Source organism: Meleagris gallopavo, chromosome 6, assembly GCF_905368555.1.
Source record: "Meleagris gallopavo chromosome 6, MGAL_WU_HG_1.1, whole genome shotgun sequence".
Lineage (NCBI taxonomy): Eukaryota > Metazoa > Chordata > Aves > Galliformes > Phasianidae > Meleagris > Meleagris gallopavo.
In genome coordinates, this window is record NC_139409.1 from 50412734 (window position 1) to 50483855 (window position 71122).

At 42.4% G+C, this 71122-nt stretch overlaps 4 protein-coding genes across 5 annotated transcripts; 2 read left to right on the forward strand and 2 right to left on the reverse strand.

Annotated features, from left to right (window-relative positions):
- Positions 1–26985: 26985 nt before the first annotated feature.
- On the forward strand, positions 26986–28350 carry LOC146544185 (uncharacterized). The gene is made up of 2 exons (XM_085227247.1): positions 26986–27183; positions 27318–28350. Exon 2 carries the CDS (start codon positions 27813–27815, stop codon positions 28281–28283), a length of 471 nt encoding a protein of 156 aa, XP_085083373.1. The 5' UTR covers positions 26986–27183; positions 27318–27812; the 3' UTR covers positions 28284–28350.
- A 645-nt stretch (positions 28351–28995) lies between these two features.
- C6H7orf25 (chromosome 6 C7orf25 homolog) lies at positions 28996–33066 on the reverse strand. 2 transcript variants are annotated; one of them, XM_085226714.1, is made up of 2 exons: positions 32920–33066; positions 28996–30557 (listed from the first exon to the last, which is right to left on the reverse strand). In XM_085226714.1, the coding sequence occupies exon 2, from the start codon at positions 30539–30541 to the stop codon at positions 29276–29278; it is 1266 nt and encodes a 421-aa protein (XP_085082840.1). In that variant the 5' UTR covers positions 30542–30557; positions 32920–33066; the 3' UTR covers positions 28996–29275. The 2 variants fall into 2 exon arrangements, with proteins under 2 accessions (XP_085082840.1, XP_085082841.1); XM_085226715.1 differs by lacking the exon at positions 32920–33066 and adding an exon at positions 32785–32913.
- Positions 33067–36982: 3916 nt separating this feature from the next.
- PSMA2 (proteasome 20S subunit alpha 2) lies at positions 36983–42216 on the reverse strand. The gene is made up of 8 exons (XM_003207329.5): positions 42069–42216; positions 40805–40881; positions 40229–40361; positions 39717–39839; positions 39267–39348; positions 37984–38057; positions 37484–37541; positions 36983–37401 (listed from the first exon to the last, which is right to left on the reverse strand). Exons 1-8 carry the CDS (start codon positions 42107–42109, stop codon positions 37285–37287), a joined length of 705 nt encoding a protein of 234 aa, XP_003207377.1. The 5' UTR covers positions 42110–42216; the 3' UTR covers positions 36983–37284.
- A 198-nt stretch (positions 42217–42414) lies between these two features.
- MRPL32 (mitochondrial ribosomal protein L32) lies at positions 42415–43663 on the forward strand. Its single transcript, XM_003207330.5, has 3 exons — positions 42415–42598; positions 42694–42863; positions 43070–43663. Exons 1-3 carry the CDS (start codon positions 42430–42432, stop codon positions 43322–43324), a joined length of 594 nt encoding a protein of 197 aa, XP_003207378.3. The 5' UTR covers positions 42415–42429; the 3' UTR covers positions 43325–43663.
- Positions 43664–71122: the final 27459 nt, after the last annotated feature.

A 71122-nucleotide genomic window follows, 5' to 3' on the forward strand; every position in this document is an offset into this window, starting at 1 on the left:
TGGCTGGCAGCAAGCTTACCCAACAAGAACACAAGCTCAGACTGCTGGTATTCCCATTCAAAACCTCTTTCTAGCAGCAGGAAGGTATCTAATTTACCAATATAATTTCACTTTCCAACAGAAAGCAATCTGACAGCCTGATCTCACCTTCCAGCATTTGGACCCAAGGGGAAGGCAATTTGCCTGTCGAACCTTGTGTTTTGGCAAAGGGACAAGAAGAGAAGTAATTTGTCCAGTACTGCCCTCCCACGGATAACACACAGACCTCAGGACAGCCATAACTTATCCAGTTAGCAGCCACAGTGCCTGCATCCTTGAAACATGCACAGAAAACTTCTCCAAAATCACAGAATCATCAGATGTAAGTTCCTGCACCTGTGCGAGGCAATCTCAAGCACAGAGGCGGGTAGGACAGAGAATGGCTCGAGAGCAGCCCTGAGAAGAAGGATTTGGGAGTGTCGGTTGACAAAAGATTCAAGTGAGCCAGCAGTGGATGCCTGCAGCCCAGAAGACCAACCATATCCTGGGTTGCATCAAGAGATGCATGACCAGCAGGTTGAGGGAGGCGATTTGGCCCCTCTGCTCTCATGAGACCCCAGCTTAGAGTACTGCGTCCAGTTCTGGGCCCCACAACACAAGGACATGGAGCTGTTGGAGCAGGTCCAGAGGAGAGCCACAGAGATGTTTCGAAGGCTGAACCACCTCCCCTACAAGGACAAGCTGAGAGATCTGCGACTTTTCAGCCTGGAGAAGAGAAGGCCCTGAGGGAACCTTATATCAGCTTTCCAGTACCTGAAGGGGGCCTACAGGAAAGCTGAGAGGGACTTTAAGTGAGAGGATGAGGGGAAATGGTTTTAAACTGAAAGAGGGTAGACGTAGACTAGGTGTTAGAAAGAAATTCTGTACTGTAAGACTCTTGAGCAGGTTGCCCAGCAAGGTTGTGGATGCCCCCTCCCCGGAAGTATTCAAGGCCAGGCTGGATGGGGCTTTGAGCAACCTGGTCTAGGAGAAAGTGACCCTGCCTGTAGCAGGAGGGCTGGAACTAAGTGATCTTAAAGGTCCCTTCGTTCACAGCACACAGTTCTGAAATGAAACAAATGTATATTTCAGAAACAAGGAAATCACTTTAAATACTCTTACTTTAGCGTCTTCTTCAATACAACACAAACAAACCACTGTATAAGCACAAGGCACTGGCAGCTAGCATTCACCATCATACAGGGTAACAAATATATTGAAAGCTTAATTCCCAAGAGCCCAGCCAATTTCATCATTTTAATTAGATTTTTCCATGTAGTGTATTCTTCATCGATATATTTCACTTTATTGTTATGACTAGAGTGGCTATTCAGTGCTGAGCAGTATTAATTCAAATGTACATCAAGGGACAAATTAAAACATAGTCCAGATAACTAAGGTACCAACCCTGGGAAGGTACATGAAAAGCCGAATGCTTTGCTTGTACTCATGATGGGGAGGAAAAAAAAACAAAATAAAACAAAACAAAACAAAAACAGAAACAAACAAACAGGAAAAGAGAATGAGAAAAAGGGAAGGCATTGAAAGTTACCTAGTACCCCTGTAAAGGACAGAATCTACAGCCATGATTCTTTTTGTACCAGCATAATCACCTTCTACTGCTTCCTCAAATCCTGTCCTGTCAAGGGATGTCACTGTTATTTCTTCTCTCAGTAGCATGCAGGAGAAAGGTGATGGGATTTACTTCCTAAGCAAAATTCATGCCTTTGTGTCACACTGATCAAGTCTGGAGGAGTGCTGTAGTAATGTGGGGGAATTACACAAATCCAGGAGCTATTCTCATCTATACCTAGGTGTTTACAAAATAAGTCCCAAAGGGATTTTGATATCTAGATTTCACCCTGAACTATGGGAGGCAGTGGAGAAGCACAGAAGGAACAGAAGACATACTTGAGATGAGAAATTGAAGGCCTGTTTGCCATAGTTTTTGACTGAGGATTTTTTTTTTTTTTAATTAAAAGTCACTTTAGCTAAGTAAAAGAGCAGAAGGCAGATAAAACTCTTACCCTAAATATGAGACCATCATCAAGAGAACAAGCAACAGTAAGGCAGATTATACTTGTTATTTGTGTAGGGAAAAGAAAACGTAGAAACACCAGCAAAATAGAACTAGTGTTGGTTACCAGATGGGTGGACCCAAAACCTTCTCTAATGTGTCCATTACACCCAGGGCAACAGTACAAGGTTCTTGGCTTCTTCAGGTATGTTAATAGCAAAAGGAAAACTAGGGAGAATGTGGGCCCCTTACTAAGTGAGGGGGGGGTCCTCGTAACGGGGGATGCTGAGAAGGCAGAGATACTGAATGCCTTCTTTACTTCTGTCTTCAGTGAAAAGGCTCCCCTGCAGGAATCCCACACCCTGGAGGTTAGTGAGAGGGTCTGGGGAATGGGAGACTTCCCTTTAGTCAGGAAAGAGGACGTGCGTGAGCGCCTAGGCAGTACTAAGGTCCACAAGTCCATGGGACCTGATGGGGTGCATCCACGTGTGCTGAGGGAGCTGGCGGAGGTCATTGCCGAACCGCTCTCCATCATTTTTGAGAGGTCTTGGATAACAGGGGAGGTCCCTGAAGACTGGAGGATAGCCAATGTCACTCCGGTCTTCAAAAAGGGCAAGAAGGAAGATCCGGGTAATTATAGGCCTGTCAGCCTCACCTCCGTCCCTGGAAAGGTGATGGAACAGCTTGTGCTGGATACCATCTCCAGACAACTGTGAGAAAAGGAGGTTATCAGGAGTAGTCAGCATGGGTTCACCAAGGGGAGGTCGTGCTCGACCAACTTGGTGGCCTTCTATGATGCTGTCACATGCTGGGTGGATGGGGGAAGAGCGGTAGATGTAGTCTACCTTGATTTTAGAAAGGCGTTTGATACTGTCTCCCACGACATCCTTATAACAAAGCTGAGGAAGTGTGGGATAGACGAGTGGACAGTGAGGTGGGTTGAGAACTGGCTGACTGGCAGAGCGCAGAGGGTCGTCGTTGGTGGTGCAGAGTCTGGCTGGAGACCTGTAACCAGTGGGGTCCCCCAGGGGTCTGTGCTGGGTCCGGTCTTGTTCAACATCTTCATCAATGACCTTGATGAGGGGATAGTGGCCACCCTCAGCAAGTTTGCTGATGATACAAAGTTGGGAGGATTGGCTGACACGCCTGAAGGCTGTGCTGCCATTCAGCGAGACCTGGACAGTCTGGAGAGCTGGGCAGTAAGAAACCGGATGAGGTTCAACACAAGCAAGTGTAGGGTCTTACACCTAGGGAGGAATAATTGCATGCACCAATACAGGCTGGGGGATGAGCTGCTGGAGAGGAGCTCTGCAGAGAGGGACCTGGGCGTCCTGGTGGACGACAGATTGGCCATGAGCCAGCAGTGTGCCCTCATGGCCAAAAAGGCCAACGGCATTCTGGGGTGCATTAAGAAGAGCGTGTCCAGCAGGTCGAGGGAGGTGATCCTCCCCCTCTACTCTGCCCTGGTAAGGCCTCATCTGGAGTACTGTGTCCAGTTCTGGGCTCCCAGTACAAAAAAGACAGGGATCTCTTGGAAAGAGTCCAGCGGAGGGCCACAAAGATGGTGAAGGGCCTGGAGCATCTCCCCTATGAAGAAAGGCTAAGTAAACTGGGTCTGTTTAGCCTTGAGAAAAGAAGACTGAGAGGGGACCTGATCCAGGTTTATAAATATCTGAGGTGTGGCGGCCATAGTGGTGAGGCCAGTCTCTTTTCAGTGGTACGTGGAGACAGGACGAGGGGAAACGGACATCAGCTGCAGCATAGGAAGTTTCGCACGAATGTGCGTAAGAACTTCTTCACGGTGAGGGTGACGGAGCACTGGAACAGGCTGCCCAGGGAGGTTGTGGAGTCTCCTTCTCTGGAGATATTCAAGTCTCGCCTGGACGCCTACCTGTGCGACCTGGTGTAGGGAACCTGCTTTGGCAGGGGGGTTGGTCTCGATGATCTCTAGAGGTCCCTTCCAACTCCTACAATTCTGTGATTCTGTGATTCTGTGATACAAGCAGGAAAATCTAGAGATAGCCAGATGAATATCAGCTGACTGACAGAATCTTGGCAGCTAGAAATCAAAGTGATCGGTACTTCTGGTCATTTGGGGCTCTATGGATGGGTTAAATAAGCACACATTACAAACAACACACACAATATCCAGAAAGGTCATTTGGCTGCAAAACTTTATAGATGAGTCTCGCTCAGAGCTAGTACTCGTTCTGTGAATCTGAGGGAGATTCCTACATGAACTTCATCTGTTACACTAAAGGGTCTGCTCCTTCTTCCATCAAATTTCCCTGGCTTCTGCATGCAGGAACAAGGCTGATGATTGCAGACTTCCTTAAAGCAAAGGAAAGCCTTGCACCAAGTCAGTATCAGGACCTGCTTTACGATAAACAGAGCATGAACAAAAAGATGTTTTGCCTTTTGGGATAATGGAAGCCCTTCTTTTATAGGAATCGAGTTCCAGATCTGATACGTACAGTCAGAGCTTTAAAAAAATCTCACACGTGCACGTTAGCTATTGAATGATATTGTTTAAAGCTAGGAACTGTAAGCTGTTAGTCTTTAAAGAATAGGCAGACAGGCTAGAAATTCCACTGAGTGATTTATAAGCAGGTGGAAGAGAAAGTGGAAACTTCTGTGAGTCTTGGTGGTGATCCAGTCCAGAGCCTTACTTTGATGGAGGGCTCCCTCTTCTGGATTTTGATTGAAGTATGTTTCCCCAAGTCCGAACTGCTTTATTTTTATTTTTATTTTTATTTTCCAATGCAGTTGGAAGGTGTTCTCAAAGAGAAAAACTGAGAAGGGGAAGAGCCTCTATGTGCTATGACAGTCTGCTGGTCCTGCAGCCAGACACAACGTGTGGAACTGGGCTTCAGGCAGCATGTCCCATAGCATCTGCCCGACGGACACGTGTCTGTTTTGTTTCTGTATCCAAGTTAACGGATGTCCTCAGCACAGAGATAAGGGTTTTATCTAGCTTTTGATTCTTCATTTTTTCTGACTATCTAAAAGCTGGAGAGTTACGTCATTAAGAAATAGTCTTAGAGGTGACAATTCCTGGAAACACTTCTTCTGTACAAGAAACCTTCTGAGTTAAGCAGCCCAAAAAGAAAAATATGTTTGGCTGGAATTTCTTCAGTGACATGAAAAATATCCCTTTAGACCCTTATACAAATCAAAACAGTCTTATACAAAAAATCCTCCCTAATCTGTGGGGAATTTCCTCCCTCCTAGGAATTTCTTCTGAAAACAGACACTTCCTGAATGGCAGGTGGGACTGCTGGAAGCTGAAACTTTGTCTTTCAATAATTTACATTTCTTAAGGAGAACAGCCTTTTCAGGCGGAAGCCTGCTTCAATGAAGATTTTCCTTTAATACATCTGGAGTTTAATACCACAGTGCAAATACATCTGTAAGACCATGACTATAGATTGTTATCATAGCCAGAGAGGAATTCATTATTTCAGAGTGGGCCAGGAATGCAGGCAAAACTGAGTTCTGCTGGAAAAAAATAAATAGTAATTGTAATCCACGTTGCTTTTTGGACTGAAAAGCAGTCAGAGCTTTCTTAAGGTCTGATTCTGGAGAATGAAAGCAATTATGCATTTTATTTAAATGGAAAATAATATGATTTGTAGTAAGTAGTCTACATTTAGCAACTACAGACACACTGTAATGAACGATCTGACAAAGTTACACATCCCCAGTCAGAGAAGCAAACTCTGTTCTTTTGGTTGTGATGTGGCAAGCCTTTGCCTTCTAATGTTATTAATGCCCACAGGACAGCATCCACCTAAACCAGCTCTGGCTTTCATCCAGTCAATTAGCAAATAGTAATCAGCCCTATCAACATTTGAGGATCTTGACATGAAACCAGGGTGACCTTCAGGCCATGCACAGTGAGCTTCCTGCCCTCAGCCCTCAGTTTGGGAACCAGTGACCTGAAAAGCCCCAGCTGATGCCAGATGTCTCCTTGCCCTTGGCACTCTGCAGTTACATCATGAGAAAAGTCCCAGTAAGACTGTCATATATAGAGATGGATGCATCAAGGGTATGAGGAAAAACTGAGGGAAAGCAAGCTGCTTAAAGCCAAGCAGCAAAGTAGACAGAAAGCCAGAAGGAGAGGATAGACTTCTTGGGAAAAAGATCACAGCTCTCCGATTGTGGCCACAAGCACAGAAGGGATCATAAAAAGCATTCAGTGGAATACAGCTAATCCAGGCTTATGCAGAAGTCATTGTTTAGGGTAAGAGTTCCCCATAATACTCAGCACTAGATAAATATAAGCAAGAAACTCTAGGCCAAGTTCTTAACTAATGTTATCACTATTAATAAAAATTCTGCTGGCTCATTTTTTCCCATCTGCTGAAATGTAAACTCTGGATGGAACTGAATGGTCCTGTAGGCTTTTTGTTGTTTGTTTTTTTGTTGTTGTTGTTGTGGTTTGGGTGTTTTTTTTTTTTTTTTTTCTCATTGCTATTATCATAATAATCAGGTAGAAGGAGAAAAGCCATGCTTTTGCTGTATGCAAAAAACACAGCAAATTTGAACAGTACTATAAGGAGACGGCTCTCCATTCTAAGGGAATAGTTAAACAGTTAAACAGCCCCATTGTTTCTCTTACTGCAAAGTTTGTAATACACTTTAAAAACAGCTCATTTGCAGATTAATGTAAGTTAAAGAAAATAAGGAAAATGAAATATGTATTAGTCAACTACTTAACTGTCCTACATTTAATATCTGAGGTGGCTGTCTGCAGTGGCTCTCTCTCAGGATGTTGGCCTCTGTCTGTGTCCCAGGTCCTCCTGTTTGCTTACAATGCCCAAAACTAACATCTTATGACAGGAATCAAGGCAATCCTTAATACTCAATTGTCCTCTCTGCTGGTAGCTCCTCCTTCTGACCATACCAAGTCTGTGATAAGAACACACAGTTTTGTCAAGTGTTAGCAAACTCACATCACCTCTCTGGGAAGCTCATATGCTAGTGTCTTGCAGGGCCCTTGCTTGCAAATGGCAGGGTTCTGACAGGGGAAAGTCCCATCTAATATTCACTCAGTTGCTTTCACTCAGGGTTTTTATCACCATTGCTCGTGAAAAATACACATGTGCTCTGGAAACACAACTCAAGAATAAAGCTTGAGGTTTTGCTGGCAAAAACCTTTAGGCTGGCTTTCTCTTTCAGAGTCCCTTATTCCTTGCATGGCTCCCATCAGCTATGAGAGCACAGGTTAGGGGATAGAATCACAGAATCATAGGGGTTAGAGTGACCTTTGGAAATCATCTCGTCCAATCCCCCAGCCCCCCATCCAACCTGCTACAACAGGTTCTCTACAGTAGGTTACACAAGATAGCGTCCAGACAAGTTTTGAATATCTCCATATATATTAAGTTGTTATTCCTTCCTAATTTATTCATATCCACCTACTTCCCTATGGCTCCTAATGGTGATGTCTGTTCCCACATCTGCCCTGGGTGGGCTCTCACTTCTGCTCCAGTCCTTGTCACACTCAACTTTTTCAATTTCTTCTGTTGTACTCTCTTAGGACACCCTTACCAATAGTTCCTAAATTCCCATGCTTATCTTCTCTTCTCCTGGTCCTCCAGAGCCTGTGGCTACAATGTCATCTCTACTGCCTAGAAACTCCTTTCTCCTTGTTCGTCATTGGCTTTGAGCAAGGAATCTGGACAACAGAAAGCTGGAGATCTGCTGATAGATGCAAAAGACATTATCAGTGTATCTCTGACTTGACAACAGAGTAAAGTTCAACTGGCTAACATTGCATAATTTTGCCAAAATATCCCCAAGATGATCTTTCAAAAGGAGAGTAAAAGCTAGAATGAAGAGTAGGATTTGGGCACCTTCTGGAGAATCAAACAGGGAGCGAACTGAATGCTGAAAGAGCATGGAAAAAAACAGTTTCCAATTGACTTGAAATGGGAAAGGCAGAAACTCTCCACTTCTTTGGATAAATCCCTAGCTTATAAATATCAAATAAAAACTACAAGTGCCCCGGGGTATTACCGGGACATTTTTCATTTATATAGATATTAATTATAGAATTTGTCTCCATAATTTCCCTCCCCAAAAATGTGTTTTCTAGATGTAAGGCCTCTGATCCACAAAGGACTAGAGCAGCTATAGTGGGCAGCTTTAAAGGCACTGAAAGCAAACGAAAAAAACAAAAAAATCATCTTAATTAAGCCTACCCCTTGCTCATATTTGCTTGATGGAGTAAGCAATTTGACAGTAGAGCTGCAACGTATTCATGGCTGGCTGTTGCCCCTTTTGAGGAAATAGCATCCATGTCTGACCTATGTGCTTCCATCACTTCGCTGGAGAAGAGGACTGCTTTGCACTAGGGAAGGAGTGAAAATATGCCTCTGATGATGGGAAACAGGGGAAGCAAGACTGCCTGTATTAGGAGCACTTTTTTTGTTGTTGTATCTGCTTACAAATACACTGTCAGACCAAGTCCTGAGTTTCAGAAGCATCTGTGTTTGAGATTGATTATGAAACCAATGATGTGGGATTATTTCAAACTACACTTTATGGAGATTTAAATTGAGCTTTTAGAGCTCAACTAGAATTGCCATTGTGATACAAAAGAAATCCTACATCCACTTCAGAAATGGTTACCATGTTTGGTATCTGAAGAGGTCAGCACAGTATCAGAAATCAGAAAAAAAGAAATCCTGTTGGATTGTTATGTGCGCATGGTAGGCTTCATTGAGAAATACCAAAACAATGTTATGGCTGGTAAATTTTCACAGAAAAAAGAAAATCTTTTTTTTTTTTTTTTTCCTCTAAAGATAATATGAAGAAGACTGAAGGACTGGTGTCAAAATTCCTACTTTTTGATACTATAAAATAAAACATTTGTAATGCACCAGATGGTAAATAACAACTAATAGTGCCTATTCTGTTCTGTTTGCCCAAGTTAAATGTCTATTTCTGTTGAAATACTGGTGACATTAACACATAAGCATGACCTGTTGAGGAGTGAGATGCTGAAGCTCTTATTACCTTTTGTTTTGTTCTTATTTGGGGGATATTTCCCAATGAATTTTTAAAGTTCCAAAAACTCTGATCACAGTTACTTAATAAATTCATCTCAAGTCATGTGAAGAATAAATCCAGTAAAACTAGAATGGTATCCATGTTTTTGGCCCAAAAATAATAGGTCCAAGTATAGACAAGAAAGTCTTTCTGTAGAGATGTAAGGGAAAAAAAAAAAAAAAAAAAAGGAAGAAGAAGAAGAAGAAAAAAGAATTTAGCAGATGAAACATCTGCATGACAAACCTGACTTCACAGGGACTCCAGTACTGCCCTGACATCCATGAACCAGAAAGGCTGCTTGGCTGGAGCCCTTCAGAAGCCAATGCTGCAAGTAGTTTTTCTTCAGATTCACGTGTTGAATGAAGTTGCTAAAAATGTCTAGAATTTTATGTTTAATTCTGGGGAAAAAAGAAAAGGGATTCATAATTTTTCATCATGAGCAGGATTAACAAGATTTTAAGCATGCTTAGCAATTGATATTATCCAAAAAAAATTGCAGAAATGGAGAAAAATACAGAAAACTGAACTCCACCTCCACACCTACATTATAGCTAGCTCTGGTGCTTAGCTCTTTGTCAAGAGGTTGCTAACAAATCATAACAGATATAGCTAGGACTATTGAGATTGAACATATGTGTTGAGGGCTGAGCCATGACACATCAACCCATCGTGTTACCTATCATCCTAATAAGCAGCTTTAGGCCATCTTTTGTGTATGTGTTGCCAAGTTGAACAGAGTGCCAGTAATGGCAAATGCAATTAACAGTCTTCCATTAGAGCAGTCACATATCCAGATGCAAAACCTAGGAACTGGAGACCTCTGAGAGTCCCTGGAGAGTTGGGGTCTGCTGAGAAATGCATATAACTATTATAATCTGTGAAAGGTATGATCCTGCTCCAATATTTTCTACTTTATTTAAAGAAAAGTACTTACTTTGTCCAGCCCCACCATCTGGAATTCCCAAAGATAAAAGGACCTCTCAGCATAAGAAAACTGTAAAATGTATTTGAAAATAAACTCATAATGACTACTGGTATTAAAGAATTTATTTTCAAATATATTTCACAGCCTGTTCATGCTGAGGAGTGCTTTTATCTTTGCAACTAGGTGCTGCCAGGCTGTGCAAAGATGAAGAGAATTTCCTCTTAACTCTTTATGCACCACACAAACAACAATATCCATAAGGATTTCCTTATAAAGCACTTATATATATGTTAGACAAATGCCTCGTTCCAGGGTGTCAGAACCCTTCTTTGTTTTCTGGCTCAAAGATCGCTTCCTGAGGTATTTCTTCAGATAAGACGCTAACTGATTTATTGAGGAGGTGAGTGATGGGTGCCACCATTTGACAATCAATATCACTTTGTGGACATCTGAAAGCACCTTCCTCCAGAGCTGTTTGCCTCTGGAAGAGAGTGCTCAGGAGTGTTTACCGGCAGAAGATCTGGCCTGTGACCAAATAACTCCAGCTTGGTATGGGAAAACTGGGGAATGATACCATCATGTCCTGTGAAAAAAAGGATGCAGGTGGGCACCTCCCTGCTCCCTTTTATCTGCTGCTCCCTTTTATCTGCTGACATGGCCCAGGAGATGGGAACAAAAGGCGTTCCTGCTGAGATCCCAAAGCCAGAATCTGTCACTCCAAAGAGAGCAGACTTGATGGCTGAACTTATAAATAAGTTTGTACTACCACTGGAAAGTCATCGTCACCAACCGAACAACAACACCTGACGACCCACCACTACTGAAGATCAGCGACTGAACTAGGAACCGCACTGGACCCATGGTGGTGACTGTCTCCCTCTTGCTCTCTACAAGGACTCCTTGCTTTTATTGCCTACCTTTCTTCTATCACCCATCTTCCCTTCCCCATCTCCCTAAACGACAAGGATTTGTAATAAACTGGTCGGGCTAATATTTGACCTGTTGTGTCTTAATCTCACAGTTGGGTATAAATACATTAAAAGAACCTCCTCTCCCTCTATAAATTGGAGTGAGACACAGGGGCTTAGTTTGAAGTCTCAAGAAAAGGAGCAGATAATCACAGCTCTCCTGTCCAATTAACTGACAACTACTTTTAAGTCATAGAATATTTCTTCCTCAATGCTTACAGTCCCCAATGCTTTTTTTTTTTTCAAAAGAGACCCTGGCTGTTGGGCTAATGGTGCCTCACTGGTTAGCCACACATCACAACTGCATAGCCACACAAATGTCAGAAAGACAAAAGCTGCAGGATGGGAACAAGCAGTCAAAGTACAGGGATGAGTGGGATTGCTATCCCAGCATTGTGGAATTATGTTGGATGTTAGAAGCACAATCACTGCCTACAGTGCAGGTGTAAGAGAAGCTTTTATAGAGCCCCTGGGAAAGAAAGCTGGGGTCTGGGGGAATTCACATTAACCACGTAGAGAGTGTTTGTGCTACAGTGCAAATCTGCACGTTATTTCTATTCCTGATTTAACATTGCTAAGTAGAAAATCTGGACATAACCAATAGAAACAATGGACATAACCTGAGAGAAACTGGGAGAAACTGAGTGACTGGAGTTTAGATCAGACTGTAAAACTTAGCCTGCCCCTGTTCCCTGTAAGCACACTGAAGACAAAGGAAAAACAAAGCAGGTCTTGTATTTGAAAAATGTTTTGGCTTTTTTGGTGGATTGACTGTGGCAGACAACCAAACTGCCACCCAACTACTCAGTCAGTCTCCACACCTTGCTGAGACAGAGAAAAATAAAACTGGGAATAATAAAATCTTTAGACTGAGAAAAAGACAGGGAGGTTGCTTACAACTATTGTGAGTGAAACAGGTTAACTTGGGGAAAATTTATTGTCAATTCAGATGGATTTGGATAGCAAAAACCAAAAATAATACTGTTTGCAAGTGGAGCAGTGTCACACTGTGTTAAGCAGTTTTAACTTTCCATGGCCAACAACCCAGTCTGTCTTCTGATCCAGTGGGAGGGAATAAACCTCTGCACTGCGTCTCCAGGAGTTCTAGGTGTAAAACCAGTGCCTTCAAACTAAATATTACTATGATCTTTGATTTATTTATGAATAGAAATAAAATACAAACAAAATCTGAAGACAAGTGGTAAAAACTGAAAGAAGAAATCCTGAAATATTAATTTTTCCCCAGCCTGCTCTGCCTCGAGGGTGAAATAAAAAATAATCCCAAGAGATATATCTGGAAGAGATTTTTCTGAATGCAGCCTCTAGCTATCCCAATCAGATCATACAATCCTTTACATACACCTATCACATTCCATCTGAAAAACCATTTGTTCTCTTGGTTCACTACTCCTCCCTGAAGGCTCTTACAAAATGGTGTGCCTTTTCTCTTTTCCACTTAAACGTACTCGGCTATTTGTTGCTATGTCCTTGGTATCTATCAAATGTTTTTTGACAGAATAGAACAGCAGCACTGAATGTTTCGGTGCTGGCAAATGAATATTTCCAATGGGAAAGTGTTTCACCTGAAAACTCAACTGGCTCCACTAAGAATTAAAAACACACCTGACTTCTCTAAGGGAAGACAGCAAAATTTATGAGCTGTGCAATCCACCTCTCTACTGACTGTAGGCAAACAGTGACAAAAGCATTTAAAGAATCAGGACTGACATAACCAATATCTACATTCAAGGCAGGAGCAAGTAATGGCATTCCCACTGACTTATTTATGTCAGTGATGTACATCAAAGACAACATGAAATAGGTAGATTCCAGCTCTGTACAGAACCTGTTATTGCCTTAGCATGGCCATTTTGGTAAACTTCCCAAAAGAGATGATAATTGGTGCCTTTATTGAAATGTCCTTCCTCCTCCCAAAAGAAGGGTCTTTCTTGAAATACAAGTCAGAGCAGTGACTTGAAGATGAACATCTTACAAAAAAACATCCTGATGAGAAAGTGAGTCTCTTACCCACATGCTGGTAGTTTCAAGAGTTTAAAGTATCCCTGCTCTTCTTATAGGTTCACCATGAATTAACCAGGTTTTCATAAAAAAATTGTTGAATATGTGCAAAAAAAGACCAGCCATGACTGGCAATATGCTCTATGATCTTCAAACTGGAATGGGGCCTAGCATGGGAAAGGCTGCACATTGTATGAGAAAGGTTGTCTTCTCCTCTGGCCTGACTCTGGAAGTTTGGGCCTTTAGTCTGCACGCAATGTAGGAGTTAGAGTTGAAGGTTTGTCTGGACTCCAGGAAATCCAGAAGGATCACCCCTTTCCTATTCCAAAGGACAGTGCACATCTCTTTACCTACTGAGTGCCACTTCGTGAACTTCATCCTCGATGGGGAATTCACATATTGCTACTCCATGAAGTGCCATTTTGTCTGCTGGACGTAGTGGTGACTCTACGTTTCACCACCAGTAATAATGTGATCCAGTCATCTGTGACCTTCAGCCTCACTGTTTCAACAGGTCTTGACAAACTTGCATATGGTGTTCACAGAATCACATAAAATGACAGAATTGCAGGGGTTGGAAGAGACCTCAAGAGATCATTGAGTCCAACCTCCCCACTTAAGCAGGTACCCTACAATAGGTCACACAGGTAGATGTCCAGCTGGGTCTTTGATATCTCTATAAAGAGATTCCACAGTCTCTCTGGGCAACATGTTCCAATGCTCCATTACCCCTACAGTAAAGAAGTTTGTTGCATATTAGTACAGATCTTTCTATTTTCAGGCCATTACTCCTTGTTCTGTCTCTACACATCACTGAGAAGAGCCTGGCCTCATCCATTTGCCTCCCATCCCCGACTTCCCTGTAGATCTTTATAAACATTAATCGGATCCTCTCTCATGTCTTCTTTTTTTCCAGGCTGAACAGACCCAGGTTACTCAGCCTTTCCTCATACAGGAGCTGCTCCAGGCCCTTAATCACCTTTCTGGCCCTCTGCTGGACTCCTTCTAGGGGATCCCTGTCTTTTTTGAACTGGGGAGCCCAGAACTGGACACAGTATTCTAAATGCAGCCTCACGAGGGCAGGATAAAGGGGGAGGATCACTTCCTCAGTCTGCTGGCCGTACTTTTTATTATGCATTGCAGGATACCACTAGCCTTCTTGGCCACAAGAGCACACTGGTGGCTCGAGATCATCCTGTTGTCCACTGTTGTGTTCTTTCTGTTTCTGTGTAAGCACCTGTGCGACTCACCTGGCACAGGCTTTGCAATATTCCAATGTTGCCAGTGTTGTTTCCAACACATTCAAGCCAATATTCAGCTCTGCACACAGCTCCCTGGTTGCAGCCTGCCAATTTGTGTGGATGAACTGATTGAGATTTCTTCGTTTTGTGGCGTGATGGCTGTGCATGTCATCCAGAACACATCTTGTCTTTCATGTCACTGTCACTGATGCTGAAATGCACCACCCACCAACTCACTGTGCTCACACCCACTGTTTGGTCTCCATACACATTCAGCAGGCGTCAGTGGGTGACATTTTTCCTCATGGAGGATTTCAGTGACACACCTTTGCTTCATACGCACTTCCATGTCAAATGCCTATTTGTCAGACTATGTCTCTGCTGCCGTCTGTCACACGTCAACAAAATGTAATGGAATACTGGCAGGAAGCTCAATCCCTACTGACATACTACCAACATCAGCCTCTGATGTTGTGGGCAAAGATAACAAAATAGGAGGCATTACTTTAAGAGCAGCCCTGTTAATACCGAATCCTATGACAAAAGGGAAAGAATTTTATAATCAGGCACAACTTGTCTTGTACAAAAAACATTGTCCTGTGCATGAAATCTGTGACTTCACTGTGCTATTCACAAGCCATTTTTAAAGCATACTGTAGATTCCTGTTTGCTTGCCTTCCTATAAATGGAAATGATATACTTGCAAGTGATGTTGTGCTGCGTTAATATTTCTGCCACTTTACTTGCCATGCAAAATTTTAGAAGTGATCAATAGTTACAGAAACTTAAAGCATTCTGAGAAAGCATTTGCTAAAGTGCGGTGTGTTTTCCTTGGCTCTGAAGAAGATACGAAGTGTTCTCTCACTTCCTCAGAACCTGCTGAGATTAAGATATTATGCTAAATACCCTTTCAGAGCAGAAAAGCTGTGGTATCTGTGCCACTATGGCACCTGCTTCTCCACTGATCCATTCCTACATCATGCACTTCATTCCAGAAAGGTTACAGCAGTGGTGGGAAGCCACATAATTACAGGGTGAAATACGCTTTTTGGTAAGCTGAAGATCTCAAAGGTCAAGGAGGGGCCTTTTATCTCTAAGTGAGCATTTCTGCCCATTGGCAGAAAGATGAAAGCCTGAAGTTTTATGGATAAAATACCCCTATCCACTCCGTCCTGCAAAGTTTAGGTGAGCTTCCTTCCCCACTTCTTTCACACAGCTCTCAGTGGAAATTATATTACAGCTGTCCCATGAAACAGTAGCAAATACACATTTAGGGAGCAGTGATGAGAGAAATAAACACAAAAAGAGAAAGCAGATAGCATGTGCTGCTGTTGGAATAAGAATACAAAGATAAGCTTGAGAATTATGTTGATAAATGCAGGAATAATACCCCGCATCTCCTACTAAACAAACTGTTGAATCAATGCATCAGCTAATTCTCTTTGTCTGTCTTTCCCCCGTGGAATATCACTGCAAACTGCCATTTGGACTAATTACTGCCAATTTGTCTTAATGCAGACAAAAAAAAAGAGAGTATATATGCAGCCTTCAGCTTCAACATCCAGTAAGCAATGGAGCAGGCAGATAAGACCAGCAGAGGTGACTGAGCAGCTCATTGCCTCTGAAATAACTGCACAGGACCATGCATTCTCTCTGGTTCCCTGCATCATCCCCATTGCCCATCTGACTTCAAATGAGATTTAATTATTTGATTTAGCAGGAAATAATTGTTTTCAGTGAGCTGAATCAGATATCGCAGAGTCAGGTGAGCACCACTGGTAACACAAAAGAAAACATGGGAACACAGAATAGGAAAAGGAATCAGAACTGTCTTTTTGGGTGGCATCAAGGTGTCTGAGCAGCTCTTCTAGTTTTTTAGTTAAGCTGCCTGCATGATCTTTTATTATTTGTACACAGGATCATTACGAGGAACTCTCAATGTAATTCCATTTAAGCCATATCAAATTGCACTTCTCAAAATGAAATGTGAGCATCTGTAAGGACTTTTATATCAGTTCAAAGAATTCAAATATATATCCTAAATATGACAAATATAGATAGATAGATGAGTTTGCTTAAATAGCCAAAACTGGCTATTCAAACAAATGGTAGAAAAAGTGAAGAATCAGGAACTTCTGCTCTTTCAATCTGTGTTGGAATAAAGAGGAAATCAAAAGCACAGTGATTAAGTAAAAAAGTGGAGGCTTCTGATTGTTTCTACAGAGCAGTCAAAGCCTACACAGCTTCATTCTGCTTCTAGTTTACCATGTTCTTATTTCTACGTGTATCTTTTTTCCTCCACGTGATTTCTGAGCAACATAGTTTTGCTTCTATATTTTCCATGATTTCCTTCTGTTTCTTGAGTCCTTAAAGTGCCTCTCTGCTCCTTCACAGGAGTGTTATTTGCTGTGCTTTTATTGTGCTCCCCTCCAACAACTGCAGTCCTTCTGAATATCCCTCAGGCTGTCTTTCCACTAAGTTTCTAACAGTTTGCTACAGCATGATTATTTTTTTTTTTAATGAAACTTGTTGTTCTAAAATCATAAGTATTTTCTTATAGGTAAATCCCAGAGCATCATCTCACGATTTACTTTAGGATGATGTTTTGTTTCTGGGTTTCCAGACATTTTCCTACTGAATGATGCATTAAAGGTATGATGTAGCAGAATATTAACTAACTGATGACATGAGCCAGCAGCACACTCTTGCAGCAAAGGTGGGTAATAGGTATCTTAGGTGCATGAGGAGGAGGGTTGCCATAAGGGTAGGGGAGGTGATTCCCTCTCTTCAGTAATGGTGAGACCACATCTGGAGTTGCGGTCCCATCAGTACAAGAGACATGGACATACTGGAGAGAGTCCAGCAAGGGGCCATGAGGATGATGAAGGGACTGGAGCATCTCATGGATGAGGAAAGGCTGAGCAAGCTGGGACTGCTCAGCCTGGAGAAGAGAAGGCTCAAAGAATATGTTATCAACGTGTATAAGTCCCTGAAGGAAGGGTGCGAAGTACAGAGCCAGGCTCTTTTCAGTGATGTCTGTTGCCAGAACAAGAGGGAAAGAAAAAAGTGGCCGAGACCCAAATAGTGCTGAAACTCTGGCATGAAGCACAGCACACAAAACATCATTCTAAGGTATACTTTGAGCTTCAGATATATTGCTCAGTCTATCTTTACTTAAACACAAAACATCCCGACTTTGTATTTTTTCCAGATTCGCAGTAGAAGGCCAAGATCTGCCTTACTGAAAAACTGAAACAAAACGAGAAGGCTGCGAAATGTATTTCTCTTCCTGTGGAATTAAGCTCTGAAGAAACAGAATCTTTGATTCTCCTTTTATGTCAAGCTAAATCCCATGAAAAAGAAAACCTCTTTGCAAAATACAAATGAAGTACCCAGAGGGAAACTACCATAAATCCTTTTCCCAAAACACAAAATAGTTCTATCTGTCAGAAGATGCCCTAGGCCATTTACAACAACAGCTCACAAGAAAAGAACAAAAGTCTTAGCATCCTTCACCTTTCCAGAAAATCTGGTTCTTCCTGCTAACAAAGAAACAGCTTGTTTTCACAACAGCTTGTTTCTATCTTATGTTGTCCATAGTCTTTAGCACCAAGTCTAGTCCTGAAAATTAAACAATCTTCCTAATGGTCTCCTTTGGTAAGATACCAAAACCTGAAAAGTAGGTTTTATGCCTAAAGTGCTCTGCAATGCTTTAAAAATAAAAATGAGAATTTGCTTATTTACATAGTAATGAAAATACCAGCTACATTTGTTCTAAGTATTCTGCAGCTGTTCCAGACATCCAAATTTGGATTCACATCTTTTCCCTCTCGGGCTAGTCCATCAAAGGATGCTAAAGGTCAATCTAGTCAGACTAATGGTCCATCTAGCCTAGAGTCCTGTTTACAAAGGTGGTCATAAATTGATGCCCAGGGAAACATAAGCATCCAGGTAATATGTAAATAAACTCATGTAAGTTATCAGCCTCCCAACCATTTATCAAGGTAATCAAAACAACATGGCCAGGCTTGACAGCGGTAAGTAGTGGGAGAATAAGAGATAACAGGCATGAGCTGAAACATGGGAGACTCTGAATATAGGGAAGCACTTTTGCACCATGACAGACTAGCATTGGAGCAAAATGCCCAGAAAGGCTCTGTACTTAGAGGCTTTCAAGACCAGACTGACTAAAGGCCTGAGTAAGATGGTAGGAGCTCGGAGACCTGTTTTGAGCAGGAGATTGGACTGAAGATCTCCTGAGCTTCCTCCCAATCTTAACTATCCTATGATACTATTTTTTTCAGCTAAAGATCTCTTTTGTCTGCTCTACATAAGTGAACTGAACAGTGTCTGAACTGTTCATGCAAATGACTGGGTATGCTGTAACCTTCAGCATTTTAACAATGAAACCAAATTCTCTCATCATCCCGTAGTGGAAGATGTGGATCCATCTCCACAATATTAAATCATATTTACTTATTTCTAAGAGATAAATAACAACATATAATCTGGACAACTGCAACGCAAGAGACTACAAGGTACCACTGAATAATCAAACTTTTTATTTTTTATTTTTTAACTTATCAGATTCTTAGGTATAACTCATTTCCCACTTACTAAGCCAAGTGACAGGTGCCTAAATCGTTAACTTCTGGATTGACATCAAGCCACAGTCTCTGGTTATGTTTTTATCCATGGCATTCGTCACTCATTTAGAACCCAGCATATTTTTTCCCCATGGAAATCCAAACCATAAGTCAAACCTGTGTCTTTCTTTTTGATACAGTAAATAGGCTGGGCTTCTGAAAGTTTTCTTCTTTCATAAAGAAGGATTTTGTTCCTGAAATTAACACATTAATTTACTTCTTTACAGTGACTACGTTATATTTTACAATAGATGTAATATTTGGACTACGGACTGAACTCTGATAATTGAGGAGGGAAAAAGTTGGAGAAAGACTTTTGCAGGATGTAGCCTCCCTGTACACGTAAGTTGCCTTATTGAATGAGGCTTTTTGGCAAAAAAAAGGCAGTAAAATGCAGTAAGCCTATACGTTCTGTCCTCAATGTTATTTATTCTGCAGGAATCTCATCTAATTTGTAGATTTGTTCAGCAATGCTAGATCCATTTACTTCCAGGTAACTGAAGATGCTGAATGGTGACAGGCCTCCACACTAGTCCTCAGAAAAAAAACATCAAGAGCTCCTCCTCGTAATGTAAGCCTTGACTACTTCTGCTTGTGGAGTTGCAACAACTGAACTGACAGTGGTGAGCAGCCAATGAATCTAACAGTGAATTGTAACTCTGCCTAAAAACGCTTACATTCACTTCCTTCAGTTTATTAGAAACTGTAACAGTGAAACAAGCAGTAGAGATACGAGAAGATAAAGATGGGAAACTTTGCTCAGTGAACCTTGGAAAGGTCTCCTGCCTTTTAACTTCAGTATTTCATTTCACTCACCATAAGAGAAATAGTTTAAAAACTTTGAGATCCACTGCGGGAGTAATGTGACAATCCCTCTTTCCTTGCACAGTGATAATTCAGTAGGAATAAAAGAATCTGCAACATGTTTGCTTTGCCTCCACAAATATCATGCCCACCAACTCATAAAGATAACTGTGTTAGAAAAAGCATTCAGCGGGGCAGCTGGAGGAAGGGTTCTTAGCCTTGTACTGAAGATTCCTGCTGCTTACAATTACAATCTGGAGACTTCTGACCTATGCATCATGCTATTACCTCTTTCAGATGAGTCTTTGACGTATTCTTCCATTCACATTTAGTAAAAACAAAAATTTACGCATGAACTGAAACTAGCAACACAAGAGAAACCTGCAGCAGCATCTATCTGTAGATGTTCGTGGGCATCAGCTTTTCTTTTCCATGTCAAGAAAAAGAAGAAAAAAAAACCAACACCCGTCTGTTGCACCATTAGAAGCTTGATTAGAAGAAGAATGCCTGAGGCAAACCCTAGAGGTGGAAGCAACTTGAAAGAAACACAGTGCTGAAAAACTAAGTTGATGCAATATTAAACAAGTGAAATTATGGAAGTAGGAAAAAAAAAAAATCTTGAAGAGCCAGATTCTGAATTCCTTTACACTGATTTGACGTGAACCTACTTCTGCTAATTACTGCAGAATTGCTAGTTATAGCAATTATACCACTCACTCTTATGAATGTAAGATGAAGAACCAGGCCCACAGCTGCAGATTAGTATCACAAGAAAACTGAGCACACAGGCCTGAGGCTGCTGCTGCCTGAGCACTGCTGAAACACCACTGACCTTCTACACCTGCCACAGTTGCTGAGTGTCTTACCACAACCAGGTAGTGGTGAGGAGAGATAAGGAAAGTCATGGGGACCTGTGTACACACAAACAGCATTTTTTTTTTCTGTATCAGAAATGGCCTTTCTGTAAAATTGAAGCAAACCACGCAAAAAAGCTGGCTTCTCCCTGGGGATTTGTCTCATACAGTGCAAACATTCAAAATGCGCTACTTTGGACTGAGTTAGCCCCTGGGATACCATGTAAACACAGAGCAGAAACGCACGATGAGAAAAGAAGGTGTTCCAATGAGATGCTCACCCAGCCTTTTCCAAAACTTCGCTGTACTTTAGCACCACTGTTTCCTTACGCACAGAAGCCGGTTGCACATTTTTTAGCCGACCTCCACCTTTCACCTGTTAGCGTGAGGCGCATTTGATTTCTTAAGCATCACAATCAAAGGATTTTTGGAGGTCTTCATTCTAAACCACCAGGATGAATTGCCTTGAGAAACCAGCCCTGCCAGAAGCACACAGTGACACTTTATCAGTGTCACAGCCACCTGGGGCCCTGCCTACTACCGCCCCACCTCTCAGCCCATAGCATCCTAAACTGCTTATGGAAAAGGTTATCTTTTCCCGTAGCAAGGGCCAGGAATTGACCGATAACAGTTCCTGACAAGCACTAAACTCATTTCAGGAATGTAATTTGGACTTTTTTTTTTTTCCAACCTGGTATTTTCAAAGCGCACGGTGGTAAAGGCTTGCCTTTAAATAGCCAGGGCTTTCTCTTGGTGAAGTACTCCAACTTTTGCTCCAAACACCTGTGCTTAGTGTGACATTTAGGTAATAATGCTGAAGAAGACGGCAATCTATTCAGCAGTGCTGGTTCTGATTCTGGTCAACCTGCTAAAGGCACACGGTGAGTCAAACACTGGCAAAACAATCTTCATAAATTTGAATTGAGATTCACTATCTGGAGTGGATTTATTCCCAGATTTATCTCCCTTCTCCAATTCCTGCTCGGGGTCTCTGATCCACAAAAGCAATTATGCACATGTGTAGACAACCCTAGAAGTACCTGGGGTTTTCCCACAGTTTTCCTCATCCATGTAAACTCCTTTTATTTGCAGGCACACCTGTTACCCCTGTGCTTGAGGAAACGAGTGTGGAGCAAAGCAATGATCTCAACATGCAATCAAGCAGCGAGTTCCCCGTGGAATACAGCAGAGACCCATGCAAAGAGGAAGGCATGGAGCAATCTGGGAACACCGGGGTACAGGAAGTGGAACAAGGCACTTGGGAGATAAGTGGAGAGCCAAGTATTGAAACCACCCCTAACCCAAGTGTGGAGTCAAATAAGGAACCAACTCAGAAGCCAATCACTGAACTATCTGGTAAGACCTATTTTGTCTTTGACTGTCCTCATGTTATTGTTAGCTCACTTATTTTTGTTACTCCAGTGCTTTTATCTTTTCTGCACTAACAGAAAAGAACACAAACAAACAAACAAACATAAAACAACAGTGCTTTGCCTTGTAGTCTACTTCTGGCAGGGTCTCTGGCATGCCAGTGATCTAGCAGCTTCTGCTCTTTTTATTCCAAACCATTAATAAATTGCTAGTAATGGAGGAGGAAAGATAGAATTCCAAAGACAACTGTTTTTACAGTGTATGAGTGTATTTTACAGCTGTAAAAGAAAGAGGTCTCACCTCCCCTCTCCATGAAAGAGATTACTCTTGTACACTATGTCCATACTTGCTTATAACATGCATTTTTAACATGGAAATGTATTGGAGGTTTATCGTTAAAAGAGCTGTGGTTTGCTTGAGTGAGATCTCAACCTCAACTCTGAAGAGATGAGCCAATCTATCCCCTACAGAAGAAAAAACTGAAGAACTGCTAACAAGCATAGGTTCTGTCATACCAATCCATAGAGAACTCTCACTCACAAGGTGCCAAGTACACCAGCCAAAGAGCACTGTAAGACAAATGCTCTACCCTTGAGAGCCTTTGTCCACGAGAGATACTGGCAGCTTCTCCAAAGCTTACAACACAGAATATGGAATGGAGCATTCCAAAGAACTACTCTTCCTAATTTCTGCTATGCTTTTAGCTTGGCTACCAAGATGATCCGACACCGACTTAGTCTTCCAAATTCCTTTACTCTTGTTCTCATCAGCTGCCCCGTCTTGTTCAGACTGGAGAAAAGAAGGCTGTGGAAAGACTTCCAGTACTTAAAAGGAGCTTATTATCAGAAGGGAAATAATCTTTTTTCATGGTCTGATAGTGATAAGAAAAGCGGGAATGGTTTTAAGCTAAAAGAGGAGAGATTTGGATTAGAAGTCAGGTGAAATTTTTCACTCAGATGGGTGGCGAGGCACTGGCACAGGCTGCCCTGAGATGTTGCAGATGCCCCATCCCTGGAGGTGTTCAAGGCCAGGTTGGATGGGGCTCTGAGCAAACTGATCTAGTGGGTGGCAGCCTTGCCCATGGCTGGCGGTTGGCACTTGTTGATCTTGCTAGTTGATCTTCCAACCCAAGATATTCTATCTTTAGAATATATTTTCTCTTGAAAACATTCCCTTTGAAATGTTTCTGCTTTATTTCTTCCACTTATTTCAACAGCGTTTTGGACAATACCTGTGTTAGGAAAATTTGGAAGTTATAAAAATCACATCCAGTGTGGTTTTAGAAAGTGAAGAAACCCCTGATATTAGCCAGTTCCACTACCACAGACATCATAAAGAAGCACTAGGGTACAATTTCCTAATTTTCGACTAGGGTTTACAATTCCTGTAAACCCTTACCACCATTAACTGCAGTGCACTGCTGAGACCTTACACTCTTCACTAAATGAAAGTAAGGAACCTCAGTCAGAAATTACTGTCACACACTCTTGCTTGATAGTACTATCAAACATTCCTGACTCCTTTAGACCCTGGATTTCTGTATCTGCACTGTAGACTGCTGAGCCATGCATCTCCATGCTTTCTCATTACCACAGTGAGCTGCTTTATCATGCAGTCAGCTTCATTAATGAATAAAGGAAGAGAGATTCACTACCGTTATGATTTTTTATTTGTTAAAAAAGAATAAAATTGAGCATGTAAAGCACTGAAAGTGAGCATCTTTTAAATGGACAGGTAGACCTTCTCCACAATGAATTCCTGAGAAAGCTTTTGTTTGTTCTTTATTAAACACAGTAGTTTGTGTAGAAACAAACTTAATTCCCATTGTGTTCATAATAAACAATTTGCAAAGCCCCAAAGTCACAGTTCTGAGCTGTTCTGTCACTCACTCTTTTTTTTTTTTTTTACTCTAGAATAAACAGCAGCATTATATCCTGATGGAAAAGCAATGGCCACTCTTACCTGCATAATTGATATCAGCACTATCAGATGGTATCAGAGCATACAAATAGTGCCTGCAACAAGCTGGATGGAAGGGCAGAATTCACTGCAGCTCACTGTGAAACTACAACTTGTAGGAAAATAGCCTAGAAATGCTGTCTAATTCTTGCATACTTAAACAGATACGTTAGATCACAGGTAACCTGTGCTCCTTTGCTTGCATAATAATGTGAAATAAAGAATGTCAGTGCAAATATATGCCTTATCATTACTGTAAATTCTTTCCCAGATCCACTTAAGAATGAAAATACTAACAAAAAAAGTTATAGGGCACTGTTTCCTAGGTCTCCTCTCAAACTCATTTCAGAAGACTAATCCTTGCTTTTTCTTGCTATATTATTGTTGTGAACATGCCTATAGTAATTAGGAAAAGGAATGTGAAAGTTTTTTCAGACCAGCTCCATGAGGCTTCAGCAGACTTAAAGCAGTCTGCTGAAGACATCATCTGTCTCCCTCAATCCAAAAAGAAGACATGCTTTAGCCCATTATCCTATCTTGGAATATAGAATACACAATCGTGTAAAATATTAGGACACAGTGGTGTCTGCAACATGCAAAACTTACCTGAGGGATTTCATGGCTTGCAAGCAATGCCACTAACAAGTCACTGATCTGTAAATTTTGAATGCACATAGATGTGCCAGAGAGTAAGTTTACTTCTGATTAAACTGCAAGTGACAACATACATTAGAAACAGGAATATATTACCTATTTATTACTCATATACAAATATTCACTTATCTGTTTATTCCTCATATAATACCCACACACGTTTTACTGGCTGGCATCAATTGCAGCCTTCCTTGTTTGGTATTGTTACTGTTCTAGCCAACAGAGCAGACGAGGTGATAAAGAAAACAGAGACTCTCCTGGGAGACTTCGGAACCATACACAAATAATGTAAATTGAAAAGGAGGGGAAAAAAATGTCAGAAGGACAAGGTTCACCAAAAGTTTTCACGGAAAAACAAAATAAGAATCAAAAGCGTTCTAGCAAGTGGTATCCTGATATTGGAAGATAAGCTAATGGATATTGGAAGAAAAGATAAGATAAGCGGTCCTAGATTTTCCATTTTTTCAACCAAATTTCAAGCATAATTTGTGTCTTCTAGTTATTCATGTGTACAGTTATAAACAGAGAGAATCCAAGCCCAATGCTCTGTTTGTAAAATTAAATAGGAGCTCTTCAAATGCACCAAACTGAAACAAAGTTAACCTTTAATATATGTTGATCACTAGTACCTTAGAAAGCAACTGGGGGGAAAAAAAAAACAAACCAAAAAACACAACAACAAAAGAACCCAACACACTAAACATTAAATCAAAACATATTTTAGTCTCAGACCAGCATTCAGTCTCAGGATTCACCCTGTGAAACAATTCTTACAGTCCACCAGCATAGCACATCAAAGTTCTGTTCAACCAATAAACACCTCTGAAGGCAGAAATGGCTTAAAAAGTACAAGGCTCATTGTGAGTTTTTAATTACATCATACAGCATGGAGGCACAAAATAACAATAAAGCAAGATACCTCAAGGCACTTAGTGGTACACAGATAATTTCTAGATTCCTAAAATATTTCTCAAGTGACAAGCAGAAATTAGTAAGAAAATTGATTCAATAATATATGCCGTATTGAATAAGTGTGCAAAAATGAACGGCAGTGAAGGAAATCACCACATGGTGGTTTCAAGTACAGGGGCTTTGAAGCAGCCACACTTAACAGTGGTACAAAACAAGCCAGCTAGCTCTGCAACAGTAGGAAAGAAGACATCAAGCTGAGTGGTGTGGCTGACACATTAGAAGGAAGTGAAGACATCCAGAGGGACCTCAACAAACTCCAAACGTGAGCCCATGTGAACAAAACGGGGTGTTCTCTTGCAGCTCGGAAGGCCAGTAGTATTCTGGGCTCCATCAGAAAAGGGGTGGCAGCAGGGACAGGGAGGTGATTGTCCCTCTCTATTCTGCCCTTGTGAGGCCCCATCTGCAGTACCGTGTCCAAGTCTGGGGTCCTCAGTATGGAAAAACATGGAACTGTTGTGGAGGGCCCAGAGAAGGGCCACAAAGATGATCAGAGGGCTGGAAAACTTCACTTATGAAAACAAGTCTAGGAAGCTGTGCTTGTTCAGTCTGGAGAAGAGAAAGCTACAAGGAGACCCCATTACAGCCTCCCAGTATTTAAAAGGTAATTATAAATGGGAGTAGAATCAATTTTTTATAAGGGTAGACAGTAATAGAACAAGGGGGAATGGTTTTAAGCTCAAAGAGGGAAGGTTTGGAATGGATGTCAGGGGGAAGTTCTTCACAGAGAGAGTGGAGGTGCACAGAACAAGAAAGAGAGCTGTTGGAGAGGGTCCAGAGGAGCCACAGAGATGATCAGGGGGCTGGAGCACCTCCTCTACGAGGACAGGCTGAGGGAGCTGGGCTTGTTCTGCCTGGAGAAGAGAAGCTGCGGGATGACCTCATTGCAGCCTTCAGTACCTAAAAGGAGCCTACAAACAGGAGGGGAGTCAACTCTTGGAAAGGGTAGATAACAGCAGGACAAGGGGAAATGGTTTGAAGTTGAAGGAGGGAAGATTGAGGTTGGATGTCAGGGGGAAGTTCTTCACAGAGCGAGTGGTGAGGTGCTGGAACAGCTGCCCAGAGAGGCTGAGGATGCCCTGTCCATCCCTGGAGGTGTTCAAGGCCAGGCTGGATGGGGCCTTGGGCGGCCTGGTTGGTATTAAATCTGGAGGTTGGTGGCCCTGCCTGTCAGGGGATTTGGAGATTCATGATCCTTGAGGCCCCTTCCGACCCAAGCCATTCAACAACTCTATGATTCTAAACAATTTGCAAAGGAAAGATTCACGTGGAGACAGTATATGTGCAGATTTTATTTTCCCAGATCTATCAGCATCACCAAGGGCAGTCACTGAATGACGAAGGGTGATAAGGATGCAGGCCCGGCCTGGTGCCCAAATACACGCAGCCCTGCACTGTGAGGCCACCGACCAAGGGGCTGTGACAGCAGCGGGAGATGGCTGTGAGCTCAGTGAGCTTCCCCACAGAAAGCGGGGCGCAGCAGAGCCCAGCATCACTCGTGCCTGGACTCCGGTTGAGCGCAGCAGCGAGACTTGGAGGCGCGGACGAGAGTTTGTTTGGGCCGTGCTGCGGGGCTGCCGGCAGCAGTTCCTGGTGCTCAGCCCGCGGCATCGCCAGCCTTCCCCCGGCCCTGCCCGGCTCGGGCAGCCGGGGCCCCGCGGGTTGCGCTCGCAGCGGCCGAGGTGAGCGGGGCGGGGACGCGGCCCCGGGGCGGGCGGCGGGGAGCGGGGCCGGGGCTTTGTGCGGAGGGACCGGGGCGTCGCTGCCGCCGCCGGCCCGGGGACGGCGAGTGACCGCGGCCTCTTCTCTTTTGCAGCTGCTGACGGCTCCGGCCCGCTGCAGCCACTGAGGGGAGCGGCTCTCCAGCCCGGCCCACCGCACACCCGGGGCCATGGAGCTGCCCTCGGACTGGACCTGCCCCGTCTGCGGGCAGAACCGGGACGACGCAGCGTACGTGACGCCCTGCCTGCACCGGCTCTGCTTGGGCTGTGCGCTGCGGTGGGCAAAGCGGCAGCGCCGTGTGCAAGCAGAACATCGAGGCCGTCCGCTACTCGGTGCAGTCAGAGGAGGATTACCTCGAGTGCCCCGTCCCGCAGCCCGCAGAGCGCTCCGAGGACGAGCGGGACGAGGAGCGGGGCTCTGCAGAGCCGCAGCTCGAGGCTCCCGAGCGCGGCTTCCCAGCCGAGGTCTGGGCGGACTTCTTCCGAGGAGATCCGGGAGACCTCGAACCGCTGCTCCGGTGGCTCCAGCGGGAGCTCGAGGACATCACCGGAGATGAGTGGTGGGAGTGGTTGCGGCGCGGACTGCCGTCATGGACCTGCTGTGCGCGTACGGGCTCGACGAGGACGCCCTGATCCTTATGTCGGAGTCACACCTGGAAGACCGCACGGAGGAGTTCGTCGCGGGGCTCATCGACACCGTGACGGCCCTGTACGGCCCAGAGCTCCGCCGGCGGCAGGACAGCCGGGCTGCCCGTGAAGCAGGAGGGCAGGACGGCCCCGCGGCCACCCCCAGCCCCGCCACCTCCCGGCAGGATCCTCCCGCCGGCCCTGCGGGCCCCGGCGCCGAGCGGCTCCCCGGCGTCCCTCACGGAGGGCCCGAGCCCCGACCCGCCGCCCCCGAGTCCCCGCAGGAGCCGCAGGAGCAGCCGGGGCAGGCGGCGGCAGCGGGCCTCTCCGCCCAGGGCACGGACGGCTCGCCTGGGGGGCCCCGACGCCCCCCGAAGAGGAGGGCCAGCAGCTGCCCCCCGGATTTGCCCCCGTCCCCCAAGAGGCGGCGCTAGGCCGGCACCCACTGCGGTGCTGAGCACGGCTCGGGCTTGGAAGCCCATCAGTGATCTTGGACTGCTTTTAGAGACAATAAAATATTTGCAAAAAAAGAAAACGTCTCTGTGTTATTGATGATGATTCTATGATTCTATGAACTACTGCAGACAGTGCCACTGCTTCTAATCCAGATTCTGCAGAGGTTACTACCTGTCACCACATTTGGGTCACCTACCTTGTAATAACACAAGTCACTGCCCTCCCTCTCCATCAGCACATAAATCTGTGGTTTGGAGAAACCTCTTTAGGGGGTGTCCAAGAGAATACTGATGTCATGTACTTAGCTTAAGGCATATCCATCAAGAATGCAAAACAGATTAATCCATGATGAACAGTAAACTGTCCTTTGGACCTTAGCTGTAAAAGCAAAAATCAACTTATTGTTTATTTTCTTGTACCTTCTTTCAGGACTTCTAATACCAAACATAACACTTAAAGAGACACACGGTTCTTCCGTATGCTCCAGATGGCCTCTGCCACATCTATTCACAAGGTAGTGAGCCCTGTTGGCCCAGAAAACCAACGGGATCCGGGGGTGCATTAAAATGACTGTGGTTACCAGGTCAAGGGAGGTGATCCTCCCCCCTTACTCTGCCCTGGTCAGGCCTCACCTGGAGTACTGCATCTAGATCTGGGCTCCCCATTACAAAAAAAAGACAGGGATCTGTGTGCTGTAACTGAATGTTTTAATAGGGATGGATACAATTAATATACTGTAACAGTTAATGATTTTCAAGGAAATCTTATTACTTTATTGAATAAATTAGCAGTTGAACAAAAAACAAAAACTGAATAAAGACAATGTAAGTCTCCTGGGGAACCCTTCCATTGCTCCAGTTACTGTTCTCACTGTTACACAATCAGAAAATGTATCGCTATGACTCTCTTTTTTCTCCAGTTGTTTCCACTGAAAGATCAGCAATATTCAGAGATTAATTCCTTTAACAAATTACAATCCATTATCACGTAGGCAGCTCTTTGGTAAAGGTGTGGCAACAGATTCTTTGCTTTCTGTCAGTGCTCTTGGCTGATGAACAAAAACACTGAACTTGACGCCTTGGTTAGCAGCTGCCCTCACAAAACCACTATTTGCAGTCATGGTGATGGCTTTTAAAGTGTCTCCTGTCCCAAAAATTGTTAGAGAACGACTGTTGATTTTTGAACTAGCCACTAGTCGTAAGGCACGATCAGATGGCTGATCTGCGACCACATTAATTCTTTTAACAAGCAATGCAGCTCTCTCTTTCTCCCCAGGCCCTCCCAGCGTTTCCAAGATTGACTGAAAATCTCTGACAGCAGATTCACATGCAAAGAGCTCCTTCCCCTCCATGAACTCCTCCAGCTGAGGCAGGACTCTCTCTCTCCTTTCTTGAGCCGCTTGCTCTGTTAGCACTTTTTCTTTGAAGATGAAGTAGCAGCCACCATAACTCAGAGCAGAGACATAGGTTATTAATGTAGTGATGTCTAAGTTCACTCTATTGCACACATTTACTTTGATCTGTGTAGGAAAAGCAATGCTGGTCACTAAATTCTCCCGATCTACTCTGGTGACCTGCAGTTCAAGGTCTTCTTCATCTGATTCACTGGCACTTAGGTGCTGGTTTTCCACAGATGGTTCTACTAGAGAGTTCACTGCAACAACATCTCCTCGCACAGATATCCCCATCTCCTTAAGTCTCTCTGCCATAGGACTGGACACGCTGTTGTAGAAGGCAAATATTATGTGGGGATTGCTATACTCCACTGGCTGTTGACAGCTTGCCTGCAGGAAGTCTTCAGCCTGCTCAATGACACTTTTGTCACCATACTGGCCCCTTCCCAGCCAGATATTATGCAGGGCTTCAGCCTTCCGACCAATGGCCTTCACCCACGTGTGACCTCCATTTGCTACAACGTCTACCACCAGCGTCTGTCTGTTTCCAAACCTGTCCTCATAAGAAAAGACTTGGAGGACACTGACAACATCCTCCAGGTTCTCTGCTGACTGGATAATGGCTTGGAGATGGGTGAGGTTTGTACTCTGCAGATGAGATTCTTTAATGACCATCTTCCCCGACTCCACTTTGTGTAAGAAGTTTAACTCGGCCTTCAGTTTGCCACATAGTTTTGCCCCACCTTCTATTCTCCTTTTCTGGAACTTGGAAAGGGCTTCTGCTCTCTTGATCAGTTCTTTGGCAACGGCAATTCTTTCACAAAGCAGTGTCTGCACAGACATGTTGGAAACATTATTCCTATTAGATGAAAGAAAAGGAGAAGACTGTTAGGACACAGCTAAGAATAAGGACAGTCAAAAGGCCACTGCAACAGTACACATCAGAACTCTGTAGTAGATTTGGTGGAACAGCTGCCTGTACTGTAAAGCACAAGCCTCAGAAACCTCCACACAAGCCCCACCAAAGCCTTCACCTTTGATGACACAGCCTAAAGCCCAAGATTCCAGTTCTCAGCAAGGAAGAATAACAGCCTCAAGTGTCCACAGACACCTTGCAAGGGTGTGCATCTTTTCACTCACATCTGAGTCCCTCGCAGAGCCAGTCATCTAAAGAGATCTCAGCTCCCAAAGTTCATTTCCATTGTTGTTGCCATTCAGAGCAAAATTAGAAATCCTCCATATGCAAATGTTTCCCCTCCCTCAGACCACACTATCATTATAATATTAGTCATCTACCACGCTTACAGATATACATAAATCACTGTTATTTAATATAGCGTAGAAAACGCCCATTATATCTTACAATTCTGAATAGCATACCTCTGTCCTCTCCAACTTACACTATATAATCCCCTGAATAAGCTACTAACACCCCTCTGGGTAAATTTCAACATTACACAGCATTGTGACAAATTATAATTCCAGGGTCAGGAAGATTTGGAAATCTCTATGTTCTCTAGCTTCATCACAAAAATCACAGAATTGTAGGGGTTGGAAGGGACCTCATCAAAAGTCCAATCTCCCTGCTAAAGCAGGTTCACTAGAGATTTATTGTGCAGCATCAGACAAACACATTCCTCTGCATCTACACTACTTAGTATGTCTCCCTGAACATAACAGTAGGAACTGCTTAACTGAATGATTTGAAAAATGTACAATTCAGTATCACATCAAAAACACAATTTTTAAAGACACTCAGTAAATTGCCACTATGGAGAGTGAAATTCATCCATTTTCACTCCCAACTATGCGTATAAACAGATGCTCCTGTGATTTTTATCTGAACTGCACTTTGAAGAAAACTAGGATCAAAAGGCAAAACAAATATAATTTCAGTCAAAAATGTGAAAAATGATACAGTCTCAGTCCTACAAAAGACTCTGTCATTACTACTCTGGAACCTGACTTCATTATACACAATTCAAACACAGTTATTATTAACTCCTACTGGCTCAGTAAATTCTTAACATTACCAAAATCTTTCCTTTCTTGTCAACCACTGTCTAAAATCTTCCATCATGCCTTATTCACTCTTTTCAGGGTCAGAAGATGCCAACAAACTTTATCCTTCCTCTCAAAATCCCAACCAGGCAGGTTCAAGCACCAATCCCTTCACTGCCCAAAGTGAATCTTCCTCCTATCAGTGCCAGGACAGGAGAACTCTGATTCACTTTTGGCTCTCAGTATCAGTACAGAGTATTTAACCTCCTAGCATTCCAAAATTGCACCTTCAAGGTTCCTCAGTCAGAACAAGAAACTCACACTTCTGCAGCAATGCTTCAGTGCCTCTGTGAAGGTACATCCACCTCCCACCACCTCCAGCTCTCGCCTTTTCATAGCCACACGTGGTTCTGCAGGGTGCTTGCAAGCTACTGCTCACCCAATTACTAAGAAGGAGGAAAACTTTAAGACCTTTAAACAGCCACGAGGCTGAGTGGAGGTCTGCCCCATGTGCAGTGCCTTCTCTGAGCTCAGCTTCCATGAACCACCTGTGAGGGCAGGCAGGGCGCTGGGTCAGGCAGTGCCACATCACATCCCACAGCGGCTGATGTTCGGCAGTTATTACAGTGATGGCAGTTCATTATATACTTCCAGCAGGAAGCCAAGGATTATTCTCGTACGTAAAGAGTAAAACCTTGTAGTTACTACTTCGGGACCTCTCCCCACAGCGGCTCCAACTTTTACAAGAGCAGTAAAACTTCAGGATGAAGCCCAGTTCAAGCTCTTACAGGAAAATAAGCCCACCAACCCAGCCCAGCTTTTCAGTGTGACACAGCTGGGGGACCCCAACGTTAACCACAAAACGCCCGCAGAGGCAGCACTTCCGTAAACGAGGACAAACCCCCCCTCAACCCAGCTGCTATCGCAGCCCCCAGCCCCGCCCAGCCGAAGACGCCACTCCAGGCCACTCGCGCGCAGCCCCGAGCCGAGCTCCTCTCCCCTCCGCCGCCATCACGTGAGCGTGGCGCCATTTTGAGCGCGGGCAAGGCGCGCTCAGCGCCAGCTCCCGGCCCTTCCGTGTTTACCCGGACGCCGGGCAGCCCCAGCCGTGCCCCCGCCTCGCCCTCAGCGATCACGGCCCGGATGCCCTCAGGACGCTGCCCTTGCTCCCCCGCGCCCACGACCGATGTGAAGACACGCCCAGCGCCATCCCCACTCACCGCCCCGGGCTCTCCTTCCACCTCCCCTCCGGCAGCGCTCTCGCCCCGCCGGCAGCAGTTCCCCCGGGCGGTGCTGCGGCCGACTCGGCCCAACGCGCCTCCCCCGGGCCGCCGGGCGGGGACAGCAGCGGCACCCGCCTGTCGTGCCACGGCCTGCTGCTGTGCTCTGGCAGACAGAGAGGAGGGGGGATCCTCCAAAAGCATACATTTTATCTTTTTAAAATGCCTTTTTTTTTTTCCTTTTTTTTTTTTTCTTTTTTTTTTTTTTAAATCCAGGCATACTGCGTTATAGCAGACGAAGATTTCGGCCTCTACAGAGCAGCTGTGTGCTTGGATCAGCCTTCTGCTCTCCTTATGGAAGGCCAGAGCATAGTCAGCTCTGACCTTTAATTTTAGCGAGGAAGAAACAATCACGTATGTATCAGTGAAGCTTCAGCATCACTAGCAGTTGGTGCCCAATGCGAGCAATGGTCCTCTGTGCTCAAGCACTTGGTGCCTTTATTTGTGCCAAGACGCTGCCTGCCTCACCAGCAGCTCAACTACTCAGTAAATCTCCCAGTGGCCTCAGGCCTCTTTTTGTGCTACAGCACAAACAGCGAGAAGAATACTTCCAACACTTCTACTTAACCTAACAGCCTCACTAAACTGGTGATGGCATACAATGGTACTATGCTGCTCTAAGCTCTTGATCCCACCAGTGAAGTAAAGCCCAAGAATTCTGTGTTCACAATGGTGTTGTGCTGTCTGGATTTCCTCAAAGCTGACCATCTTCCAAGACAAATCTCAATCAAAGCATGTTGTCTGCATTAAGTGATCAGTGTCTCTTCTTCAGATTACTGATCAGAAACAAGATAATGAATGCGTGATACATCACAGTCATTTTAAGTCTTGAGCTTGTGTTTTGCCATTTCTTATGAAGGAATTTTGTCCACTCTTTACCCTTTGACATCTCCTTATCCATTGTTAGGTTTTACAAAATATAAACCAAGCTAATATAATGCAATTTATGAAAATAAATACAACTGCTATATAATTTGCTGCTCTGTTGCACTCACTGATAACATCAATTGATGTTATTCCCTGAGAAATATATATCCAAATTAAAATTACTATTTCTTAAAATTCCAGGGATTTAGAATGGAAAAAGATTTAAATTAATTTCCTGCATTTTAAAGGGCCTCTTTAAATACCAGTTTAAATTTAGTGTACTGTTCTAAAACAGCAGTTATCTGAGTATGACAAATGATCTTACTCACTGTCAAAGATTAAGCAATTAAAACAGCAGAAAAGCCCTGCACTCCAAGTCGCACCATCTTCCTCATTAGAACAGTGTAATACTGACATCTATACACCTACCACTAAAAAAACCAAATGGTATAAATAAAACCTGAATTCAAAATATTATGCCTGTTCTTTCAACTTATCCCAAATCCAATGAATTTTGATTTCCCCATGGGAATATGGCTGTTAAAGAACTTTAAGAATTCAGTTTGAGCCATCGTTCTCAACTACAAATGGTGGCTTATCAGAATAACCACTAGTGGCAATAAACTGTTAAACCCACACTACTCATTGCACATGAACCAAGGAGAAATGATTACCACAGAAGTGACTCAGGCAAGATCATGCCCCAGAATAAAACTAAGGAAAGCACTCTCACAGAAAACTCATCATTTTGAAGTTGTTTGCCATAAAAAAGAGACTATGTACTAACACATATGTACTAACACATGGTGCTATGACAGTCCAGTGATAACGCCCTCATCTTTTTCTGTGAGTACTTCTACTTGTTCTCAAGAGAAAATAGTGCCATAATTAGATAATAATCAAATCATATATTGTCCTCCTCATGGAACAGGGCAAAAAATATACATAACATCCATACCAATTACCAGAAAGTCAGTATTTTCCTTACTCAGCACACAATACTTCCCATAACAATGCACATTTGGTGTTAAAAATATTCATATTTGAAAGATCTGGTTGTGAAGTTTATCCTGACTAAAACATTCAGCTAAAAACTAGCAGCGCGTGACTATCCCGACTCCCCACCTCCAAGCAAAGGTTACGTGGGATGCACTGCTCCTCCAGGCTCCACCAAAAGCCACCTCTCCATACTGGCACACATTCAACGATTCTTTCTCAGAACTCTGAGTTAAGAAGATACTTGGCCCCATCCCTCCCACAGTTAGGTACTTGGACATATGAAGATAGGCACGATTATAAATGATTGTTTGCAGTCCATCCTGCTCAAGGCTGGACAGCTGGCTTTGCTAACACCAGAATGACTTTTTTTTTTCATGCCTTTTTTTTTTTTTTTTTTAACCTTCTCCTGAAACAGTATATAGGATCTGTCTTTGCAATCACTTGAACAGAGCCTCTGTCTGACCTGTCTTAAATTGTACTTGCTTTATTTGAAGTCCCCATATTCTCTGACACAGAAGTTACTACATCATTAAGCCACAAGAAAAATAGAAGACTTGAGCTTTCATGTTTCTTCATCACCTATAAAATGAGCTATTTTCTACACAGAGGAAAGCTGTTCACCTAAAACTACACACACAACACACAAAAATCTCCACCCGCCCAAAAAATATCACAACATTTTACATTTGCCCCACTATTACCATCTTGAGAGTGAAGTACTTTGGTTGCAATTACATTTCATAGGCTGCTCTTCACTAATCAATTCTTTCTAGTAGAGGATGCAACTAACCTACTGTTGTTCATGCTAATCATCTTCTGAAGTACCTACCTGCTTTTTTTGTTTTGCATACAAAACTTCTTTAAATATTTATATAACATTAAAAGTAGACTGGATGCATGCAAATAATAAAGTTGAATCCCGCTTTTCAGAATGATGATTCTGGAAGTGCAAATTAAAATCTAATAATATGAAGTCTCTGCTTTCACATCCTAGTTGCTTAGTTGCTTCTAAGAAGAATCAGAATATGAATTGGTTTTCAGGTAAAAAATACTCAAAAAGTGATCTGGAGAAGTCTTAAAGAACCATCTGAACATAATTTTATTTTTGACATTATGAAATAAAACTTCATTTATGGCATGCTTAAGAAATTCTTATTTGCCTAACGATAACACAAAACATTAGATGACAGACATAGAAAAGAACATGTCACTTTCTTTGGACTTCTTATTTTCTTCATTCGTTATGGCTGGTAACTTTTAACCTGTCTGGCTGCTCCCATATAGCTTTATTAATGTACAAGCAGACTGATCCAACTATCCTAGTTTCCATTTCATTATCAGTAACTTTTCAATGGCTTCAGACCAGATTGCTGCTTTAAAAAAAAAAAAAAAGTCTGTTTAGCATCTTTCTTTTGTGCAGTTTGTTTCTACATAACCTTACAGGCACTACACATGTAAAAAAGAACCACAACAAACTAACAGCACATATACCCACACACAGTATGTTCAGGTACCTAGTTCTGCACATTTAAAAGTAGCAATGCATAAATTAAGTGCTCTTTTCATTGCTGTTCCATTACAGTTATCTTGCAAGTTGAAAAATACTTCAGCACAGTTAAAGGAATAAAATGATTACATGACATGTTCTCATTTTGCTTTCTATATCCTATTGATTTTTAAAAGTACTGGTAAATGCATTTAGGTTCTGGTCTATAGCAGTTGTTTCCGTTATACCTAATAGCATTTCAGGATTGAAGAATTTCAATTTCTAGGATCACAAAGGTCAACTGACTAACAGAAAACAAACTCTTAAGACACGAAGACTAAGACAATTCTAGACACTGAGAAGCAGAGCTGTTCAAGTAGATCACAGTTCATCCCCCAAATGGAAGACTGTTCTACATCTCCATGGAAGTGTGCTTCACACCAAAGCAACCTATTTTTGGAAGTTACTTAACAATTACACAAAATTCCTAAGTGAAAAAATTCTCTTGTAAGCACAGAGTTTAGAAGTTCTTTAAAAGGTCTAACAATCAGTTCACGATGGCTAACGTGAAATAATTTTTCCTCAACAATGAAAATACCAAAATCTCAGCTTTATATAGACAACAAGCTATGAATAAAGAGACACACACGCTTTCCCGCAAAACAGAGGCCTTCCAATTTTATTATTTTCCCTTTGTCTGTGTTCATTCTAACTTTACATTTTGTAACAGTATTTTGTGTACAAACTTTCCATGTATCAAGGGAAAGAATTATCTGTATTAAGATTCAATTTATTACAATATTAGGACTGCTGCATTTGCACCCATGATATTTAAAAAATCTGTCAGACAAACCATGTAGAAATAAGTATGCAAAAACTGCAAAGAAAAACATTTAAGGAGCCAAAATTAAAAAGACCTTAGTGTGAATTCACACAGTCTTGCTTGGTTTCTACTAGGCTATTGCAGCCAAGTAGTCCTTAACCTCAGTCGGAGTTAGCCTCCTAAAACCAGCTTCATTACATATGCCAACTTCAATGTTGTCTTCTGTCATTTGCCCTTCAAAGCTCTCCTATTAAAGAAAATATAGTTCAGTGAGTCATTTCAGTGATGCCGCAACAGTAAGATATGTATTCTTTAAATGTTTTCCTAACCTTTAATGTTAAGATAGCTGTATGAATGGCATCTTCAAGCTCCAAATCTTCATTGTATCTGTAAAAATAAATAAATAAAATAAAAAAATCACATCTCAGCACAGTACAATCTTTCTGAATCCTACTAAGTCTAGAACCTCTAAAACCCCAAACAGTATTAAAATCCCCAACTATTTGTAAGAAATGCTATATTAATATTCAAAACAGTTACTGTTATTAAAAAAAAAATCATTATTGCTGCTGATACTGTGGAGAACAATGTTTTTGCAAATATATTAAACACACTGCTTATTGCACTGGATTAATTAATCATACACACAAAAGTTAGCGTTTTGTAAAGCCAATATCATGTACATGTTAAATAAAGCAATTAGAAACATCGTAAGTATTTTAAATCTTTGTACCAATCATTCAAAAGTGTACTTTTTTTTCCTGACTCTTTTATCTGAAACCTGGAAGAAGAGACAGCATTCTTTTAGATATTATTGAAATACATTTACCTTTTCTCAAGGAATGTTTTCCCATTGACGTAATTTTTTCCCATGGCTGTTGCTTTCCAAGCAAAATAAGCTCCCTGTAAAAGCAACAATCTATTGTTTTTTCTAATTCAGTCAAACATTACACATTCAGTTATTTGGTAACCGGTACAGAAGCCATTATGAAAATTCTGAATGTCATGACAATATGTGAGATTATTTTGGGTTACACTCAGACTGATTTGATGTGCAAACATTTGCTATGGAAATGTACAACACCATTTTAATTGGGCCTTGCTGATACACTGGGCCTCCCACTACTTTGAAAAATGGATTTATTAAGTTGTTAGCATAGTTTTGATTTGGGATTCCTTGAACAGAAATTCTATGTTTGCCCTTGAGAACTAATAGTCAGTTCTTTCACGAGGCTCATCTCATATATAAATATTATAGATATTTATAGGTACATTCGTGTGTGTTTATGCATATCACAAGTAAATACACGTGTATCTATACATTTTCAAAGACTTGCTACAAAACAGCCACCTGATTTATCTTAGCTACTACCAAGGTATTTAGCTTTTGGGCCTGTTCTTTCCTACAGGATAAAGACAATCACACCCATCTATACCTCAATCAAGATGCCTTACACGAGGCAACTGTATTCTGCTTTTTCATTTGACCACTGGGTAGAGACTCAGATTTCTGAAGCTTATCGAAAATCATGAGAATAACAGATCTTTTAATTTGATGAGAAGTCTTATAACTCAGGCATCAGCAGGTAAATTTTAGTAAAAACACTTTTCTAACACAGCAAATAAACTCCTGTAAATTAACCACTGCCATTAAATATGAAAGCATTTGCATTGCATTTCACAATGGAACAGACTCTGTAGCAAAACTAGGCCAGCTTAGGGAATAACTGTTTGAGCTGTCAAGTGGTCAAGTATTTTTTCCTAGTACCTGCTGCAGAACAGCACAATGACTCTTGCTGTTACTACTAAGCAGGTGGGAAGAGATGAAAAAGGGTGGTGATGTCCTTCAAAAACTGCTGCCATTCCTCGTGCAGTCCATAAATATGGAGGCACAGAATAAGCAAACAGGTGCCACCCACTTCCCATATTTCCTTTGGCACAGCAGCCAGAACTCCATGCATGCTGCCAGCATGGATCATTCTGACTTCTGAATTCTGGTTAAGGAATCTTCTAGTTCTAGATCCTTCAAACCACAGAAAGTATTTCACGAGCACATATGAAATTTTGGATATTTTACAGAAACAGAAGAATTTACAAATATAAGGTACTTACAGATGGATCTGACTGAAATAGATAGGGCCGCCCCTCATTCCAGCCACATATTAGCAGTGATACACCAAAGGGACGAACACCTCTACATACAAAAACAACAAAACCACACAAAACAAACAAGCAAAAAAAAAAAAAAAAAAAACAACAACTCAGAGCTGGCATGCAAAATTCATAAATTTATTCAATGAACACCAAACCTGCATTACTTTGGATGCATTAAACTTCCCCTAAGGCCTCCCACCAGCACAGAGCTGTTATCATGAATGACTAGTCGACCTATTCAAGATATAATGACTATCTCACCCACTGCCAGGTAGTGACCACTCACCCACATTCTGTGAGCGTTTTCCAGTGAAAAAATATCTGTGTTTTTGACATGAAAAATGAATCACCAGGTAGCTGTCATACTTTACCGTTCTAACTGCCTCCAAACTTCAGAAAACCACATACCCAGACTGCGTGTATTCCTGCATCACAGAAGCAATTCTTTGTACTAGTTGAGCTGTTGGAATGGGCTCATGATAAACCAAGAAATATTGCTGGGCCAGCTTTCGTGCTCTGTGTACAAGTACTCTAGAAACAAACAAAATTATCCTATTAGAAATCCAACTATTTGTTACAATTTTAGCTGAAAATTCTTAAAAATTACTATTCAAAGGAATTACACTTCTGACATACAACCAGTGTACAAAAAATTGTACTGAGTTATATATATTATATTGAGTTACCAACTCAGTACTCCCTGAAGTACTTCAAAAAACAGAAACTAAGATTGAATTCATTGCTCTCCATTTCACACTCATTTTTGAGATACAATATTATTTACCAAGGTAATTAATATATTATAAAAAACCTTATAGAGAAAGAAGATCTCATATACAGTGTAACACAACATAATATTACACTATACATATAGAAAAATGTATCTAAATGAATAACCAAGCATAATTTTTTTTAAATACCTGTAATCTGGACCCATACCACTATACACTAAACCTATATGTTTGGTAATTGGCTCTACTTTATGGACACTCCTTTCATCATAAAGAATGGATTTCTGCTTCTTTTCCGTTGCTAACACCACTCCGTTTGCAGCTAGAAAAAGAAAAAAAAAATGCTATATTAAGCTACTCTTATAGAAAGCAGTTGAAATACAGGTTTGTAGGAACAAAGAAATTTGCTCCTCCGTTCTTAAAAATCTCTTCAAGTTTACAATCACGTTAAAGAGACACTTTGATGAATTTACCCAACATTTCCCCAATATTTTAAAAATAATCAGACAGCTCTCATAATCACATTTTAAATATTAAGTATATATTAATAATTGAGCAGTCAAAATAACTATTTCTATACATGGAAACATATCTAGACTTATTTTCTTAAGTAACAATATTGCTCCAAACCAGAGGCATTTGTTTCTACTGGTTGTGTCCCCAAAATTACCCTAGCAACTTTCTTCTCCTCAAATGGAGTTCTGTGTTCCCCATCTTCTGTAAGACAGTCATTCTTTCACTGGTGGAGTTATGATCTGAACAAACCTTTAATCCCAACCGATGGAGCTCCTGCAGCCACTGCAGCCAAAGCATACTCAATCTGAACAAGTTTCCCAGAAGGACTGAAAATGAAAAGGCAGAAGTAAGCCTGACAGTATTCTGTTAAGCTCAAATTTGCATCAATTTGATGTTAACTTCCTTTTTAATCTTTTTACAGCTCATATCTGCGTACCCTAACCATAATATAGGAAAAAAAAAAAAAAAAAAAAGAAGAATCTGAAGGCTTTAAAAGAACCAGGCTGATAACAGCCCCAGAACTGCTATCCCTGCTTGTAACATCAATGAAAACTAATGCTTCTTGGGTAGGACTCGATCTGATTGCAGTGCAGTTCTCCAGATTTGTATCAATTAAACCAAGTTTCCCACTCAGTGAGGGAATATTCAGAGCACATCATGAATTTCTACTGAAATAGCGTTTAGACATGTTTTGCAAAAGATTTTGAAACAGTGAGGCTCGCTGTTGAAAGACAGAAGCAAAACACTGCTATTCTTTTTCACTGATAGGCCAACGACAAGATGCAAATCTCTCATTTCGCCCTCAAGTATTCCCACATCTGGCTTCAACGACCATTAACAAACGCAAGCAAATCAATAATTTTCTGTATGAGAATCAAAGCACCAGAACATCAGCGAAATAAATTAAAAGGTAGCACTAGCTCAAATCAATGATTCTCAGTTCGTGGGACAAGTGAATATGGAGAAGCACAAGTAATTGCTATCTCTTTCTTGTGAACACAAACCCAAACAGTTTCACAGTATCAGTGCTTTGCAAAGTACAAAACGCTTGTTAACTCCACCAGGAAAGGGCTAACGAAACATTCACTCCTTCTAGCAGCGCGGGCACATTCAGCTGAACTCATACACTGAGAACATTCCTCTCCTACTGCCTCACCTGCTAACTGCAGCATCACTTCCGTGAACTGCTTTGCAGTGACACAATTACAGAGCACTGCTCTGAGGTCAGGGAGACACTTCACCAAAAGCAGACTCCTGCTTTCAGTTTCTCTTTTTGCACCTTCGTAACGCAATATAACGTAACATCATGCAATACAACGCAATACAATACAACCCATCCCTTCTGCCCAGGCCCAGCAGCGCTCGCTCAGTACCGCAATGACTCTGCACACTCATCGTGCCCCCCCACCCGGACGGCCGCCCCACGCACACCGTGTGCCGTCCCGCTCTTCTCCCCCGAGCCCGCCCGCCGTAAACCAGGCGGACCCGCGGCTGCCCGCCCCCCACTCGGCACCTGAAGGTGGTGAGGGAGAAGCTGTATCCCCGCTCCGCCATTTTAGCACCAGCCCCCGGCTATTCTCGCCAGCTCCCTCTGCGCATGCGCGGTCCGCCCGATCGCCCCGCCCGCTTCCGGCTCGGGGGCACGGCGCGCGCTGATTGGCGACGAGGGAAGCGCGCTCGGGAGCGCCGCCGTACGCCGCGCCCGCGAGGGGCGCGATTGGCCGGGAGGCCCGCCGCGAGGCATGCCGGGTCTTGGAGTCCTAGACCGCCCAGCCGCCCTTGCCCGCCGGTTGCCGCAAAGGATGCTGGGAGTCGTAGTCCCGGTCTCCGTCGTCATTACGCTGTGACGCGTTCGAAGCACTCGCTTTCCCAGAATGCTGAGGGCGGCCGCGGGCGTCCGCTCTCCTCCTGCCGTTCCTGCCGGCATGGCGGTCGTGGTGTTGCACTCGGTGCCGCCGATCCGCGTTCTCCTCCAGCGTTGCTGGCAGCGGCTGGAGCTCGGTCGCTGGCCGGCCGCGTGCGGGGCGCAGAGCCCGCTGTGGGGTAGGCCGAGGCGGGCGGGGCGACTCTAGGGCCCACGTTTGCCCTCGGGCGGTCGATGGAGGTTGGCGGTAACGAGTTCCGTTTCGTCCCTTCAGGGCTGGCGCCGGCCGTCCAGAGCCCCGTTTGTCTGCCGGAGCCGGCAGCGGGCGGCGAGGGGCCGGGCTTCCTCGGCGGCGTCCTGTGGATGGCGGCGCCGAAGAAGAGGCGCAGCATCGAGGTGAACCGGTGCAGGAGGAGGAACCCCAGCAAGCTCATAGCGGTCAAGGTGATGGCGATACACGGCTCACCATAGGGAACCGTTATGGTGGTCAGAGCCGCCTTGTTCTGAAAGGGGGATGAATTTCCCCACTATTTCATTTATTGCTTCCTACTGCTTCGTTTTTTGTTTTTGTTATTGTTTTGTTGTTGTTGTTTGTTTTTGCTTTAGCTCAAATTACTGAATTTCTGTTTTTGACTGCCTTTCTTTTTCAGAGGAACATAGATGTTTGCCCCGAGTGTGGAAACTTGAAGCTGAAGCATGTTCTTTGTGGTTATTGTTATGCAAAAGTCAAAGCAGAGACTCAACAGATACGGAAAGAAATAGGTAAAAAGGAAGGAGGGCCGTTTAATGCTCCTACTGTAGAGACTGTAGTGCTTTATGATGGAGAAAAGCCCACTGAAAAAGATGAAGGCAAGCGGATCATTGAGAGAGCCAGGAAGCGTCCATCTTGGTTTATTCAAAATTAACAGCAAGACAGAGCATGTTTTCCTAGAATGTTTTCCTGGAATGTTTTCCAAGAATGTTCAGTCAACGCTGATACTGAATAAGTGTGAACTTTTAGGATGCCTGATGAAGTCACATTTCATGTCATGTATTGCTTCTGTAGCATACAGTGGGCAGTGTTCTTGGTGATATCTATCATAGCAGTCAACAATTAAAGAGAAGTTGGGATCAGTCTTCTTGGACATCTGCATACAGTACAGTGACTACTTTGTCCATTAATGTTGGATGCTGTAAATAAATTTTTATTACTGTTAACAATGGAAAAAACAATCACAGATATACAATAAAGATTCCTAAAGAAATCTGCTTTCCAGTTTTGGCTGCTGGTCTTAGAAAAAAATGTTTAAAATTATTGTTGATTAGAAACAAGTAATATTATTGAGGAAGGATATGGTTATCTGATAATTTCCATTGCTCTTAATAGAATCTGTCTGGATATCTCACACTACTGCTGTTTGAAATCCTCAGTGATGTTCCTGCTTGTGGGTGAAACAGCAGATGCCAAGTGATGTTTGCTCTTTTTCAGTACTAGACTGAAGGTTATTCTCTCAGCTGGCACTATGCAAAATAATGCCCTCTGAGTGTGCTGTGGTCACTTCAGTAGAGAAATGAACTGAGATGCAGTGACTGGAACTCTGTAAGAGTCAAAGCTCATTGTTTGCAGCCATTCCCATTTTGTAGTCTGGATGGTCTGCAAAGAACAACATCCCTTCCTGACTTGTGTCCTCTGCAGAGTGAGGGTGGCTTTTTGGTGCTGTAGTCACAGCAGGTAGCTCTGTATTTTCAGGTTGGTTTTAGCCACCCAGAAGTACCACAAGCATTAGGGGTTTAAACTAGCTTCAGTTAGCTGCCTGAGCCTATGCTGTCCTGGTTTGGGGAGCTGTGGTGGTGAAGAACTATTCAGTGGCTTTCTACTGGTTTATTTTTTTGTTTGTTTTGTTTTTAATTGTTTGCCACTCTAGAGGCTCCCCCCAAATTGGGCAGTTGATCTAGTGTCTGATTTAGTGGTTGGCAACTCTCGAGCATGGGATTTGGAAGTAGTTGGTCTTTGAGGTCCCTTCCAACCCATACCATTCTATGATTCTATGAAAATAAAGTAGAAGTTTTGATTTCTTTCCATTTAAATAGCTTTGATTCTTTTTTTTTTTTTTTTCTATCAGTACTAATGAGAAATGGAGAAATTATAAATATTCTTTTTAAAATATTAAACAAGTTATAGGAGTAGAACCATTGGAAAAAAAAATAGGGGACGTTTTTACTTCTCTTTTGGAATAATAGAATTGTTATTATTTCTATTATTATAAAAAAATTATTAAAACCTGGGATGTCAGTGTGGTGTTCATTTTCTGGAAACTAGAAGTCTCACATAATTAGATGATAATAAAAGCATGCAGTAAAGAGCATCAGAAGGACTTGTGTAACATTTCAATTTGGGAATGTTTTATGGAGCAAGTGAGTAGTGCTAAGTCTTTTTTGTCTTTTTTTTTTTTTTTTAAACTTCAGAGTTGTTAAGAAAATATTAGTGCTTGTTAACAGTTCAATCTATGCAGGTTGCTCCCAAAGTAATACCTCCTATTTAGTTCCATGAATACTACAGCAGGTATATAGGCAGGCAGTAACTCTAGTTGGTAGAGCAAATTATTAGTTACAAAGCACTATTTTCCAGCCTATTCCCTACCAGTAACTATGCATTTTCACCAGAGAACAGAAGAGTGCATGCCATGCTTGTAAAATCTACACCAGTGGAGAAGACAGCTGCTGTGATGGCATCATTTTTTGAAAGGAAGTGTATAATACATAAAATGGATTGAGGAATGTCCTATTTGTAAAAGAAAATATAACCAGTAGCTCAATACAAGGTCAAATATAGAGTACCAGCTTATATGAAGGTGTGGAAATACACCTAAAGCCTTAGGTCATTTCTGAGGCTTGTTCCTGACCTGGGCAGTCAAAGCTGAAGGGAGCAGTAGGGTTCATCAGTTTTAGTTTTGTATTTCGGTCTATGGGCCCATCCTTGGGCCTCAGGCTGGGGAGGGCCCAGGGCACATGGCATCCTAGGGCAGTGTGAGGGAACTGAGAAGGTTCAGGGAGTATCTGAGTGTTGACTACACCTGCCTACTGGGAGCATGGAAGATGAAACCTGACTTTTCTTACACTCAGTGACGGGAGAACAAGAAGTGGCAGACCCATATTGGAACATGAACAACTTCCAGTCAGGCAGAAAGAAAAACTATCACCACGAGGGTGCTCAGACGTGGAACTAGCACCCTACAAGTGCTAGTGCATCCTCCCCAGGGTATCCAAACTTTACTGAGCTTGACTGAATCAAACCTACAGAACAATCAATCCTCTAAACAAGCCATCTGCACCAGAGTCTTCACAAAAAAAAAAGAATGAGTCAAAGGGAGAAAAGCTATGAATTAGCTACAAGGGAAAATCTGTCCCCTTAGTCCTCTGGACAGCTTAGTATTTGCTGCTGCCTCCTGTATCTGTACTGGGCATGAAAGCAAAACACTGAAAACATTTAAGAAAAAGGGGCACATTGGGATCACTTGATACTGTGTTGGCATAGGCACAGCAAACTGTCACCAGAAACATGAATACAAGTGGCTTTACTTCTTAGTGTAACAACAGTCTGTACATTCTCTTGGCACATTGTTTTTAATTTAGTTGAAACACAGGAAATAAACACCTCATTTTCCCCTTTGCCTGATGTAGGATCTGAACACTTTCACACTGGTTGAGTTACATAGCACCCAACTGATGGGGGACAGCCACAGACACACCTGTGTCCCTGACCCTAAGCTTTTTTCTCAATACTCCAGAGATTGTGGAGATCAAATCTGTCCAAACTACTTATCTAGAGGCATGACTGATATCCAGCTACAGTTTGTGCACTGCCATGGAGGACCTGGCTCCACCTTCAACCACTTCTTCTGTAGCCAAGGAAAGTACAGGCTGAGGACAGCAATCCCTAATTGACCTTCTCATCCTCAGAGTGCAAAACCCCACCACCAGGTCCCAAGGACCACACAAGCCCTCCAGCAGACCCCCCCGCTGTCTCAGTACAGCCACCCAGAGGACAGCAGGCCCTGTCCTACCCACCCCTCTCCTTTTTGGATCAAGGCAGAAGAGATGCTACCTTCTCCTGCTCCAGGGTCAGGAGTGAGGGATGAAAAAGTACGGCTGATGCAAGCCATGAAACTCAACAGTTTTAAATGACTGCATCTCCATTAGCAGTGAACATTTTCATGGTGCTTGAGGTACATAGGGGTAAACTGATGGGAGACAACCACATACGTGGCTGTGCCCCTTTTCCCCTTGAGGATGACCCCCATAGGATCCAAGGGATCCTCTGGATATTAGGAAAAGGTTTCTGCCAGAATTCAAGAAGTGTTTGGACGACAGTCTCCAGAATGTGATTTGAATTTTGATTGGTGGAGCCAGGTGTTGGACTCAGTGATCCTTATGGGTCCCTTCAAGTCAGGATACCCTATGGGCAGGGCATCCTGGCCTGCATCAGAAATAATGTGGTCAGCACAACCAGGAAAGAGATTGTCACCTTGTGCATGGTACTGGTGAGACTACATCTCAAGCATTATTTTGGGCCTCTTGCTACAACAAGGATCTTGAGTTGCTTGAGTTGCTTGAGCATGTGCAGAAAAGAGGAATGAAGCTGATAAAGGAACAGGGAAACAAGAACTATGAGGAGAAAATGTAGGAAATGGGATTGGGAAGAGGAGCATGAGAGACTTCTCACTCTCTTGGTGTACCTGAAAGGAGATTGCAGCAAGGGGACTGCTGGTCTCTTTTTTGAGGTTACAAGTAATAACATGTGAGGCTACAGTCTCAGACTGTGCAAGAGGAGGTTTGATTGGACTTTGGGAAGAATTTCTTCATTGGTGCGGTTGTCGAGCATTGGGATGAGCTGCTCAAGGCAGTGGTAGAGTCCTCATTGCTGGAGGTACTCAAGAGATGTGTGGATGAGGCACTAAGGGATATGGTTTGTAATAGAACTTGGCAGATCAGGCTGATGGTTGGACTTGGTGATCTAGGACTTCCTCAACCTATATGATTCTATGATTCTTAGTTCACTTTTCTACCTGTACCTTTGCAATGTTAATATGTGCAGGAGGTGTTCGTATTTGTATCAGTGCCATATGATCAGACATCATTCTGTTCAATTATTTGGATTCAGTAGGAAATCTGTACAGCTCGTGCCATTTTCAACAGTCTTTTAAATATGTTTTTATGAGGGCTACCCAAAAGCAAGGCCTCATGTTTTATTACATGAGCTCATGACACAAGAGGTGGTGGTACAGCAGTTGAGGGTGAATGTTCCCACCAACATTTCATTCCGTTTTGCTACCATGTGACATATGGCAGCAGGGGGCAGTTTGACAGAATGGCATCTGGTGTCAAGTGTGTGTGAAGCAAAGGGGTGTAACTTTATGTCTCCAGGCAGAAAAAGTTGCACCCACTGACATTCATCGATGCTTGCTAAAGATGGAGACCAAACAGTGGAATATGAATTACATGGTCAACATTTCTTTAGCAACTGTGCTGTCTTAGCAGCTGTAAAAGTGGGTCATCTCCACTGGTGCAGATTTTTATGAAGGTGGCATGCAGTCTTCTGTTCACTGATGGGGATAATGCATAACTGATGGTGGGGACTATGTTGAAAAGTGACATTTTGTAGCTGATAATTTGCTGTAGGAAATGGTGTCTTTGTACCTGTTGTAGTTTCTGTGGAAATAAATAGGAGGCATTACTTTTGGAGCAACAGATGCATTGTGAAGCTGTCAGCAGTTGATAAAAGGCGTTTGTTGTTTTTTTTTTTGTCTGAAAATGTCATGATTAGATAGATGTTATATGCACGTATGTGCTTTTGTTGTTTTTGGTTTTTTTTTCTTCTAAGTACTGTGCGTAATAAGAATGCTATTCCAAGTGTTGGAAAGAATGAGGAAGAACAAGTAAGGTCAAAAAATACAAGGATGTAAGTTGCTAAGCATTTTAGCATTGTACTAAGATCTACATGTGTAACAGTGATCTCTGGCAGTGAAGAACTGCTTGATAAACCAAGTTTATCTTTAATTTCCCATTTGGTACTGAAATGTTAATAGAAGTTAATGGAAGTTCTGTACAAGATGCTGTAGTAGCAAGAGGCAGAAGGACGTACACAATACACTTAAAAGCACTAGGTGGCAGAGTAGTGTAGCTTTCTGGTAGGTGGAAAAGTGGCTGGTGTGATACGATACAAAGTCAGATTCAAGAAATTTGCATCTGTATGAGTAAGTGATTTGCAAATGGACTAAATTTGCCCAGTGCAAAGAAAAATGTGATAGTTTTCATGGGACATGGGCTCATCATTTATAATTCATTGATCTGAGTGAATTAAATGAGATCTGTACTGAAAAATAATGCACTAGATTTTATGTATACCTGTGAATTTCTGCTCTTTTCTGGATGATTTATTTAAAAATTACAATTGTACCCATCAGTTTCCCTAATAAGAAAGTGGGAAATTACAGATGGCTTCGTAATTCTGTTCTTTTGTACTTCTTGCATATTCAGTTATGTGACATTTTATTTATGCAGCCAGAAAGTTGCAGTTGTAGGTCTGATGGCATTCCAATCAATTTCAAGGTATAGCAACTTTGAATTTGTAAAGTCATAAGGATCAACTTGTAAACAGCAGATACAAAGTGGAAAGAGAGGTAAAACTCTCCCATCTTTTAATGAATAAAGGCATACTCTTGCTCAATCAACACCTTAACTCTGTTCCAAGTCATAATTCAGAGGAATAGCAACAGCTTGCAACATCATTGCTGGTGAAAATGCAGGTGGTGGTGACTATGTAGAAAAAGAGTGCTTTGTAGCTGAGAATTTGCTCTATCAAATAGTGTTATTGTGTCTTTGTATCTGTTGAAGTTTCCACAGAAATAAATAGGAGGCATTACTTCTGGAGCAATCTATGTACTTAAGCGCTTGTCTTTTTCTGTCCAGTTCTTGAAAGGGCACAGACTACAAAAAGTGGCTCTGAAAATGATTATTCTTTGTAAGTATGCTTTTCACTATACAAGAATATAGAAATGTTCTGTTTATGCAACCTCAATGCAGGAAACAACTTATGCATCTGTAGAAGAATAGTATGCCTTAAATATGGTGTGTAGGTCGTGTTATAGGAAGAACAATCCATCCCTACTTTTGGAGCAGGTATAGATTTACATCTATTCCCAGTGTATGCTAACAATACACAGCCCCATCACTCAGACTCATCAGCTTGTCTAGCAATTTGGCTCTTTTATTTTTTTTTTTGTTGTTATACTATAGGTCTAGAGTGTATTATGTGAAATATTTCCAGTAGGACCTAAGGATTTTGTGTATGCTGTTGGAGAGATTAATGTTTCATTTTATAATCTGAGATTAATTGTTAAATACCAAGAATAGCGGTTTTAAAGGAGATGAAATATGTTAAGGCTCAAAATGGACAGACCAGTCCTGTAGGAAAAGTTCATTCTAAATATATTGAGATTTGAAGTTCCCACTCGTTCATCTTTGTGGCCCGCACCATATCATGATGTTAAAGAAGCCATTGATTTCAGCAGGATTTCTTCTAAGGGAAATCACAACTCCAAGTAACTGGGAGAGGCAGGCTCTAAAGCACCACCTGTTGTGTTATGAAGTAATTTACTGAGATCATGAAAGCATTTCTATTCAAATCAAAGCAGTCAAAGCTAAGCCTTTCAGTTGCCAATACCCATCTTCATGCACTACTTGAGCCCACGAGTCCAGTTATTCTGTAGTCCTTGGGATAATATTATTCATGAATAAGGAATGTAATCCTTTAGAATCTCAGGAGAATGCTGAGACATTGGAATTTCTTTGGCCCCAAATCACTCCTTCTCAGATGTTTTTGTACATGATAGGTTACCACAAAGATTCTATGAAAATAAAATAATGGAGGAAGGAAAACAAGGGTCTACATTCAGAGTAAAGGCCACGAAGGTACAGTCACTGGTGAGTGTGTGGAAGTGAGAGGCATTCTCTTGATGTGTGTAGTAGGAAGAGTGACTACTTGCAAAGTACTCATGCAAGTGACATTGTAGAAACAGATCACAGTGCTGTTGAAATGGATGGGATAGTAGATAGCATTCCTTCATCGTGCATCACTTTCATGCTAGCATTTGATGTCAGCAGCTGAATTGCATTATTGCCATTGATTGGTTGCAAGTTGAGGTGCAGAAAGAGCAAGTAACTTCCTCAAAATTGTCCCCTCGGTCAATGGCATAGGAAGAAACTGAAGCTACTTGCATCAGCCTGTTTTATGCTCTGCTGTGTTAACCAATTAATTATTGTGTTAACCAATAATTGCAGTGGTGATTTAGAATAGACAAGTTTGCATTTTGATAATGTAATTTGCTGGAAAGATGTTCTGTATCTGAACATTCCTTAGGATATAAGCCTAGAAACTACTCTATCCAGAGCTTTTCAGATATGCTGAAAACTGGGTTTATTTCCAAGTGTTTCTTCCAATTTTCTCTTTTCATTTGAGAAACTGATTAAAAACAGCACAAATTTTGCAGGAAGCGTACAGAGACCAGCATCTCCGTACAAGAGGATCCACTCCTTTCAGTGGGATTATACAACAGCAGAATCTGTCACCAAGAATTCAGTGTATGATCTCTAAAAGTAAGTGTATTCCTAGAAGTAAGGGATTAATCTTCCACGGGTTTGATTCTCTTGGTTCAGGAATAAGATGCCTCATTTAGACAAGACATTCTATCTGATAGGAAAAAAAATAAAAACAGCACAAGCAGTTAATTTGTTGGGGGGGAGGGGAGTGGGGGGGTGAAAGCATAAAAGATTATTTACCAGCAAAACCAGCAGTAGCAAAGTGCAAATAGTTGGTCTAGATCATTTCTCAAAGACAAGATTTTCCCTCTGAAGGAAGAGAATTTCCTCCTTTTCTTCGTGATGAGAGATGTACATTGCTTTCAGGCCACAAGTGTATCTGCCTCATCTTGCTGAGCTGGCAGATGCTGAGATCCCTGAATCTGTTGCTTAGGTTATATCATTCAAGAGGCAATCAATTGAGAATATGTACTCTTGATCAACAGTAATTTAATTATTTCCACTTTATTGATGTTGTAATGACCCTGATTGTAATGACTGTATCTTCCCAAGAGCATAGATATTAGCTTTGCTAATAAGATTTTCAGGAATTTTATCTGTATCAGGAGCATAGCACCACATGAAGAAGGTGCAAAGAAGGGCTCCATCACCATCTCTGGCTGTTCTTACAGCCACGTATGGACATGGGTATGGATATCTTTCCAAAGATATTGGAAACGTGATGACAAGTGATAAATATGTTTTGTTGGGTGTTCATGAAAGGTCCAGCTTATGGAGTTGAAGTATAAAACACAAAAGCTTCTTGCTGAATTCAAAGATGCAGAGAGCATTGTCAGATGGGTTATTTTTTGTGCATGCTATGTCCATGTCCCAACAGGATTCCTCTTTCACATGTGCAGTTGATGTTAATCACTAGTAGTTCTCATTAATAGTACAAAGTGCAAGCAGCAGAAAAGCTGTAATGTACTGTGTGTGATACAAGTTTCCTACTTTCACAGTGAAATCCATAGTTTCAAGTCACAGAAGCTAACATTTTTCCACTATCTTCCCTCAAGAGGTTACCATTAGGTCCTTAGGGAGTATGTTGTCATTAACTGGAAAAAATTGCTTCCATTTATTTGTGCCTCTTTTTCCCCTACAGAATGGGGAAAATATCAGTGTCAGGGCACCCACCCCACACCCACACAAGGAGCTTTGTCAGGAACCTTTTTTCCCAAGCCATCTATATTCTGAAGATCGCAAGAATGCAGGCATAGACATCACAAACAGAAAAGCCAAGTGCACACAGAGGTCCACCTTATAGGGTAACTGGATATTGTTTACAAAGCCTGTTTTCAGCATTTGACACTGGTGCCTACTTCAGTCTATGAGAAAGTCTAGAGGAATCCCCTATACAGAAATGCTTAGCCTATTGCTGAGCTGATATTGAGTTGCTATGGAGTTGATATTTTTACATTTAAACTACCTGAAGCATACCATACTTCCTGCATCAATGAAACATGACAGAAGTGTGGGGGGAATGTTTGGTGGGCTAGTTTTGTTCCTGCTGCAGGAACTACCACCTACTGTTTTCCCCGGACCTCTTGGTATTCTGTTTTCCTGGATTCTATTCGTGAGGCAGTTATTTCTGCAGTGATGGAATGTTTAGAAATTTGTATAATAATTTGGTCATGTTATCTTCACTGTGCTCCTTACCCTGCTGCCAAAATATGCAGATCTTCGGCATTCCTTGTGACTTCCAAATCTAATCACTTCTTTTCCCCATTTGGAATTTTACAGATATGCAAACTGTTGAACATTTCTCTCAAAAAAATAACTTTTTAATTTTATAAAGACAAATTTTCTTGATGCCCTCCTTCAGTTTTCTGTGTATGGCCTTGAGGCTAATTTCACATTTGGTAAGCTCATGGATATAAGCAACTTACAGCAGGATAAGCTTGATTCCCTGTTTACAGCTGTCCTACAGCTGGTCGAAATACCAAGGTTAATTGTTCTTCCAGATTTAGCAATAAAAAAATTCATGCAGGGCAGAGGTTAAACTGTATTCTCATATTTCTTCCATTTTAGGTTTGTAATCCTGGACTGGTGCAATTTCTGATCTCATTCTGTCTTCTTCCAGTAAGGCAACAAACTGAGCCAAAGCTCAAGAACTGGTGAACAGCTTGGTAAATTGTTTTTAGCATTCAGTCCCCAGGATAGTCAGTAGAAGTGGAGAGCTCTCTGTACCTTTTCGACAAAGTTGTGCTGACATAGTGTGTGTGTAGCCTTCTATCTGCAGCTGTCTCTGAAAATATTATCTGCCACCCTCTTACTCAGTTCCCTCACCAGAAATCTTCATAGACAAAAACCATTTTTATTTTTCCAATGCTGACATTGTGGAAGTCATTTAAGCAGAGATTTTTGTCAAGTGCTTTTGAGAACCCTTTTTATTTCTTCTTTCCTGTTTGTGTTTTCCTTTAAAGAGAAGGACATTGTACTTCTGTGAAATTCATCTCCTACAAAAGAATGCTTTGTGGCTGCACAGCTCCAGTGTGAAAAATATACAGCACTATCAGCAGTGATGTCCTCGTGCTGAGGCGAATCCTCCATTTACTTGCCAAACGATACGTGTATCAAAATTTTGCTGTTTCTGATCAGCTGGAAAAGGCAGTGGCAGCGTATAGATGTGGAGGTCTGACACATCACTCATTATGCTGAGACTAATATGGCTTTATATCTCATTTTAGCTACAGAGGAAGTTCCGAGGCCATAGGGGATTATCAGAAAAGCAGCAGCATGGAGATATGTCTAGAGGGGGAAGGGAAATGAACAGCTGGAGAGTGCTCAGCACTGGTACTCTATAGGGAAAGCAGAGATCTCATTGTAAGTGCAGAGATCATGTGAGCACACTGATCTCACAGGGTTGTGCAAAAGAACACATACTGCTAGTTGTGGACCAGCATCACCACCTGTGACTGACTTTTATCCCATACTGATTTGCTTCCCTTGCTGTATACCTGGCTGCAATACTTTTGCAATTAATTTGTCTGCTAGTTTTCTTCAAGACAGTAGAAAGCTGTACTTTGTAATTAATTAGTTTTTTAACATGGTATCAGTAGATGAGATGTTCTTTAATTAGCACACTCCGTTCTTTGAGGGGTTAGATTTTTCTATTTTGTATTCACACATATATTCTTCTAAGTAGGGAAAATAGTCTTAGAATATTAAGAACTGTTTTTGTCTAAACAAGTTCTTATACAGAAAAATTAATTACTTCGTTGCCTTGTTCTAAAATTTTTTGCAAGTGAGTGACCTTGTCAAAGTCAATAGCCAGAAATGTGGATCAATGTGGGAAACATACGGGCACATTTTAGTAGCTGAAAGAAAGCTTCAACAAGGATAAATATCGTTAAAAAGTGTCACTTCACTTTCTGCCAGTTCATGTATGGCTCCAAATCCTCTTTTCCCTCTTGTTTTCCAAGTTTTATCAGTGAAGCTCTTAACTTTGTTTTGCTGTTTCCACATCTCTGACCCATTTGCGAGATGTTCCATCTTCCTGTACTTTCTTCTAAGGAGCTTTCGTTTTCTTCTTTAGCTGTTGTGTGAAACCGTTAGGCTTACTCCTACTGAAGATAGCTCGCTCTCTTTCCTAGCTCCTGAAAACATACCTTTCCTTGCACTTCCAAGATCTTGCCTGGAAGTGTGTTTGTGACCTGACATTTACATTCAGCACATAAAAAGTCACTAGGCCACTGTAGTATAAAAGTGCCAACACTGCTCCATAAAATTTATTGATTCCAAAGAAAGTACACAGAGGCAAGTTAATATTCATTATTTTAATAGAGAGGTACTCATGCTACCAGGAGTGGCCAGACTGTCAGCCTCTGCCAAGTCCTCATTACAGTGGCAGCTGGCTGGCAAGATGTCTGCACCATCCCTTAGTACCATCCCCTGTACCAGATATAGACAGATATCAAACAGCAGGAGACAACGAAGCATCACGTATCAGAATAAGCAAGGTCATCCACAGAAAGCAAGGAGACTTAGTTACATCTGTAGAGCAGTTTCTCAGAAACAAGTTTCTTCTAGCTGCATGTAGTAGCTAAAGGCAGTTTTGTGTTCCCAAGCTAACACAAGCCCTTTCTCCCCAGTCACATGCCTGTTCAGGCCATGATACGTATTTTTCCATGCAGACACCCAAGCGTTTTGTTCAGGGAAGATGATGGAAAGTATAAATAAGCGGTAAAGAGACAAGAGTGAGGAGATGACATAATGAATGAATTCATCATGGGAATGAAATCTTTTGTGTTTGGAATGTGAGATTAGGCTCAGATGGAGAATTGCTCCCGTACTTGCTGTCCTTGATATGTGTGCCCAGTTCTTGTTTCATTCCTAGATCAATCCTCCTCACATTCTCACATTTTGTTTTGTTTTGTTTTTCACTTTTCTACTTAATAATTTAGCTGGAAGATTAAGCAACTGCTGGCTGAATTACTGAAGTTGTAATCAAAGTGGCAGTAGTTGATGGGAGCCTATGAATATTTTCATAGCAAAAAAAAAAAAACAAAAACCACCAACAAACCAATGAACAAACCAGCCAACTAAACAAAAAGAAAATATAAAGAAAAAATATTATGTTTTACTGTGAAATGAATGTCATAGCTAAATTAGGTTATTACCCCAAACCTGCTCCCTCTCCCTCTGCAAAATAGCTGATGCATCAGAGCAGTAGTTGTAAATGCAGGTAGTAAATCTTCATCAAAACTACCCAGCTGTATGAAAGGTGACCAGCTTGTGACACTACGGGGAAGAAAAGCTCCTGTCTGCCATTTCTTTACCTCCAGCAGTAGCAGGGGTGAGTTCATATTTGAATATTTGCCCTAGGCACAGGGCAATGTTGACCTATTGTACCAGAAATTTCAGCAGGCTCTGTGCTGCAGAGATTAATACAGACAGTGAAACTACTTTCCAGGTTGCCTGAAGCTCATCTAAGGTGGAGATGAGAGAACGTTTTTGTCCTATGTATAGAGCAGTTCTGGGCCGTGACTTTAGTTGTGACAAAGATATAATTCAGCTTTGTAAGACTAGGCCTGATAATGAAGAAAGGTTATTTTAGGTCGACTTTGTCTTTGAAAGAGTTTGGCTAGTCTTGACTGCCTTGCTGTATCCTAAAAAGACAAAATCCAGCTGCTGTGGAAATCAGGTTTCCCAGGGTTTTATCTAGTCTAGTAAATACTTGCTTTAATTCTGGGATTTAATCATTCCAAAGTTGGAAAGAATTGTTGTGATGAAGTTGTGATGGTGATCTCTATCCTCCAAGTTATTTCAGCTCCTATGGATCGAAAACTTAAACTACATAAATGTGTATATTTCCGGTTTGCATCCTACATTTAATAGGAGATGACATTTCCCAGGGAATTTCTCCTGCATCATTTTTATTACTTGTTTAGTTTTGGTTGACTCCCTCATTTTTACATCCTTTCTTTTTCACTGGAAAGAAAGGTTGTGTTAATAATGTACTGCTGGTACAGTCTTTCCTTCATAAAACAGTGCTTAGGGAAGAAGAACGAGGACCATTCATTCTGTCTGTTTGCTCCTGTGCAGCCTTCTGTTTTGCCCGTGAGATGGAGTTCACACAGCATTTGATCCTATATCCTTGTGTGATCCCAGTCACATTCTAGTTCCTCGACTTGTTTAGTATCCAAAAAAACCAAACCGCCTGTAGCTGGGAGAAGCCCTAGGGAAATCTATAAACACACGAAGCAGAAGTGAAAGTATGTGTAGTTGAGAGAGTCAGAATTTAAACCAGTAAAGAAACAAATTCAAAGTCCAATAGAATGAACAGGAAAGTGTATTCAAATGTATAGGTTGCATTGCAAATTTTGATTGTAATTTCCAGTTGCTTATTTAATTTTGCTGTCAGTTAAAACCCCGTTAATTAATACCCTGTGTGCAGGGAGATCTGGTCACGGCATCCACCTGGCAGAAAGGTCACTTACCTGTACTCCTGTGTCCTCTTCAGCTGTGGGAACACAGCTACACAGACAGAGCCATCAAGGGAATGCACAGCCATCCAGGCCTCAGGCTTCAGGGTATGCCTGAGCTTTCTGTCTAGGTCTGCTCCAGCTGGATGCATATGATCTATGGGGCCCAATGGGATTAATGCCAGGGTACTCAAAGAGCTATCTTATGTCATTGCAAGAGGTCTTTCGATTCGTTTTGAATGGTTGTGGGAATCTGGAGAGGTGCCAGTAAACTGGAAGCTGGCAAAGGTTGTCTCAGTTTTCAAGAAGGGCAAGAAAGAAGACCCCGGTAATAACATGTCTCACATCAGTGTCTAGTAAAATTATGGAGATTATTACAGCTTTTTGATACATAAAGGAAGCTCATAGGAAAGATGGAGAAATACATTTCTCCAGGGCCTGTAGTGACACAGCAAAGGGGAAGGGTTTAAACTGAAGGACAAAGGTAGTGGAATAAGCTGCCCGGAAAGCTGTGGACCCCCAGTAAGTGCAAGTGCTCAAGGCCAGCTTGGGTGAGGGAGGGGCAGATCAGATGGTTTATGAAGGTTTCTTCCAGCACAAACCATTCTACATTCAATTAATGTAACACACACACACACACACACACACACACAAAAAGAAAAAAAAGAAAAAAAAAGACAAGCATTCCATTAAATGTGTATTCTGCTCAGTGGCCTTCCCAAAAGAGCAGAAGCAAAAGGGAGCAAAGATGTTAGAAGTAGATGAGAGGGGATGCCTGTCCTTGTTATTCTAAGGAACAGTTTAATAGTCAGCATTGTCTCCTCCATCTATGTGAGCCATGAAAGTATAACACTGGAAGCACTCTGGAAAAGGGGTTGTGTTCGTACCATAGAATCACATGCACAGCAAGCTGTCACCAGAAACATCAACACAACCAACTCAATTTTCCTTAGTTCCACAACGGTCTGTTCAATTTCTTGGCACACTGTTTGCAATTTAATCACGACCTCTCTTTCCTGTTTATCTGATGTTAGACTGTGAACAGTTGCATGCCTCTGGGAGATACAAATGGATCAACTGATTGGAGGTGTCCATCTACATGCCTTTGCCCCTTCCCCCTATGGATGACTGACACGGGACTCAGGGGAACAGCTGGCCAAGAGGAAAAGTTTCCATCCAGAATTCAGTGTTTGGGGTCCAAGGGTCCGTGTTTTGTGGGGAGAAAGGGGACATGGTGAACTTCAAGGGGCTCCCCAACCTATGTGATTCTATGATTCTAAGTTTGTTCTTCTGGATGCACCTTTGCAGTGTTACTATGCTCAGAAGGTGTCCGCATTTGCATCAGTACTTACAAAAAAAAAAAAAAAAAAAAAAGTGAGATGAAAAATATTTTAAAATAAAATCATTGTGTATGGCACACAGCATGTAGTGACCAAGCTAAAATCAGAAGTTGTTCTAATCCCTTAGTGCATATTTCAGCCCAAATACGCTTGGTTTCTTAGTTGGGATAATGAGCTTGAGCTTAACAATATGCCAATACTAGTCTAGAGGTGTGCAGAGAGTGTATCAGTCTGCAAGTAGTCTTACTCAAAGCAAACATCCCACACATAAAGAGGTATAATGAGACAAATTCAATGGACCTTCATTCATCTCCACTTATTTTATATCATTCTTTAACCTCAGATCCTGTGAACCTCCTCAGTTTCACATCCTGCCATATACTCAATGATCACATGGTTAGGCATCAGTCTGCTAAATATTTGGAACCAGTAGGCAATCTGAATGGCTCATGTCACTTTCAACAGCCTCTTTAATACCTTTTTGCATCTCTGTTCCTTATATTTCTATTTGTTATGCAAAAATGATATTTTCTCCATTTTTCAAGACTCAGAATTCATAGTAGGTCTCTATCATTGATAATCACTATGATCTTCAGGGCCATGTCCTGAAAGATTTCAAAAAAGTCTGCAAACAATGCAGATTATTTCTAAATTCAACTAAATTAGAGCGTTAGAAGACTTTTTAAAACTCATTTTTGAAAAAAAAAAAAAAAAGGCACCTAGATCAATACACAAAGTAGGTTGTATGTGGCTTGCAGGGGAGTGTGCGTAGGTATGTATCATCTGTTAATGTGATTTTTATATGAATTACTAATTGAAAGATTTTTGAGCTACACAAGATAGAGATGTATCCAAAAGCATCTTTGGAAGTCGCAATATACACATTGTCCACCTGTTTGAGTAAATTGTTTCAGGTAGAAGAACAAGCTGGCTATGGTCCCTCAGGGCTCTGATTTTTCATCCCCCGTCTCTTCAGTTACGAAATGTGCAGAGCTGCCTGGCAACCATATGCATTTCAATGTATTAATTGCTGCTGAGCCCTTCATATTGCTTTACAACTGGTTCTGTTCCACTGACAGCAGTGGCTTCACATTCAGGTGGCTTTACTTGCTTGCAGGCAGCTGGGCAAGGTAATGGAAACACAGCCCAGCACTCTTGGGATATTTTTTCCATCTTCTCATCAAAGGGAAGCCATGCATAGGATGAAGAGGTGGCTGAAGGCCCTGCAGTCCCTTTGCCCAACGGGAAGCCATTCTCTTCAGTAAGCAAAATGGCACCGGGGAGACATTCCCAGGAAAGGGACCCTCAGCTCCCCCACCCTCCCTCCTTCAGAACTGGGGCAACTCTCAGTCCATAGGCCTCAGCTCCCAGCACTGCCATGTTTTGGTCACCAGGGGATGTTGTTAGAATCACATCACCATGGCCTTCTGATGTTACAAGCCATCTCACAGATGTTGTTCTGAGCCCTTTAAATAGGGGGACTCTGTGTCCAGAACTCCAGTCACTGAGAGGCACTGGTGGTGATTTTACCTTTGAACATCAGAGCTGTGTGCTTTTTCTTCCAAGGAGGGAGGACATATTGCACTCCTGCCGAGATGAAATGGCTGATTCCACAGGAGGTTCCACACCACTGCACTGATGGAGGTGGACCTACATGAGTGATGAGGAGCCCATGAAGCTGGATGAAGAGCCAGTAGAATTAGATCCAACTCCTTCAGGGCAGAACCCTTTGAAGACCCATTGCTCTCAAGAAGTGCCAGAGAAGACCCAGACCCCATCCTACCATGCCCCCAAATGGCTGCCTTAATGCCAGTGGTGAACCTCCCCTTCCCAAGTTTATAATTAGCTAGGAAAGCCTCAACTCCAGGACTACCCCATGGGCTCTCATGGGACATTCATTTCCTGGGAATTCTTTTGGCAATCAAGCCTTTTTTTCACAATTGGACAATCAACAACAACAACAACAAGACAAAAAAAAGACAAAAAAAATAAAACCCCAAACCAAACAAAACAACAACAACAAAAAAACACCACCATCAACCAGGAAAAAAAAACCACTAAAAAATACTAAAAATACTAAAAAAAGCCATAGTCTGCATGTTGATTCCTATGCGCCCTCCTGGTTTCCCTAGTACAGGAAAGACATTGCCACGTAGTGGGAGGACAAAAAGCACCAGATCCACTCTGTTGTCCTTCTTGGCCACCTGGGCACACTGCTGACTTGTGTTCAGCTGAGCACTGACCAATGCCCCCAGATCCTTTTCCTCCACAGAGCCTTCCAGCCACCCTGCCCCAAGCCTGTAGTGTTGCATGAGGTGATTGTGACCAAAGAGCAGGACTTGACACTTGCTCTAGTCTTGTGACTGGTGTATCCTTATGGATAATTCTGGACTCTTCAGAAGAGACAGGCAGGGCAGGCAAGGTGGGAGGAGGTGCTGTGTATGAGGAAGGGGCTGGGCTGTATGGGGCGTGCAATTAGGCAATACAATATAAGAAAGAAGTAGAACTATCAGGTTGAGAGCCTCTGAGCAAGGATTAAGTAACAAGCAAATAAACTGTGTATCATTGTGGGAGTTTACCACAGGCCAGTCAACCATGATGATGACACTGATGAATTATTCTTTGAGAAACTAGGAGATACCTCTAGATCAGCCATCCTTGATGCTCCCGGGCATTAAATAGAACACCACATAGATGATAAAAACAGATACGTGAGATTCCTAAAACACCCTAATGACAGCTTCCTAATTCAGGTACTAAGGGAGCTGACTATGAAAGGTGCCATGCAAAATTCTTTGTTTCTCTTGTGAGTGAAGCAGCTGGAGAAGAGAACTTAGGAGGAAAAAGAAAGTGTATGGCCACTGGAGAGCTCAGACAAAATGAGAAGACTGCACAGATGCTGTTCACTTCTACAGGGAGAAAAATTGTGTGGCCATAGCTCAATTAGAGTTGAAGTTGGTTGGTAATACAGGGGATAACAGAGAGGGCTTTTAGAATTATGTTAGCAGCAAACGGAAATCATCCAAAAGGAAAGATTTCCCTTTTAGCCTTTTCTTCTTACCTTGCTCAGTAAGTGAGAATACAGAAAAAATCCTTTCGTCTCTTCTTCCCACAGTCTTGCAGTAATATAAGTCTTAGGTTTCCAATGAGATTTTGTTCTATTTTTAAAAAATAAAAAAAAAGGAAAAACAAAATATAGCTTCCAGCCAGCGCTTTTTCCACCAATGTAGATCTCTTTTCTCTTATCCTGATTAAGTGAACTTTTCCCACAGGTGCCAGAATCATGAAAACTCAGAAATGCAAAATCAAAACAACTGAGCTGATTATATGGCTTGCATGAAAAATTGACCTTCTTTGGAAGGATGAAAGGAAGGGTAGAAACTGAGGGACAAAAAAAATAAAAAATAAAAAATAAAAAAGGCATCTTTGCTCATAGAGAATTCTGCTGTCAGATTTTTAGATTTGCAAAGATATGGAAGTAATGTGGCTGTCTAAATCTCTGGTTTAATAATTTATTGCGCTGTGTTTTGTGTTTTGAGTTGGAAAAGCAGAAGTGTATTTTTCAAGGAAAAAAAGCAGAATAATGTGTGTGTATCTGCTAATTGTGGGTTTATATGAGGCTTTCCATACTGATATTGCTGGTGTATCCTAACAAAATACAGAGCAGAGGTGCAGAGTTCTGTCCGTGGTCTTAGTAGCAATCCTCAAACCAAAGCAGAACCTCAGGAGCTGAGAATCAGGTTCATCTTAACGGCCAGGCAGGTCATGAGGTAACTGACAGAATTGCCAGTTAGCATAATCTGAATTAAAAATTGGAGAGGTATGGATTTGGAGGATAGACTGCTCAATGGATTAAGAACCAGTTGGCTGGTGTCAGCCAAAGGGTTGTGATCAATATCTCTGTGTCAGGGTCAGGCCGGTCACAAGCGGTGTCCCTCAGGGGTCGGTCTGGGGACCGGTGCTCTTCAACATCTTCATCAATGACAGATGATGGCATCGATGCACCCTTAGCAAGTTTGCAGGTGACACCAAGCTGAGCGGTGCAGTCGATACAGTAGGCAGAAGGGAAGGCATCCAGAGGGACGTGGAGCTCTTGGAGCGAGTCCAGAGGAGGGCACTGAGATGGTCAGAGGGCTGGAGCAGCTCTCCTACGAGGAACTGGGCTTGTTTGGCTTGGAGAAGAGAAGGCTGCGAGGAGACCTCATTGTGGCCTTCCAGTGCTTGAAGGGAGCGGATAAACAGGAGGGAGGATGGCTGTTTGTGAGGGTGGATGGTGATAGGAGAAGGGGGAATGGTTTTAAAGTGAGACAGGGAAGGTTTAGGTTGGATATTAGGAGGAAGTTTTTCCCCCAGAGGGTGGTGAGGCACTGGAACAGGTTGCCCAAGGAGGCTGTGGATGCCCCATCCCTGCAGGCAGTCAAGGCCAGGTTGGATGTGGCTCTGGGCAGCCTGGTCTGCTGGTTGGTGACCTGCACATAGCAGGGGGTTGGAACTGGATGAGCATTGTGTCCTTTTCAACCCAGGCCATTCTGTGATTCTGTGATTCTAAGATAATGGTCGATCTGCTTGAGATAAATGACTACTTTGTTTCAGCTTATCACTGTAAGTGACATTTATTTTTGACATTGCTGGAGATTACAGTGATGACTTCTGAAGGGTGTTACTGGATTTATGGCAACGCTTTGCAGCATGTGCTCTCTGGCAAGTAGGGGAAATCCTGTTTTCCACGTGTACCAGGTACTATGTTATCTACCTTTGATTTGTCTAGGATGCCAGAGAAATTAATCCAACTGGTTAATCAACTGGGAAAGACAGTGGAAGCTGCTAACTTAGATTTTGTTCCTTCTTCCTTGGGTACCTTGGTACATTATCATGTGCATGAGTAACAAAACTTGAGGAAATAGTTACTGGAAATGATAGGTTGTTATCTTTGGAATGATATTTTGCACAGGTTCCTTGGTGTTAAAGGACATGTAAGCTCAGAGCGTTGCAGCTGCCTATGAGCTCTTCCAGCTGAGGGAAATTCTTGCTCTGAACATAATACGGCAGCCGTAGTGACTCCTGTGCCAGTGCTGTTTTGGTATGCTGGTCTATATATGTTCCAAATAATAGGAAAAAAATCAGGAAAATTCAGTGTGGGATAGAGATAGACACTGCTACGTTCTCTGGATTTGGTGTGGGGACCTTGGGCTGTGCTGTGCACCTAGAGGGACCGAGGTTGGACATGATGTTCTCTGGGAATCGTCAGCCTCCAGCTCTCTGGCAGTGAGGAGACCAACAGCATGTCAGCTGGTGTTTTTGGAGAAAGTAACTGCTTCTGCAGCATCCAAAGGACAGCGAACTCTCCCATGTCTCATATGAAGCTTGGGAATGGCTGTGCTGAGGGGTGGCTCGCCTATGATGTGCTATGGGCATCAACATCAGGCACTTGTTTCCTTATTGTATGAAGCAAATAGAAATTGTTGCTGTTTTGAAAGCTGTCCCACAGAAAAAAAATCACCCAGTCATACTTAACATCACCATCTTGGCAATCAATCTTTGCTGGAATGAAGAGAGAGGCATTCATTTAATAAATTATGAGCAGCAGCCTGACTGAAAGCACAACTTCTTAATAGTACTTGGCAACAGTACTGCTTGTGATGATATCCTTAATGCATTTGCTACTGAATAAGTAATAGATTTTCTCGATGCAAATGCACATTCTGCTCAACTTATTTTTCTTGAATATTCAGGCGCTCACTTTCAGATAGGAAGGTTATTCTGTACAAATGACCAATCTTGTACTCTATATTTCTTTTTGTTTTATATTGATTACCATAGTGTTATTTGTTTGCAAGAGTAAAATTAATCCCTGAGCTGGAGAAGCATTTGCTTAATGTTAAGCAGAAGCAAAGTCACATTGATTACCACAGATATTTGTATATGTTCAAGGACTATGCTGGTTCCTTGCACATTACCCTTGCTAATTTATTAGGGGAACTTTTATGACCTCAGCTCTTGTGAGGCCCCATCTGCAGCACTGCTTCCAGGCCTGGGGCCCCCAGCACAGGAAGGACGTGGAGCTCTTGGAGCGGGTCCAGAGTAGGGCACTGAGATGGTCAGAGGGCTGGAGCAGCTCTCCTGTGAGGAAGGGTTGAGGGAACTGGGCTTGTTTGGCTGGGAGAAGAGAAGGCTGCGGGGAGACCTCATTGTGGCCTTCCAGTACTTGAAGGGAGCGGATAAACAGGAGGGGGAATGGCTGTTTGTGAGGGTGGATGGTGATAGGAGAAGGGGGAATGGTTTTAAAGTGAGACAGGGGAGGTTTAGTTTGGATATTAGGAGGAAGTTTTTCCCCCAGAGGGTGGTGAGGCACTGGAACAGGTTGCCCAAGGAGGCTGTGGATGCCCCATCCCTGCAGGCATTCAAGGCAGGCTGGATGTGGCTCTGGGCAGCCTGGTCTGCTGGTTGGTGACCCTGCACATAGCAGGGGGTTGGAACTGGATGAGCATTGTGTCCTTTTCAACCCAGGCCATTCTGTAATTCTATGATTCTATGATTATGTTCTTCGAACAGGTTTTTTATGTGGCATCTGCTTTCCTAAACTGCATAATATACAGGATATTCAGATCCATGTACAAATAATATTTGCAATATCTATTTTCTTTTGTTGTCTGTCAACTACTATCTCAACTTTCGCAGAAGTCTGAAATATCTAAGTAAGCTTTGTTTAAGTAACTGGACGGAGGAGGAACTGGTACTGTGTCTTCTCCATGTACTCAACAGTTGTTAGGAAGTCAACTGTGTATTCAAAGAAAATATCTAAGAAAATTGGTCTATGTCTCCCAAAGTCCAAAACTGTGTGCTAATTTCCGAAGCTTTCTGGATGAATGCCCTAAATCACTGAGGAAAAAGAAGCAGTGGTGTCCTCTGTGCACACCCTTGGTAATGCAGGGGAATCCGTGTGTGGAAAATACAGCCCCTCAGTTTGAGACCAGCAGATGAGACAGGCAGATTCACAGTATGTTGTGTGTCATTATGGGGCCTAGACATTGTTTTAATTATCTAGTGACTAAGTGCTGTGGGCATTCAACAATACAGAGGAGATCATTAAAGCGGTGAAGGCTGGAGGCAGTCTTGGCTGTAGCGACCATGCCCTGGTTGAGTTTGTGATCTTGGAGCCTGGCAAAGAGAAGAGTCAGGACCCTGAAGTTCAGGAGAGTGAACTTCTGGCAGTTTAAGGAATTATTGGACATGATCCCCTGGGAAATTCTCCTTAGAACAGAAGAACGGAGCAGAGCTGGCAGATTTTAACAATACCCTTCTGAGAACACGACATCTCTCCAAGCCCCACCATATGAAATCAAGCAGATGAGGCTGGAAACCAGCATGGCTGAGCAAGGGCATGCAAGTTAAATCCAGAAAATGTGAGAGCAGTGGAAGCAAGTATGCATGACCTCGGAAGAATACAGAGATGCAATCTGGAAGTGCGGAGATGGGGTCAGGAAGGCCAAGGTGTAGATCAAACTGAACTTTGCAAAGGATTTGAAAAATAGAGGGAAAAAAAAAAGGGATTCTACAGGTATATTGGCCAGAAGGGACAGGCCAAGGACAGGCCCTCTGATAAATGAAAAGCAAGAACTGGCTACAACAGGCATGGAAAGGCTGAGGTACTCAACAGTTCTTTGCCTCAGTCTTTAATGGCAGTCAAGCTTTCCAAGCCTCTTGTGTCCCTGAACCTCTAGTTATCTATAAGGAGGGAGCAAAATCCTTCGCACTGTAAAAGAAGAGTGAGTCTGAGACCACCTCATGAGACTGAATGTATACAAGGCTATGGAGCCAGACAACAATCATCCTTGGTCATCTGCAGGGTTAAGCTGTCACTTGAAGAGTGGTTTTCTGGAAATTGTGCTATGCTTTCTTTGCTTCTCAACACATTTACCTAATTTCATGCATAGTTATATGGAACAGTTTCCTATATTGTAACACTGATGAACACTGGACTCAACCTATAAAACTATAAACACTTTGTTTCTTTCCAAATTAATCTGACTGTTACTTCAAGAAAATGTCTTGCACCCAGCACTTCTTTAAGAGTTTCCTATAAATGAATAAGTTTCTTATTTATTTTCTTGCTTTGAACATCTGAGATGTGAGATCATTGGTATCTTTAAACTTAACACAGGTGTCTGTTACTCATTATAAGCTCTAGGCAGCCTTCACATCCCTCATTTCCGTTTTACTTCCCACAGCAGCTGCAGATATTCCCAATATTTAATTTTACTGCCTTGTTACTCTTAGCTGACTTTGTCTTACGTTCTGTAGATCTACAGCTATTTATCAAGATTTTCTTTATAGTAGTAACTTGACTTACTGTGGGAGAAGTGGTCACTAACATTCAGACTAGACAGACATTGTGGATTTATTGTTACATACTCTTACACAGAATTTTAAAGATCTTTTGTACTTTATTGCTTACTCTTCCACCTATTCATTTGCACCTACAAAACTAGGAAGCCAAAATGTCCAGTTCCATTTATTTCTTGGTACAGCCAATCTATTGCAGTGCACTAATTTCAGTTACCACAGTATATCGAGTGCTAACAAATGATACTTCAGCTTTGAAATAATCTTCTATTCCTACCTGTGTTATTAATTAATGTCCTCATGGGGGCCTGTTTCTTTCAGAAAACTGAGATGTAATCAACCTAGCAGAAGCATTTAATGCATTGAAAGTGGTTGGTTGAATTCCTGGATGTAGATTGCAAAGTTGCAATCAACTTTCTCAGTAACGTTTTTAATACACTTAACAATATTAAGTTGGTCTTTGGACTCTAGATTCCAAACTGTTAGCTATTCGAGTTGTTAAAAAGAGGTGTTGCTTTCAATTGGGTGAAAAAGACATGCAGGAAAAGAAAAAATCTCTAAGAATATGCTCAAAAAGTGAGTAATTTTTGTTTCTTTTGTTAGCCATGATTATCAGTAAATTTTCAGTCATGAAAAAAAGGACAGACATAAATCAATTCACACAATTCTGAAGGCATAAGATGGAAGTGTTAAGAAAATAGCTCATGAAAACTGATTGTGAATTTATAAAAAATCCCATGTAGAGGAAAATGGTAAGCAGAAATTTCAGTGTGTTTTAGTACAGAAATATAAGCATTGGGTTAGTTGGCATTAGTTTATCACAGAAGATTTCTTTTGGATTTGCCTTGAACAGGATTTACCATTAAGTTACTAGCTCAGATCAGGATTGTACCATCTGAATAGAGTCAAGATATAATAGTTTTTAACTCCAGACTAACTAATCTAAAACTAGAGAAAAGGTGAAATCATAGATCTTAGGCTAAAATTAAACTAAATTTAATTGTTTGTGGCCTGAATCTTGGCACTATGAAAGGAAATTAGCTTAGTCATGATTACTGGATTATTGTTAGAATAACATGAGTTCCATCTTCTGTTTGTTGGGATCCATACTTATTTTGTTAGCATTGTCGTGACTGGCTGGTCGTGGAAATAAACTTAGGATTTTATGGCCTCCTCCAGGACCAAAAGAGGGAGAAACCAGCATGGGTAGGGACAGCAGCACCAACTGCCTTGTCAGTAATACAGAGACTCTTTCTTTCTTTTATTTTATTTTTTGATTTTTCTCTCAGAAGCAGACTGAGAGGTTGATGTTCACCTCCCAGTCCATCTGAGCTGTACTCAGGCTGGCAGTGGGGTACTGGCCTAGCTCCACAGTGAGGGCCACCTCTTGCAGGATGGAGGTGAGTCCTGGGGGATGCTGCTGGCTTTTCTCTTTAGGGGGCATCAGGGACCCTCAAACAAGCAGTCCCTGCTCTGGGCTGCACGTCCCACTGCTTCCACCCGTCCCAGCTCCTCCTGTGGCTCCTCCTCTGAGGACACAGTGGCAATGCTGGGGAGCCTAGGATCCCCACAGAGGATACTGGAGAGCTCCTCAGCACTGGCTCCTGCAGGGCTGGTGGTGTGGCCCGGACCAGAGGCAGGAGGCCCCTGATAGGAGGCAGAAGGGCTAAGGGTGGCCATGGGGCTGTCCTGCCCTTCTGCAGCATGGGCATCCCAGTGGTCCTGCTGACAGCAGATCTCTGGACTGCAACAGGGCCTCCTCACAAAGGGCACCATGAGGTCTTCAATGAACAGCCTCAGCACCCACAGTAAGGCCATCTTGCTGAGCACCCTTGTACAAAGGAAGCCCACATGACAAAGTGGTGTTGCAAAAACCTTCCACCTCTCATTGCCAGAGATCCTCTTGATCTTTTCTTGGAGCTATTGGAGCAGGGGTTCAAGGTCTTCTAGATGTTCTTGGAAAAAGGCAGCCCAGACCTCAGGTGAGAAGTTGTGCTCACGAGTGATGAGCACTGTCTCTGCAAACCCCTGCTCATCCTGTAGGCTGTCATCTGAATGTTTTGCTGGCTGTGGGACAGGATATTTGAGGTAATCATCTGACCTCACTGAGTATTAGATGGTCATTTTGTTGTGCCTGTGTATGGCACAACTCAGCTTCAATTCCCACCAGAACACACAGCCATATCAAAGCTGGTGGAGATGGGGTCACATTGGCAGCATCATCCTGACTTTGCCCATAGTCATAGCAGGTCTAATCTGATCCTGTGCTGTGTGGGGAAAACTGAGGTTGGGAAGCTACTCCCCTGCAGCGGGCAGAAGGCGTTACAAACTCCAGAAGAGAGAGATCACAGTTTCAAGACCCTCCTGACCCTTGCTCTCCATCAGGCTCCCCGGGGGTTGTGTCCCTACATCACTTGCTTATGCTGCTACAAGTGCACCCTGCACAGCCCCAGCTGCCCAAGCCAGACGAGGCCAAGGAAAATGCTGGTGATGCTGTGGGATGGGCACAAAGAACTGCTGCCAGAAGCCCCTCAGCACACACCAACCAGGACCTCATTCAGTGCTCCAAGTCTCACAGGTGTGCTCAACCAGAATCCAGGCATCAGTCCATGCTGGACTTTGACGTGCCTGAATTTATACAGTGAGAGTTAGTGAGGTCACAGTCATCTCTTGCTGATGTCACAAGCCCTTAGTCAGTGACCTCACAGTCCATCTCTGCATGTATTCTAGAACCAGTTTGGGCCTCTATCACCATCCATTGTTCCGTGATTTTCCTTTGTAATGGTGATATATCTGGGAAAATAAAAATTTCTCAAAAATCCTTCATCTGTGAGCTGTTTACACTTTCTGAAACTTAGAGAGATGCTTCTTTACCTGTTCTGCTTTGCATGCAATACAAATTGGTGGCAGCCTCTACATCAGGCTTGCCTTTTATACCAAGTGCTCACAGTACTCTACAGGACTTCCTTTAGCAGAGGGTTTTACTAGGTGATCTCCAGAGGACCCTTCCAACCTCTATGATTCTGTGGTTGTGCGATTCATTCTTTCTGTGTACAGGAGGGCTCTTAAAATGAGAAACACAGTTATCTGCATTGTGCAAACAAGAAGTTTAGTGAATGTCAAAGTCAGTTTTAAGAGTCAGGGAAGTTCTGGTCTCTCACGTAAAACTCCTGACAAAACTACTGGCTTTGATTTTGTGCTCTTGTGTTTATCTTTTATGTTGTAGCTGACTGATGCCTGCAATGAAATGCCTTCAGCTAACTTGCTGTAAAAGCTAGCAAGGGAGTTGCTCAGATTCTGTATAAATGTGCATATAATTTTCCTGCTGATGAATTATTTAAATCTCTGCTATTTATGGAAGCTGTCAGCATGCTTTCTCTGCTGTTTTGACAGGAGAAGCAAAGAAAGCTGAGTGAACTGACCGACTAAGAGTTAACATTTATTAATAGCCACACTGCTCTGCATTATTTTCTACTCGGTATTCATCAGTTTTCAGAGATATTACCTGTTACTATAAATACAGCACATGCTTCCAGGGTAACGTCTCTTCATTTGTCTGGCAAAACGAGCCATTTTTTAAATTTCACTTTTCAAATCTATATTAAGGCTTGCGTGTGTATTTGGGCTCTCAGCACAGACAGCTTTTACACTTGTCTCATGTTGCCATTCCTCCATGTGGTGTTTGTACTCAGAGATGGATTTCACACAGTAACGCTGAAAGCTCCCACGCACCGCAGAGAAATGGGACTGGGCTGCTACAGAGTTGTCAGGCAGGCCTGGTACTGCTCAGAAGCTGGTTTGCAGCAGAGGAGTAGGAAATGTTGGTATAATGTTCTAGAGATTCCAGATTCCACATACAATGGGCCCTACTTCTCTCCTAGTCCTGAAGCCACCATAGGAGACAAAGGTTGATGCAGAGTTGATGTGGTGCTGTGACTACCATGGCAGGCTGCTGGCCTCCCACTGCTGCCCTGAGCACACATTTCTGAAACCCTTTTGTGCCAACCCAAGCACTGCTGCCTCCATGTACCTAGAGAAGGAGCAGATATGTCTGTAAAGCTGGGGAAGGGAAAAAGAAGAGTGAGATTTTAACGTGCACACACACTACTGCCAGCACATGGATACATGCAGGAAAATGTGGCTGGGGAGAGGATGACATGCTGGGGACAGCATTCTGCAACTCAGTGTAGAGTGGGTATGGAATTGACCCACTGGGAGATGACATAGTTGTCTTTTATGCTGTTCCATGTAGCTTTGAAGTGGCCTTGCAGATAAAAGTAGGCTTAAGTATTTACTTATTTATCAATGAAGGCATATATGCTTTTAAAAAGCAACATAAATTATTTATCTGGAAATATTTCAGAGAGAAGGATGCCTATATATAGAGATATTGATATCTATATTCCTATATATATCACTTAGTGTACACAATAATCATCAAGTAGTCTTCCAAAAAGATTAGAAAAGTGTTTTGCAAAGG

Excerpts from the sequence above, each read along its gene's own strand:
- PSMA2 (XM_003207329.5), bottom strand. The coding sequence starts at position 42,109 with ATGGCGGAGCGGGGATACAGCTTCTCCCTCACCACCTTCAG. Across the intron at positions 40,362-40,804 it reads TCCATCGGTTGGGATTAAAG|CTGCAAACGGAGTGGTGTTA; the intron begins GTTTGTTCAGAT and ends TTCTTTTTCTAG. Across the intron at positions 37,402-37,483 it reads CAGCTATCTTAACATTAAAG|GAGAGCTTTGAAGGGCAAAT; the intron begins GTTAGGAAAACA and ends TTTCTTTAATAG.
- MRPL32 (XM_003207330.5), top strand. The coding sequence starts at position 42,430 with ATGCTGAGGGCGGCCGCGGGCGTCCGCTCTCCTCCTGCCGTTCCTGCC. Across the intron at positions 42,599-42,693 it reads GGCGCAGAGCCCGCTGTGGG|GGCTGGCGCCGGCCGTCCAG; the intron begins GTAGGCCGAGGC and ends TCGTCCCTTCAG. Across the intron at positions 42,864-43,069 it reads GCAAGCTCATAGCGGTCAAG|AGGAACATAGATGTTTGCCC; the intron begins GTGATGGCGATA and ends TTTCTTTTTCAG.
- LOC146544185 (XM_085227247.1), top strand. The coding sequence starts at position 27,813 with ATGGACCTGCTGTGCGCGTACGGGCTCGACGAGGACGCCCTGATCCTT.
- C6H7orf25 (XM_085226714.1), bottom strand. The coding sequence starts at position 30,541 with ATGTCTGTGCAGACACTGCTTTGTGAAAGAATTGCCGTTGCCAAAGAA.